At 38.3% G+C, this 72,089-nt stretch overlaps 2 protein-coding genes and 1 long non-coding RNA gene across 4 annotated transcripts; 1 reads left to right on the forward strand and 2 right to left on the reverse strand.

Moving 5' to 3' along the window:
* Positions 1-3,413: 3,413 nt before the first annotated feature.
* Positions 3,414-50,258, reverse strand: Cht7 (chitinase 7). Of its 2 annotated transcripts, XM_076390174.1 has the most exons (13): positions 50,134-50,258; positions 49,480-49,659; positions 45,786-45,909; positions 45,353-45,662; positions 37,045-37,474; positions 35,130-35,347; positions 28,816-28,970; positions 27,622-27,762; positions 13,069-13,216; positions 12,032-12,217; positions 11,835-11,957; positions 8,145-8,346; positions 3,414-3,914 (listed from the first exon to the last, which is right to left on the reverse strand). In XM_076390174.1, the coding sequence occupies exons 3-13, from the start codon at positions 45,866-45,868 to the stop codon at positions 3,706-3,708; spliced, it is 2,205 nt and encodes a 734-aa protein (XP_076246289.1). In that variant the 5' UTR covers positions 45,869-45,909; positions 49,480-49,659; positions 50,134-50,258; the 3' UTR covers positions 3,414-3,705. The 2 variants fall into 2 exon arrangements, with proteins under 2 accessions (XP_076246289.1, XP_076246290.1); XM_076390175.1 differs by lacking the exons at positions 45,353-45,662; positions 45,786-45,909; positions 49,480-49,659; positions 50,134-50,258 and adding an exon at positions 41,006-41,060.
* Positions 21,561-22,349, forward strand: LOC143186497 (uncharacterized). Its single transcript, XR_013003054.1, has 4 exons — positions 21,561-21,699; positions 21,772-21,911; positions 22,007-22,092; positions 22,214-22,349. It is a non-coding gene; the product is annotated as an uncharacterized LOC143186497 (long non-coding RNA).
* Positions 50,259-65,830: 15,572 nt separating the features above from the next.
* LOC143186474 (uncharacterized) lies at positions 65,831-67,226 on the reverse strand. Its single transcript, XM_076390151.1, has 4 exons — positions 67,094-67,226; positions 66,915-67,021; positions 66,394-66,857; positions 65,831-66,347 (listed from the first exon to the last, which is right to left on the reverse strand). The coding sequence occupies exons 1-4, from the start codon at positions 67,224-67,226 to the stop codon at positions 65,831-65,833; spliced, it is 1,221 nt and encodes a 406-aa protein (XP_076246266.1).
* Between the last annotated feature and the right edge of the window lie 4,863 nt (positions 67,227-72,089).

The raw sequence follows: 72,089 nt of genomic DNA on the forward strand, positions 1-72,089 counted from the left end.
AAGGTGGAGGAGACGTCTCCTTCAGGTCGAAGGCCGCGAAAATTGGGGAGGAAGAACGAACCCCGGAATAGCGTGGCTCGAGCGGGCCCACGCGCGTATTTTCCAAATGTTTTTATGGCCGTATTGTCCCGCGAGTCAGCGACAACCCTCTGAGTCAGACGAGGATGAGCTGGCGAAGGCACCGATTGCGGGGCAATACGGCCCTCGATGGTTATTAGGGAGGAACACTCCGCTCGAAAAAAGCACGAAATTACGTTATTCTACCAGATGTGGAATTTTTGAAAGTAATATGCAAGGTATTTAAAAGAAACTCGGATTCCCACATCTGGCAGCAATAAACGCGATTGCTTCCTCGAACGGAACAATGTTGGAAATTAATTGTGTAAATTTCGTGTGGGTTCACATACTCTACCTCTCCGACGATATCTTCTGAGCTCCCGCTAATACGGGTGCGACCTTTCTCTCAAGGTAGTGATAATATTGTTGCGAGCACCCAGTATGCAGCCACGGTCAACTGGTGCTCGCGAAAAGACAGAGAAGATTTAAAAAACCGACTGCGCTAACAACTTGACAGCTACCAGTCATAATCGTAACCGTGATCGTAATACATGTACACAAAACGTACGAACAAATCATTGTACATAGCTGTAGATAAAGTACTGTATAAAGCGAATAATGCCCTTTAGTAAAGCCGTTTAGTGTGCGAGATTTGAAGCCGTCGATATCCGCTCTGCCGCCGGCACAATGTAATCTTACAGCCATATCTAATTTTGGGAGTAATTTAGATGATTGGGTCTGGATTGTTGTACCGTCGCCTCCTGAAAGTAATAGATACTGTAGGATAGGTCGGAACGGAATCCTCGAGATATAGTATTGTTTGTCGTATGTCCAAATAAATGAACCCGATCTTCTCGGACTACAAATACCAAAAAAGGGCAGAAAAAATCAGTGAAAGTCCCACCAAGCGTCGAGTAACATACGGAGGGTCCTTGGAGCTAGGGGATCTCTAGGGGACCTTCGTATTTGCAAGTATTATGAATAATACGAATGGGCATTCATAGTCCAATCATGATCTTTAGTCTTATACTCGCTTATGGGAACACAAATGCGCAAGAGCGGGCTCAGGCAGGCTTGCAAGTGACTCTTCTCGTGAGCAGGCAAATAAAATAGACACACCATAAGACCACATTAGGTATGCATCGCCTACGTGATTTTTTTAGCTCTTGTTGAGAGCTAGAACGTACTGGGTGCATAGATAAGCGCTATTGCTTCCCGCTTGTTTTATATGTTTTGCGAAATACCTAGCTCCGATGTTAGGTTACGTCTACGTCTTCATCACTTTTAATACACAAAATTGAGATATAATAAGGATTGATGAGCAATTCTTCCATACTCAGTCCTTAATTACTGAGAGTCGTTACTTTGTCACCCTGAACAAAGCAAAATCGGGTTAGGCTCCCTTTCAGATCAAGCTATCTAACCATAGAGTAAGAATGACTGTTAGGAATTTAGTCGTATTTTTGGGACCCATATTGTCATACGTTACCTGCGGAAGGTGTAATTTCCGTAGGTGATTTGGTTGTGCTAAGAATGGACACGAAAAAAACGACTGTTTGCGTTTTTGTGTTATTTCGGTTAAAATTCGATCGTGTAAATACGACCTGTATCAGGAGTTTGAAAGGAACACTTGAGGTCGCGTTGTGACGTTAGAGTACAAGAGAGATATATATAATGCTATAACAATAGAGAAAGAGACATAGGAAGACAGCGAGCCCCGCGTAGCGGCTAATCAGTTATCCGCACTTTCGCGGAGATACACCTGTCCGTCTTTCGGTAGTTAGCGAAAAGAAAACCTTAGTAACACCTCGTCGAAATAGATTGGTTGCCGACTCTCACTTAGCGCTGTTCTGTCGCTGTCTTTTACTGTTTTTCTAACGCGACTTGGTGCATTCGACTTGCTCGAAATCCAAGTAACTTACGTGTTCTACAGTCGAAGCCGCTTGCCCTAAGTTACGTGAAAGTTGTTCGTATTGATGCATCTTGGAATCGGTGGTCTCTCTCTGATTCTTTATTATGGATCAACCAGAGACTACTCCTTCGTTGACCACTCGTTAGTGGTGCAATCAACAGATACGTTTAATGTGAGCTAGTGTTCCACTCCTCGATTAGGAAGGCTCTGTAACCTCGTCTAATAAGTTACCAGTGTGACAAATAAACGCACACTTGCGTGGTAGACGCTGAATCGCAAGACGTCCGTGATATGAGCCGGCGTTACCAGCCACCGAGGCAAGCTTTACGAGTAACCGTGCTTCTCGACGCTTATGAACCACAGTTCACTTCGTGCTTCATTCGAGGCATTCCTCACTCAAGTGCATTCAATACAGAGACGAGCCTAACTTAAATCCTTACGAATCGCCCGTCAACTGCTTCTCTACCTTGCGTATCGCAGTGAGGCAGTAGGTCTCCCTCCAAACGGGCACGTTGACATAGCCAGGAGTCGGTATTACAAACACGATAGTACATATGATGTTTGTTCGTATAATAATCGGTGTGTTTCCACCAACATTTTATTGCAGACTTCCCAAACACTGGGAGGACCACGCCGCCAGCCAAAAGATACAGAAGGATGCTCTTTCCCCACTTCTTCTCGGATTTTCAGTAATAAACGTCCATCCTTTTAAAGACAGAGAAAAGAGTATCAATTATGCAATTCTTTGGTTTACCACACCTTTCTCTTATAAACCGAGCCGACGTTAGAGTACCTTCATCGCTTCTAACAATTGCCACATGATTTAGTTTGTGTGTATATTCAAATCACGATTTACTTATTAACTTAACTTATTAATCAAGAGTCAAAATTCAAAAACCAAGCTAAATGGAACCGACAAGCAACACACTCTTACCGGTCGGGATGTATTGTTTAAAATGATAAGTCATAAATCGACTGATATTCCTACAGCTCGCCGTATTAGCTGTACAGAAGTCTTTCTGTGCATGTATTCGGTCCTCTAACTCCTTGTATTAGCTAGACATAGGCTTGTTCACACCACCCATCCTGCAGCTCCCTGTGTTATCCATACACGGGTCTGTGTGTTACTAACAAAATTCTCGAAAATACCAATCGTCAACATCGCGGCCAAACTACGCTCGCCCTCGGCTCATAACAAGGGATAAACTTACATCCAATAAAAAGAAATGTGAACAATAAATTGTGGTTTTTAATGTAAAATATAAAATAAACAATATTAATTGACGTTATACATATTTTACTTTGCTCTACTATCACATTGTAGATATTACAAACGAAATACATAGATGGTTTAGAATTCTTAAAACATAAGATTAAAATTTTACAATTTTTTTCTTCAAAGAATTATTTATTTACAAAGACTTTGTCATGGTAATTAGTGTATGTATGGTTTGCAAAAATGGTATAATTACGAACAGAATGCTTTTGTACTTAAACACAGAATCAAGAAAAAAGAACGGTAATAAGCAAGAGGCCAAATATAGAGAAAGGGAAGTAAAGTAGAGAGAAAGAATTAAAATAAAAAATTTGTCTGTAACATATCAATAATTCGTTGTTATTTTAGTTGACAAACCAGGAATGCTTATATTACTATGTCGCAACAGAAGTGCATTTTAATACGGTCGCAAACATAGTAGAAAATACTTATGAATTTTTATTTTTCATTCCGTTTCTCTTTACACTGGCGGCGCTTGCGTATGTTGTAAACAGCCTTCAACATTTTCCGGCCAATCACAAACATTTTCGTTAGGATTAAAGACTAAATTCACTGGACAAGGCATGTGATGTTTCCTTTCGCCTTCACACATGTAATACATTGTACAGTCATTTTTGTCTGGGTGATATGATATGTGATTGTCTTCTTCGTCACAAGTAACTTCGTTTGCTGTAACAATCAATTATTGATGCAATTAATTTTCTTTGCCTGCTAGAAGTACTATAATTATCAAAACAGTCAAACTAATTGTAAGTATAATGTATGTGCTAGCAATAGTTTATTCTTAAAGAGTCTCGAAGATAGATAACCATGGGTGTTCCACGTATTTGAAGGATTTATGACAGGGACTTAGGTTATGTGAACAAGGAAGAGAGTGAATAAAACTAAATAATTCTATCGGCAGGTGATAACTGGTGACTATGTTAGGCCTTCCAGCTATAGAGTGTATACTCTGTACTGCAAGAACGTGGTCGCAATATCTGTAAAATTTGATATTCAATGAGCATTAAACATCTAATAAAAGTTCATGTTTAGGAGTGTTTCAACGTTCGGCGTTTCGGGATATTATGCGTCTTTATGGATAATTTAAATGCCTAGAAGATGATTAGATGGCATGAAAGGGGTCTCGTAGTATTGGTGAAACACTGGTCTGATGGAACCAGAAACCAGTGGACACTTCAAGAGAACAACGATTCCAAACACTGAAGCCGTCCTTATACGGAATGGAAAACGGAACGGTGTTAATGTGTTAGATTGGCCATCTCAGGCCCCCGATGCCAATTCAATCGAAAATGTTTGGTCTATTATGAAGTACAAATTCTGAGGGAAGCGTATTTTTAAATTGAAAACACTAGTTCATCGTATTCGAGAAATATGGAAATTTCTTCCTGTCTCATATACCGAAAAGATGATTGAAAGTATGCTCAGATGTTGTCAACCAGTAATCGTTAATGGTAGTGATTAGACATTATTAAGTGAGTACATATTAGTTTTATAGATGTACCTTCGATCTATGTAAAATTTTTTACAAAAAAGATTTATTTGCACCGAGATATCGGGTCCACACTCTAGTGATATAGCCTGCTATAGGATTGTTTGAAGGAAAAGAGTGTTTGGGAATGAGAAGCGACCTGATGTTGTATTTGTAACAAATAAATAAATGGTTTTACAAAAAGTTTTTATACAGAATGTCGCAGAACGGAATACAGGAGAGTGTTCCAGCATAAGCGGAAAGCAGGTTATTCTGCATGAGAGAATAAGTCGAAAATGTAGAATAAAACTTTTTACGACATGCTTTGTTTTCAAGAAAATTGACTTTGAATTTGATCGGAGTACAAGTGTATCGAAGTACAATTTTGAGCGTCTGAACGGTAAATGGGGAAAAGGGAATGCTTTTAACTTACTGTACAGACAGTCAGTGGTTAGGCTGCACTGCTCTCTCTAATTGAACACGATGCGAGGTTTAGCTAAGTGAGAACTATACAGGGTGTCCCAAAAATGTTGGAGTTCCTTAAAAGGAGTGATTCGGGGGTTGATTTGAAACAACTTTTTCCTTAGCGAAAATGTTCTTCGAGGCTTCGTTAACGAGATATTAATAGAAAACCCTGACCAATCAGAGCGCGAGTATGCCGGTGGAGCGCCCGCGGTAGAGTAGGCTACGCGCTATGCGGCCGCGCTCGTACGCGAAGAAGCGAGTCAGCACCAGTGGTGGGAAATCGCGAACTTCGGACTCGATTGTCTCGAAAACGGTGCGAAATATCGAAAAATGTTACTCTTGCTTTTTTACTTGTTATGGGTAAAGGAGTCGAAAAGGAAGAGTAGCACTTTTCGATATCTCGCTCCGTTGGAGAGATATCGTCGACAAGAAGTCATAGCCGGCGTTAAATTTAAAAAATACTGATTACCGACAAATTGAATAAAACTCACCCTTTCAGGGTGAGTATAAGTGTAAATTACTTTCCTTCCTTTTTAGAAACCTGCGCTGCTAAGTCACTGTGCTGAGCCGGAACATCTGCGGACGAAATGGTTGTATGGTAGTTCAGCGCCCTGTGCACAGCTGATCGCAGGTATACGCCACCACCCGAAATAAAGGGTCGCGACGTCAAGTGTATCCGAGTTATTGCTGTATCGAAGATGTATTCACTGCACTGCACGACCACCAACACTGATCAAGCGATACAATCACTGAATTTATTTTTAATGGAACTTGTTGTTCCTACGTTGTAAAAAGAATTGGTGGCCCCGAAAGGGGCCGATTGTTGTTAATTCATTAAATGCGGACCCGGTCGTTGATATGCTTCAACGGAAGCATTAGCGTCTCCGTTGTTCTCCACATACACCCAGAACATCCCGTAGTACTCTTGAGGAGTAAACATGTCTTCACAGAGGCTTTCCGACTGACTAACAAGATTTTTTCGAAGGAGTTTCCTCTTCCTCCAAGTAGTGTCTCGTAATTTCATTGTGAGGTATCCCCAGCAGGACAACAGGATTCACGTAGGAAGAAATCAGCATTTTTTGGAAACATGTGCGTTGCAGAAGGGCCAAGAACGGACCATCCTGACGTTTCACGAAAGCGTGCGCTCCGTCTTTTCACTGCGAACGTACCCATTCATTGCTTCGAGATGGAAAACAGAGACTGCACGTGTATCGGGACGAAAGGGCCCGTAGAGAAGAGGAACAGAAAAATAATTTTCACCCCATTCACGATGGTTGACCTTGTCCGAGCATAGTGGCTAAAACCCTGTGCAAGCGCCGGCAGAAACGGTCGGAACGTATCGTAACGGTCAAGCATCGTGAATGGGGTGAAAATTATTTTTCCGTCAGGATGGTCCGTCCTTGGCCCTTCTGCAACGCACGTTTCCAAAAAATGCTGATTTCTTCCTACGTGAATCCTGTTGTCTTGGTGGGGATACCTCACAATGAAATCGCGAGACACTACTTGGAGGAAGAGGAAACTCCTTCGAAAAAATCTTGTCAGTCAGTCGGAAAGCCTCTGTGAAGACATGTTTACTCTTCAAGAGTACTACGGGATGTTACAACGTAGGAACAAGAAGTTCCATTAAAAATAAATTCAGTGATTGTATCGCTTGATCAGTGTTGGTGGTCGTGCAGTGCAGTGAATACATCTTCGATACATCAATAACTCGCATACACTTGACGTCGCGACCCTTTATTTCGGGTGGTGGCGTATACCTGCGATCAGTTGTGCACAGGGCGCTGACCTACCATCCAACCATTTCGTCCGCAGATGTTCCGGCTCGGCACAGTGACCTAGGGGCACAGGTTTCTAAAAAGAAAGGAAAGGAATTACCGAAAGGGTGAGTTTTATTCAATTTGTCGGTAATCAGTATTTTTTAAATTTAACGCCGGTTATGACTTCTTGTCGACGATATCTCTCCAACGGAGCGAGATATCGAAAAGTGCTACTCTTCCTTTTCGACTCCTTTACCCATAGCAAGTAAAAAAGCAAGAGTAACATTTTTCGATATTTCGCACCGTTTTCGAGACAATCGACTCCGAAGTTCGCGATTTCCCACTACTGGTGCTGACTCGCTTGTTCGCGTACGAGCGCGGCCGCATAGCGCGTAGCCTACTCTACCGCGGGCGCTCCAGCGGCATACTCGCGCTCTGATTGGTCAGGGTTTTCTATTAATATCTCGTTAACGAAGCCTCGAAGAACATTTTCGCTAAGGAAAAAGTTGTTTCAAATCTACCTCCGAATCACCCCTTTTAAGGATCTCCAACATTTTTGGGACACCCTGTATGTATGCGCCATGTTGTAAGAATACAACATGGGGCGCTTATGAATAGTCATGGTACTAAGTTTTGCCGACACATATGAATATCCACTCCTGATATAATTTACAGTATGTAGTCAAAAATATGGGGGAGGAATTATAAATCAGTGAGAAAAGTCATCTGTAAGCCACGTGCACCATTATCTCGCAGAAAATGAGATAGCAATAGTGTTACAAGTATACATGCGAATAGGAAATCTTAATCCTTTAACCGTTTACAAGCACAGCGGTTGCTCTATTCTTACAACATGGCGCACACCTATAGCTCCCGCCAGGGGTCAATGTTCAGAAACCTTATAGCTCAGACAATTCTGGCTGCCTTCACAGTCTCTATCTCTCACACGGAAGCTATTAAATAAATGAGAGTGTGAGAAGGGTAGGGAGAGGGAGAGAGGGAGCAAGTGAGAGGGGGGTTAGAGGGGGAGAGAATGTCAGTGCGATCACGATCGTTTGAATTGTCCGTGTCTGATTATAATTCCAACTCAATCTTCGAGGTTCGACGTTAGACAAGTTTATTCCACATTTTCTACTTACCTTTTCATGTAAATTGTGTATGTTTTCATGTAGCATGTGTGAATCAGTAAATACAATTTTTACTTACGATCTTTGGTGGTATATTTTCCACTTCTCGAGGTGCTTTCATATGGACCATCGTATTCTAATTTGACCTTGTATCCTTGCAATTCTTTTTTCATAACTTTGATGAGTGGATACTTCCCGGCTCCACAAGTTCCTTTGAAGTCATCCATGTCCACCGACCATATCATTACACCTCCAAAACCTTCTTCCTTTAGCCATTGCATCTAATCAATCGGAGTTGAAAGATGTACATAATTACAATTAAGAATAGCGAGAAAAGATGTATAATTTTGGAAAATATATTATAAGTTTAGATATGTACATGAAATGCATGCCATGAGTTATAAGATGTATACATATATCAGACGCGCAGATTTTTATTATCGTTAGCGGCAGCAGTTCATGTGTATATTTATGTTAGTGTAACGTCTCAAGTTTTGAAGCGATTTGAGTTAAGTTGCGCGTGGAAGAGCAGCTTTTCGACGGACGAGTAGGTAAAGTTCGTGTGGCAAACTATTAAATATTAAAATCTACAAGTTTTACATACTTGTAATGATTTACGTAATAAAAACTTGACCTACGTTGAACAAATAGCAAGGATGATTTCTAGCAATACGTAAAAGTAAAAAAGTTATGCCAAGTACATGAAAAAGTCGAGGACAAAAAGGGATACCATAAAAAAATAGAAGATCCCCCCCAAAAAAAGAAAATTACAATATAAAAAAAAATATGTGGAATCAACATCAGCTACAAGTACATATCCCCATAGAAGATTACGGAAAAAAAATATGTGAAATCAAAATGAGCTGCAAGTACATATGATGTGAGTCATAAAAAAATAGAAGATAATAATTAAAATACAAAAAAGGATGTGAAATCAAAATGTGTTGCAAGTACATAAATGTGCTTTCCAGCAGCGTGCGAGGGCGATAATGTGTACCACAATGTAAAGGTCACTTCCCATTGCTGTAACGGGCTCGTTCGGTCATAAATTGTGCGTGCTCGGCGAATTTTGTTCGAAAAGACGTTCTCACTGGGCGAGCATAGGTCGCTTAACGATGCATGATCGCTTTGGGTCTGCCGGGCTCATTTGGTGATTAAGCAGATCACAGTGCAGTCTCGCTGGGTACTTCAGACCCTCCTGCTCGTAGAGTTGATAGTTTCAAGTGAACGGTGAACGCGCTCGCGGTTCGAATTTATAGCAATGGGAAGCGACCTTAAGATTCGGTACTTTCCAACTGCGTTTATTAAGATAACACCGCTACATATAGACAGGTAAAATGCTGTATTCAACAGTGCTACGTTCAAACTCTAATGACGCTCATGTAAAATGACTGCTCTGCATTCTAGGGATTAAATAAAGAAACTAAATAGTGTTTCAGCTGCAAACTGAGATTGTGTAACATTGTCCCACACAATGTAGGATCGCGTTCGATGGCTGGAAAGCACTCAATTCTTAAAGAATGAGTAGCATTTTCATCGCAATATACCAAAAATGCATTCAATACATTCCATTACTCATATCGCGGACATTTTAATAATACGAAGAAAAAATGTAACATCTAGACATTTGCCTTCGCGGCTTGGAAGTCAAATACTTGGCGTGGACAGGCAAGGTATTCTCAAATCATCAATACTCACAGTTTCCTTCTCGCAAGCTTTCAGATAATTTGTCAATTTTAAACTGTGACAATATGAGTATATTTTCATTATTCTGCATTTTTAAATAATTGTAGGATCATTCGTCGACATCAATACCTTGCCTTTTACAGGCATACAGCTAAAATTCATCAGTATAAATAAAGCTTTGACACATTGCGTACACTTTCATTAGTTTGTAGTTTTTAAATAATAATTCTTATTCATCGACACCTTGACCTTGCCTGTCCAAGTATTTGACTTCCAAGCCGCGGACATCTAGGCAAATGTCTAAATGTTACATTTTTTCTTCGTATTATTAAAATGTCCGCGATATGAGTAATTATGAGTTAATTAATCTGTTTCTGCGGCGATATGAACAATAATCTTTATAGAAATATTATCTGCTTTCTGATAACTGAAGAAAAGCCACCGTCTCCTACTAGAGGAGTAGTCTTATTTCCACTGGGTGAGTTTGTCAACCACCTTGAAAGTCCTCGTGCTTTCGTAACGTAATGCCAAGGCAGAATAAGTCGTTTGCTGTTCGACAATAAACCCCTACCAATACGACACACAATAACGTATTAGTAGGGTTGTTCTGAATTCAGTTTGTGTTAAGACTCTGAAGAGAGCAAATAAAAGTACATAGTACCGTAAACTGTGTTAGTGAATTCAATTCCCAAACGCAACAACCGGAGATCGGGGTACACGCATGCGCAGTTCCCTACTTTAATGGTGATGCCGTTATAAATACAATATCTTAGACGTGATTTCTCGTAGAATGCACAATATTTCACAGTTAGTCTTTATGCTCAGAGAATTCAACTGAATTTAGAATAAGGTAACTTTCAGAAGGGAGGTTCTGCATATATGTACACCAGCGTTTTCGAATGTAAAAGCAATTTCATGAAGCAAACAATGAATTCTTTTATGGCATTACGTTATCCTAGCACGGTGTTAGGGGTAGCTAATTTACCTATCCAGAAAGAATGAAATTACTCTACTAGACAGACAGAGTTCCTCGGATATTGAAAAAGTAGTTAATGCTTCTTTACGCCGCGCGTTATAGCAAAAAGAATAATCACTAATTTTCAATTGTAATAAACAACGAATGACACACGAACGCGGCAACCAGACGGCACGTTTGCGGCAAGTTGTAGCGGCAAATTCACGCAAAGTGGCGAAACAGGACCTGCGTTCTTTTGAAAATACGCAAACGTGTCGCCAAGTTGGCGCGTTCGTATATCTTTCCTTGTTCTTCACAATTGAAAATTAGTAACTGTCCTTGTTGCTACAACGCGTTGTGACCAAAAAACACTCATTTGCAGCGGGCCTTAGAGGTTCGTACGTGCTATAGAAGCAAATGAATCTTCAGTTTTCACTATTGAAGATTTCCCGAGTAACCAGTGCCTTTGCAGTAGACTGTTCCTAACGATTCGCTAGCATTGCAGTTAGCTTCATCAGTGAATTAAATGACATACTGATAGAGTGTATCACATTTCTATAAAGACAATACTGACTCTCGAAAGGCTCAATAGTGAAAATTCTGTGTCATTGTGAAAGTCTGAAATCTTCAAATCAATTATCACCTTTCAGACAAGCATTAAAAAGCGATTCAACGTCACACAACATTGTAGTAATATTTCATCGAAGTAATATTCATGTGCAGTGAAATCATGCGTACTGTTAACCTATTTTAGATAAAGACAAGCCTTGTTTAATAAATAATTATTCCAAAAATATAATTCTATAAATTTCAATATTTAAGGGCGTGCCACACCGACCCTGCATTCGTTAAACAATTGCTATTCCTTCCGACGCTATAGCTCCAATTGCCACAGTGCTTGGAACCTTACATTTCTAAACTGATTCGTTGTAGTTCAAATTAAAACTGCTTTTTATGAGAGTTTCTAAAAATAATCTATTACGTAACAGATATTTATTTAAAAAAAAAAAAAAAAATTAAAATTCATGAGGAACACTAATGATAGTCCTTTAAGTTATTTACGTATTTCTCTCTTATAGTTTCTTTCAAATTTTATACAGTTTTATACAGTCAATTTATAGTATTTACCTTATTCACAAGACTTCTTTCGTCGTCAAATCCTACCCACTGATCATCTCTGTATGCAAAAGGTACTTGCTGTTCGCTATCCCAAACTAGAGTGGTATTGTCTTCACTTAAGAAGCCACAAACCTAAACTTTCAATATCGTTATTTGCGCAATGATGCCTATATTGTATTAAAAGAATCTTGAGTGATAGGCAGTACCTCGTAATAGGACAAAAATCCTGACTCGCTAGTAAAGTTTCCAGGCGTTCCACCTCCTGAAGCTGGTGCTCCGATATCAAATTTTTCTTTATCCACTAAAGTAAAAGATCTACCGTAGGTAGGCATACCGATCATTAATTTTTCTTTTGGTGCACCTTGTTTTACCCATTCTCTTGCACTGTAGTCCTGTAATGTTAATTTGTAAAGTTATCGTATTTGTAATGTAATTTGTAAAGTTATCCTGTAAAGATAGCGTAAAATATACAAGACGTAAATAACAAGCTTTAATATTTTAAGGAGTGGTTTGGAAGCTTACGATACAAAATACCGCTAACAAAGTAATATCTGATCTGTTTCTAGGTTTGGGATAAAAATAGCTCCAGTATATTAGTGTTTAGTGCGAAACTAATCTTTATCTTGAAATTTAAAATTAAATTTCTATTTAGTGTATTGTATTTTACTGATTACAGGAATAAAACGTGTCAAACAAACCATGCCACAACCAGGGTACCCATATTGCGAGATAAAATGACTACCGATGACGTCATAGAGTAGAAGAGTGGAGGTACCGCCTAGTATCTGGCTACATTGCCTAAGGTACCTCTATTCTTCTACTCTATAACGTCACTTCATGTAGCTGGTTAAACTGGTTACAACTCAACTGTTCTCTTGAGAAATAATATAGAAATTCAATCATTATGAGGTTGATTTCATTTAAAAATTATTTATATATCGAAAATCGGCATAATATTATTGGTGTATATTGGCACACTTAATCGAATGTTTCATTTTATTAACGAAGCAGTAAAATAAGGTTTCGTCATACAGGAATCACTTTTTGTATTACGTGTACGTATCAAGGGATTTTTACGAAGTTGTCTCTACAAATGGTCACATTTGTATTTAAAATAATTGGTCATTGCTACCTCCATTACTTTCTTCTTTCCTAATGCAACAGGGAACAGAAAGAACAAAGTAGAACATCCAAGTATAGTTAATTTCTGTTAAGCATAGTCATAATACAACATTCTACTTACCACTGTCAATTTTTTTTGATAGCTAGTCGCACTTTCCAGGGGAAATAAGGGACTGTTGTGTCCAACTTGTCTTTCCCATTGACCGTGAAAGTCGTACGTCATGATGTTAATAAAGTCCAGGTACTTTGATATTTCAGGAACATCATAACTGAAATATATTGGTATGTACTATGAGTTCTTATCATCCAACTACAGTTAACATGTGCTTATTTATGTTCTTTTCTATTATTAATTGCGTATTGTCTATGATTAATAAGTATTATCCCTTGTAAATCGTGTTTGTTTACAGTGGAGCATGTAAAATACTAGCTGCTAATATTTTGGTGTAATAGACATATACCTATTTCAAGTCGAAACTCAGCTATTTTTTATTATTCCATAATATAAAGCAGCATGACAAAGCAGGTTTCCAAATCAATGACGTTAAGGGGGTACGATCAGATATGTCAGAGCAGCGACATTACCGACAAAATTAGGCAAAAACAGGGGTTTACGGCCTGACACTTTTCGTCCTTATATGAGATGATTTTAAGCTGGGAATGGGTTCATTCGAAAGAAAAAAGTTCAATGCAGCGCAGTCAACTCGCGATTTAACGAAATTCTACTGATATTTAGTAATACGAGTGTTATAAAGTAGAGCAAAAATCTACCATTGACAGCTATGGAAATTTAAGCGTTTTTATGTAATTTAGAGAGTGTTTTGAACGAAATGGCGAGTTGACTGCGCTGCGTTGTACTTTTTTCTATCGAATGAACCCTTTCCCAGTTCAAAATGTTCTCATATAAGGACGAAAAGTGTCAGGCCGTAAAACCATACCACAGTATTGCTTTTGGCTGGGTTATCGATAAAACAGAGCAAAAAATGTGACGAATTTAGTTGAGCATTTGCAAACCAGGCGACGCCTAATTTGTAAGGCTGCCGATGTGGAATCGGAATCTGTGATACCCAAATTAACGATGCGAGTTACTGAAAATTTCCCCCTCCACTACACACACCACCTTAGGAGTCGCGTGTACGTGAGCTCGGCGCTTCGGGCCACTTCGGACAGCTTCGGAAAGTCAAAAGAGAACGCGAATGTAAAGTGAACCTTACTCTCTTGAAATACTGTGAAGTTGCCGACAAACGGCGCGCGATATTTTCATTTGCCCATATTTATTGTGTCAGCATCGCCGACTTCTACAATTTCTAGAAATGCAGTCACTGTGACTACACCGGTTGTAAAAAGAATTAATACAAGAATTAATTTATGATTTTTTTTGTTTTTTTATTATAATAATTTATTTATAATTTATTTAATAATAATAATATTTTTGGGGCCGTGCCCCTGTCCTCCCCCTCTTCTCCCGCCTCTCCCGCCTCTCCCACCTCTTCCGCCTCTCCCGCCTCTTCCGTACTTATAAAATTTTAATTGATGTTTAAGTTTTTTCATCTGTAATAGAAAAAGTAAATAATTATAATGTTATGTAGTCTGAAATTGCGTATGTATCTAATTATAAGTACGTACCTTTTTAATTAAAGCCAGCATTTCTGCTGGCGGTGGCGACGGAGACCGCGGCTGCCTCGGTTCCCGCCGCGGCTCTCTTGGTGCCCGCCGCGGCGACGGAGACCGCGGCCGCGGCGTTGACGAACCTTCTCCACCCTCCTTCGATGGAGAACACTCCATACTAGTTTCTTTGTTTGCCATCTAAAAATAAATTAAAGAAATTATTGTATCCTTTTCTTGAATTATTATTTATGATTCATAGACAAATTACACAATCATGCTATAATTCACTGAAAATATGTCTTTACTTATCTCGAGTATCGAATAACTTCTTTATCTTTAATTCGACGATTTATTTTCTCAAATAATTTTCGAGCACGTGTCTAGTCGCCGAATGCTGACTTGGGGACAGCCTCGAACATTACAACGTAACATCGTCCAATGACAAAAATTTAATCTTTTATTACCATTCTTAAACAAATAGGATAAAAATATAAATCATAAAAAATTAGATTTGTGTTATTGGACGATGTTACGTTGTAATGTTCGAGGCTGTCCCCAAGTCAGCATTCGGCGACTAGACGCGTGCTCGAAAATTATTTGAGAAAATAAATCGTCGAAGGAATTATTCGACACTCGAGATAAGTAAAGACATATTTTCAATGAATTATAGCATGATCTTGTAACAATAGAAGAAACAGAGATAGTAAATGCGAAAATACTTACGATGCTTACTCCGCAAATGTCGCTTTGCAAATGACGGTATGTCTGATAATCAAGCGCTCACATTCGTGCATTGTCCGTACGACGATCTTCATTTCGATTTTATTAATCGAAATTCCAGCAGTGGTTTTCATAACGAATATATGACACTCAATGCTTTTCAAGATATTAGTAAAATTTTATTATCTTCTATAAGTATAAATAAGTTGAACATAATATTGAGTAATGCGTTGGCGTAAAAAAACTTCTTCTTTTCAAAATTTTCTGATCTATTTATGTAAAATAATTACAAAATGTACGAAATGTAATTATGTTACATAAATAGATGAAACAGTTTCAAAGAAAAAAAGGGATCAATTTCTTGCCATTCCAAGGGTATAAAACTTGATACCCCTTGGGTGATAGTTTCGCGTAATTTCTTCTTGTCAATACATTATTTGATATTTTCTTTAAGTAATTTGTACTTGTAGGAGGTACTAAAACTTTATGTGTAAATATTCTAAAAATCTTCCATCTCCTATCTGTGTTGTAGAAAGAGAGAGAGGGAGAGAGAGAGAGAGAGAGAGAGAGAGAGAGAGAGAGAGAGAGAGAGAGAGAGAGAGAGAGAGAGAGCGTGTTGGAAGGACAAGGATTGTTCGTTGAGTTGTTATAAATTTTGTAATACATTAGTATTTACGTTAGAAAATAATGTAATTCGTACATCCATATTCTTTCTACTGTCTTTTGTTTTTCCTCTCATTAGTTTTTTGCTTTGTGTGCGACGGTGAAAGAATACGAAGCAATCGAGCTTTTACTTAGTGCACAAATATATTCGTATTGCAATTTAATTTCGTCTAAAGTGCTACATTTCTGTACGGTTCATTTCGTACTGCAACTTTTATACGGCAGTTCCGTGATAATTCGTGTGTGTTCATAATTGTGTGATTATTCTATTGGCATGGAAGCAAGAAAGCGAGGCGAGAAAGAACGATCACGCTATGTAAAGGGGAACAGAAAATGTTTTCGTCCTACAACGTGTTCAAAGCGCATGTCCAACAATACAAAGTGGCGGAAAAGGTAAGTCACATTTTATTGTACTTTGCACGAGGATAATAATGTCCTAATTTTCCTATACCTTGATTGGATATTGTATGTACATATAGCAAATCCAATCGATTGACCAACAACACAGTACACAAAGAAATAGTATATATATATGTCATTATAAACAGTACTACATTCATATGATTTATTATTGACTGGCATCGATTGATTTTGCTGTTGAACGATATTCAAGTATGAAAAAATTAGTCGAAATCATATAATTGTTCGGAATGAAGTGGGCATCTAACGCTGGCGACTGACTACAACCGATAGCTACGAGCTTCACGCCTGTTTCAGCCGTTTGGTGGACTCACGCGTGAATACGAACTGTTGAATCTATAGAATGTCTAAATATTTCGTGTCTCTAAAAAGAACATAGCATAGGCGGTAACGTGCAAGAATACGGAGCCCGTCTTTTGCTGTCATGCGGGTTCAAATCTGTGACTTTTTTATTTCATACATAATTTCTTTTTAGTTTTTTAACTTTAGAATTCCTCGTTTCATATATTACTTCATTTATAAAATACCGTAGAAAATATAATTCATATTTTAGCCGCACAGATAGTCATAAAACACAGTTGCACTGTTCTCATTCTTTTACAACCAGTCTTTTATGGAATACAATAATAATTTGAGCCAAAGTAATATAAAATCAAATTTATATAAAGATTCAAATTGTATATTAGAATTATTTCTAGAATAAAAAAAAGTTGCAGGTTTGAACGGGATCCGAACTCGAGCAAAGGTAAAGACATAGATGACAAGTATAGGATCTGTGCATTTTGACGTTCATCATTTCATTACGGTTACGAGGTGAGATCCTATACATGTCTGATGTTGCAGTTAGATTATGCATAATGAAGAAACAAATGCAGCAGATCACATGTATATTCAAAACATTCGTGTGCGTTTGGATACATACATCACCAGCCACGCATAGCGAATTGAAATATTTCAGGACCGTCGATTAGCTGTCGCGATTTCGAGTAACAATCGGTCATGTTCGGCTCGCGTCGCGCCAAGCATCGCTCGCTCGTAGCCTAGCGCGTTACCACCTATCTATATGAGGTGAATGACGTGGAGATTAATAATTAAACACTATGTACCTATCACTAATATTTATTTATACTATTTACAAGATGATTCAAATATAATCTATGAAAAGTAATGTTTTACTTTCATGAACCGACCCTTGCGTTAAGGGCAGCGCAGTCGAATCGTTTGGTGTTTGACTCTCGAAAGGCAACCACGGAATGCCCACTCTGGTCCGCAATCCTTGTCTCCGTAAGGAAAAACCATGTCGTAAACCAGAGTGAGACTTTCCAGACCCGAGAAACAATTTTTACCCAAACATCTTGACTGATCCTTGCACATGGCTGCAAGCACTTCAAGGCCCAAGGCCTTTCCTTTAGCAATTCGTAGGCCCTAAATGGCTAACAGCCGTGCGCGTTCGCTCGACCAACTACCTGGTCGAGTACGCTACATATACATACAGGGTGTCCTGCGTAACACTGTACAGTCCATTATTTCCTAAATTAAGATATAAAAAAACTGTTTACATGAAATTTGCATGGTACAAGGGGGAAAATTTATTGGCTATCACGAGAAAGGCTCTTTTTTTGTTTAACACTTTCGTACTTTAGTTGATTCATAGTATGACATAGGTAATTTGAGGACATATATAATACGATTTTTAGATTCTAAAACTGTGATAATCGAAACAAAGGCTTATCTCGAGAAAGGTCTTTCTTCCAAATAGCTAGTCAATTGTACATGATTTTTACTATGCCTGTCTTTTTTCTACTGCATATTTCGTATATTTTGCGTACAGACGACAACTAAAGGATGCAGCTTACCTCCTAATAAGGCAATATCAACAAGACGATACCAGCAACATACAACTCCGTCAGGATACTCGTAACATAATCCAAACAAGTACTGGTACAGGTGCGTCCGGTGAAATATTCCCAAGTACGTCCACTATAGCTGATTTTCATGCAAGACATGAAGAAAACATTGGAAATCCCGAAGACGTCGAAATTATAGAAGAAATCATAGAAGAAGACGACTTGGAAGATATAGATATAGAAGATATGGAACAAGAAGATCAACTGAATAGTGAAAGAATTTCGCCAGTGCCGGAAGAGTCTTGGCAGTCTTCCGCAAGAGAAAGCAATGAAGAAGTAAGTGAAGATGTTCGAAGTGACATTGATTCCAAGAGGAACGGGTTGGTAGATAGAGAAAAACCACAACAGTTAGATCGACCAATGTCACAAGGGATAGACTTTGTCGACTTTCCATATGTTTTCAACCAAATAATACAGCTCGGAAAACATTCAAATATCGGCTGTGGCATCGAACATTTTAAAATAGTTGGACATCAACAAAACGGATTAGAGAAAGTCTATAATGTACAGTGTCAAATGTGCAATCATCAAGAGCGCATATCATGTTTGCAAAAGACTGATGCCACTATGGATATAAATCGCAGTGCCGTTTCCGTGACAATGCTGACAGGCGGCGAATATAATCAACTGGAAGAAATAATGTCTGTCATAAACGTATCGTGTATGTCCAGAAGACTGTACGACAAATGTCAAGATGAGTTGATCGATGCCTTCGAACTGGCTGCACAACGAGAAATGGAAGATGCAGGAAAAGAGGAGAGAGAACTGGCCATAGCAAGAGGCGATGTATACCCGGGTTCTAATGTACCGTGGATCGCAGTTGTCGCAGATGGCAGTTGGATGAAAAGATCATACCGTGGTGGTGATTACAATTCTCTTTCTGGTGTAGGGGCCATCGTTGGGTACCACACAAAAAAAGTATTGTATATCAACGTGAAGAATAAATTCTGTATGATCTGTCAACGAGCAGCTAAGAAGAAGGAAGAAGCGCGCGAGCATCGCTGCTTCAAAAACTGGGGTCGTAATCAGAGTTCAACTGGAATGGAAAGTGCTGCTATTGTGGAAGGCTTCAACTGTAGCGTAGAAATGCACGGCCTAATATACGCAATATTAGTTGCCGATGGTGACAGTAGTGTATACAAAAAGATATTGGATAATGATCCTTACAAAGAGTACATGGTGCATGTACGGAAAATTGAATGCACCAATCATCTCTTACGCAATTTCGGTAGAAAGATAAACGAAATCGTTGCAAAAGGTCGATGCAAGGAACTAAGAGGCATCGTCAAACAGAATGCCCTCCGCCTGCGCATGGGTATACTCAAAGCTGCAGAATACCGATTCAAGGAGAAGATAAATCTCGTCGACCAAATAAAAAATTTGAAGGTAGATTTGAGAAATGTGCCGAGCCACGTTTTCGGTGAACATAAGGATTGTCAGAGATTAGCATATTTTTGCGTCAAACACTCTGACTCCAACGGAATCAACTACGTTCCACAGCTGAGGGAAGCGGGCATTTATCAGAGCATTGAGGAGGCGATGCAGCCACTGTTCGTTCAGGCTGAAAGTTTGCTGCACACTCTGAACAATAATTCCGTCGAAAGATTTAATAATATTATTGCTAAATTCATCGGAGGAAAACACATAAACTTTGGACGAAAAGGCTCGTATCAAGGTAGAGTTTCTGCTGCTGTTGTTCAATGTAACTCAAAAGAAGCGTTAAGCCGATTGAGTATCGCAATGGACAAAGAACCGACAGCCATTGTAAAAAGGATGGAAGAACAACGTAAACGTGTATTATTGAGAAAAATGAAATATCTACAACAAGCGAAAGCGTCCTCCTCTCGGTATGAAAAACAATCATGCGATAGCGATTACGGCCCCAATGCAGAGAAACCAGACATGGAAGAGGCTGTGTACTCTTCTGAGTGTGAAAGGCATATAGCAACACTAGGCGAATGGCAGAGGATACGACACAGGATCGAAGAGGAAACTCGTGATCAGGCGAATTGTGAAAAATGGATGGCATATAGGAAAAAATTATTAATTGCGTCTAATTTCGGTAAGATATGCCGATTACGAAAGGATACGCCACGAGCAAATACTTTGAAGAGTATAATGTATCCGCAAATACAAAATCTACGTTCTCTGGAATACGGAAGAGAGAACGAGGTGAAAGCTTTGAAACAATTAGAAAAAGAATTTGGAATTACTCTTGCATCGTGTGGCCTCTTCATCGATGCCGTCGTACCTTATTTGGGTGCGACGCCCGATAGCCTCATTGAAGACGATACTATCGTTGAAGTCAAATGTCCGGAATCGGCAAAGGATTTATCGCCTACTGAAGCGATACAACAGCTTCCTGCAATACGACGGATTTATTGCGGTGATGAATTAAATAAAAATCACCATTACTACTATCAAGTGCAAGGGCAGTTGCATATCACCAACAGAGAAAATGCTTTGTTTTGTTTATGGACCCCGAAAGGGATGAAAATTACGAAAGTAAAAAGAGACAACGAATTCTGGCAGACAGAAATGGAAGAAAAACTAAAAAAGTTTTATGAGGACTGCATGCTACCAGAAATTGTAGACAGCAGGTTCAATAGAGGTCAGCCAATTAGAGAGCCCTCATATATAAAAAAAAGAGCTACATGCTCAATTCAATACAAAAATACATCTAACGATGTGTAATGCTGGGAAGACAACTCCCACTTTATTGAGGCAATAATATTGTCTAATAGCCGAATGTAATCTAATGTCCCAATTGCACCAACGAGTGCAAAGCAGCGCACATGAAGAGCTGTTCGATTGCAATCTAATGTCACAATTGCACCAACGAGTGCAAAGCAGCGCACATGAAGAGCTGTCCGATTGCAATCTAATGTCACAATTGCACCAACGAGTGCAAAGCAGCGCACATGAAGAGCTGTCCGATTGCAATCTAATGTCGCAATTGCACCAACGAGTGCAAAGCAGCGCACATGAAGAACTTTTCTATGGCCTATTGCGACTACTGTAAAATTACAAAATGTTATCTATAGGTGAATTAATTCGAAATCATCATGAAAATAATTTTGTATACATTTCTTTTACAGGTTCATATCACAGGAATAATTCTTTTGTATGAAGTGGAAATGATGCACAAAAAACGGTAAGTACGATAATGATGATATCTTTATCGTATAAATAATTGGACAACACCATACATTTCTTCTGTTTTTCACAGATCAGTATCAAGAGTGCAAATCCTGCCACTTGAAACAAAGACAGAGCCAACACTTTACAACATATGTAAAGAGATAAGTATAGTCACATACATATAATAATAATGTACATTTTTCATCGAAGATAAATTCATTATAAATCGGTTTCGTTGTGCTTAAATTTTTATCACAGATTTTATAGCATCCAACTGTAATTTTCTGACTTCTGTAAGTACAGGGCATCAAAAAACTCAAACTGAGTTCAAAATTTATTGGAACTTCACTATCATTTTTCAATAGGACAGCTGAGTTCCTTCGACACTTGCGAGCTGACAATGGTAGTCATCTGCGTGAAACGACTGCATTCTCTCAGTGAACGCAGTATAAATACAGATGAGCCGTATCGCCATGACAAGAGTTATTGAACGTGTATAAAAAAGGTATATAGATGTATAACAGATTTCATGCTAACTAATCATATTTCTCCTGTACATCGAACATAATGTAATAATTATATTTATTTTCAACATTACAGATAAAAGAGTTCACACAGGAGAAGTTTCAGCTTGCCCCAGATGAACGATGTCGCCATGACAGGAGTTACTGAAGTATGTAAAAGAGGTACGTAGATGTATAGGTGATTTCACACTAACTAATCATATTTGTCTTATAAATCACAAAAAATGTAATAATTATGTTTATTTTCAATATTATAGATAAATAATTGTGTTTACTTTGATAGAGAAAGAGTTCACACTACGCAAGTGGAAGAACGGCAGTAGCAACTTTGACCGGGGTCGTGACAGCAGCTACAGAGGCGGAAGAGACGGGCACCAAGATATCAAGTTTTATTTTTAAATAAAAAATTTTAACACATGTATTGTTTAGTTATTTCAAACTAAATGTATTGTGTAATTATCGTTGTGATGGATCGTATCGATGTGGGCGAACAATGAATAATATGAATGTAGTGGTATTTAGGATGTGACACGTGTAAAAGTTATACACATACAAATAACATGTGTCGTTTGCTAAATACCACTACATTCACACGATTCAGTGCTGTATTGAATCACTGAAAATATCTCAGTAATCGGAAACATCGCGCGTGGCTCGTGCCGCTTGTAGGGATGTGAACAGTTGAATATGGCGTTTCAAGAGTGAGAGAGAAAGACTCATATTCGCACTCTCTCTACTTTCCGCAAATGTCCGAAGTCGGTCGCGAAGCGTCGAGTTCACGTACACATAACTCGTATAGTAGCGTGTGCAGTAGAGGGGGAAATTTTCTAAGCTACCTCCCGAAATCGAAATCATAGAAAGGCTCCATCTTGCGTTCATCAGGCAGCCACGTGTCTGTGGGTAATACTATTTCTGTAACGAAAACTGTAATAGCAGATACCGACCTGGCAATCTCGAAAAGTCACGTGACTACCGTACCCCCGTAACCCTCACCGTACCGTTATTGATTTAAAAACTGCTTTGTCACGTTGGCGATTTTACCAACAGTCGGTAATATTCCCGTCTCAATCATCTGTTGGTAACTTTTGACATTTAATCTTTTTGTCCCTTCTATCGATCATTTTGGAACCATATTTTTTAACTTTTATTATGCAGTCTTCTCTCCTGCTCAGTTCAATATAATGAAGACACTTACGGAGTACCGACATCAACTTAATTGACAAAGCATAATATTAGATCATCGAAAAACTATGCAAAGTATTGCTAAATTCATTGATAAAGCGTGAAGTGGGATTGTCGAAGATGCATATGTATAGAGTACCAATATTAAACCAATAGACAAAGGGTGGTGTAGGCGGAAGGGGTATGTGAAGGGGGAAGAGTTGTGGTGAGTAACTAGTGACAATATTATCTATGATAATTTATTTTAGATGGAACTTGGTAATTTGTCGAGGATGATGATGATCGGCTAGGGAAAATAATAGACTTGACTAAATTTGGTGCACGAGACTCATTGTCAGTTTATTCAAGCGGTATCAAAACTGGCGATGTCCGCGTGTCCGCTCGTTACTTCACTCAAATCAAACTGACTTTTTCAATTCACTCACGCATTCTCCACAGTCATTCTCTTCCCTTTCTCACCGATTCGCTTGCACTCTAAACTCTGCGCGACACTCGATACACACTTCCAAACATCCTCTCGAACCTTATACACTCCGCTAACATTCAGACGTTCATTCCAAATCTTTATCTAAACATTCGAAGGCGACGTGGCGTCGGTCTGTTGCCACCACGGTAATATTCAGTTCATAAACCAATATTTTATATTAGGTGAAAGAATATAAATCAATAATACTACTGTATGCATGTAATGTACAAAATGGGGTCTGTAACAAAGTGCCAGCGTGAGTTTGAAGACAAACATGGGTAGTGCCTTCTAAAACGTGTATTGTAATACTTAAAAAAAGGTCTAAAATCACAAGAAGTATTTTGTCCCAGTATAGTGGTTGTCGAAGAATGAGTAAAGACATACAGAATGTCAAAAGACAATTGTAGGTAAAATTACATGCCTATCGCGTATCTGTGGTACAGTAATTTCTAGTATGATTTTGCAATTTAATTCAAGTAAACCCGAACGTTATGGTCATAACATGATTAACAAATGCAGTGTGGTTCCACCTCAATGGCTACATAAACTCGCAAAACATGCGTATATGGGCATACGCGTATAGAGGACAACGAAAAATCTAATGCAAAGAGCGGATCTCTGTATCATAGAGGATGGATCGCAGTTCGAACATCTGATTTAACCTTATTTATTTTGTAAAAAATAATTTTTCATTATAATTACGTTTGCACAAAATTTGTGGGTTCAAGGTCATTTCAAGGTCATAGTTTAATATGTTGTTGAATTCGTTTCAACGTCACTAACAATTCTATGATGTTAAAAACATATAGTGATATTAAAAAAGTCAAGGTGACCTTGATTTTTTTACGTAAAAAAGCAATTTTTGAGATTTCAGAATATGCGAACATGTAGTCAACAGAGTACTGATAAATTTTTGTCTGAAATATTTTTTGATTGCACTATCGGAAATGCCTAAGAAATAGTGGCATAACTTAAAGAAAACATCCTGTATATTGGTTTTAATTATTAATAAGAAATACGCACTGGCAAGGGGTATTCCACAAAATGCCATCGCGTTTAATTTCTAGTTTCATTCCTTAAAATTGTATAAGCCCTCTGAGAATCACACCGAATAGTCCCCTTCTAATTGTAAGTTGGAAAGGAAAAATATTTGACTTGTGCCGTTTGCCTATGACTTGGACACCGTTTCAGTTTTAAGAACGAGAGAGTAAAGTTCGCTTTACATTTGCCTCCTCTTTTGACTTTCCGAAACTGTCTGAAGTGGCCCGAAGCGCTGAGCTCCAGTACATGCGACTCCTATGGTGATGTGTGTAATGGAGGACGAAATTTTCAGTAATTCACATCACCTATTTGGGCATCATAGATTCCGATTTCACATCAACAGTCCTCCCAATTATGCGCCACCTCATACGGACGAACCCAACACAATTTGTAACGTAGTTTACTCCGATTCATCGATAACCCAGCAAAAAACAATGCTGTGGAACGGGTTAACGGGAACTGACTTTCCGTCCTTATATGAGAAGATTCTAAGTTAGGAAAAAGCTAATTCAACAGAAAAAAGTTCAATCCAGCACAGTCTAATCATTATTTCGTTCAAAAAACTCTTTAAATTACATAAAAATTCTTAAATTCCGCAACTGTAAATGATCGACTTTTGCTCTACTTTGTATTGCTCATATTATTAAATATCAGCAGAATCTCATTAAATCACGACAAGATCCTACTGCGTTGAACTTTTTTCGTTCGAGTTAACTCTTTTCCAGCTCAATATCTTCGCATATAAGGACAAAAAGTCGATTCTTGTAAATCCATGTTTTTGCCTAATCTTATTAGTAATATCGTTGCCCTGACATATCCAATCGTACCTTTTTAACATTACAGAATATTATACATAATTTTTTCAAGTCATTAGCCACATATCACCACTCTTTTCTCCACCTTCCATTGTGATTAGGGCTCGAGATTTCAAGTGAACCGAGTGAGATACCCGAGTACCCGGGTACCCGTGAGATACCCGGGTATTTCACGAGTACCCAAAGCACGAGATAGACAAGAATCTCGTGCCGAATTAAGCTGAGTTGAGCCGAATTGAGCCGACTGCTTTGCGGTAGTTTTAAACTCATTCACATTGTCAATACTCTTTACATTTATGTTTAATTCCTCGTACAGTACTTAAAATTAAAGTGAATATAACTGTTGAGTTGGCCATAAAAATATTGTTTAGTTGTTTTCTGTTATTTTCAAAGCAGATGACATTCATTAATTCTCACCTTACAGCTTTCGTTTTGTTTCTATATTTATCAGGACTTATCATTAAGACACTATCTAACTCAACGTGTGTGCAAAAATAGATAAATTGTTATTCGATCATAAATCAAACGTGATAAAAAATATTCAACAAAACTAATTCTTGCATTGTATGTGACATGTTTCAATTTATATATCTATTTACATATATGTACACAATCTGTATTTTAAACATTTCTGCTTTGATATAAAAATACTAACAAATTTACATTTTCAAGTGATAAGCAAGAACGCTTGTCATTTACAATATTCTCAGCTGTAGAAAAACAACGCTCTGAACTAGCAGATGTAGCTGCAATACTTAAATAAGCTTTTGCTAGATTTGATAATTTTTTATATTTAAATGTATTACATTTCCACCAGAAAGGAGGGTTTAAATTATGATATATTTGTTTTTACTTCAAAACGAAGATTCAATTCTAGTTTATTCGAGTTCAGTACAATTCGGCTCAGTTGTGTTCACTTCGGTTCATTCCGATTCGATTCGGTTCAACTCGGCTTAATTCGGCACAACAGTCTTGTCTGCCTCGTGTGGCGGGTACCCGTGAGATACCCGGGTAGCACGGGTAATTTTGATATATTCGGGTATCACGGGTAATTTTGATATACCCGGGTATCTCACAATCAATAGCTCTAATTGTGATACCTGATGCTTTTATATCTTATATTTTTTATATGATTCTTACACTTTTATATTTTACTTTCAAATCTCTCATTGAATGTATTTTCGATTATCTAATATTACGCCTTGTCAATCGATTTTGATGGCGGTCCTCCGTAAGTTGCTTCGATGTATTGAACCGAGCAAGAGAGGGAACTACATGAAAGTTGAAAAATATGATTCAAAAAAATATTAACAATTGTAACTGACAAAATGGATCTGAAAAATTGAGTCTGAACTGTTATCGACAGTTACTTAAAACCGGAAAATTATCGACTGTCGGTAAAGTTACCCCTGTTACAAAATGGTTTCCAAATCAATGACATTACAGCGACGGCTGAACCCCTTCCCCTCTTTCCGTGATGTGATAGTGGCTGACGTCATCCACGTTTCTCCTCCGCTGTGACGTCGCTGATTTGGAAACTCAGTTTATTATGCTATTAAATAAGAACAAGAAATTGGCCTCGTTCCTTTGTAAGAATTTTTTCAATTTTGTGTACGGCGATTGTTAATTTGTAAAAAATCTTTTCCTTGAAATAAAAAGAAGAAGTCATAAAAAATTGTAGAAGCGAAAGAAAAGAGTGCGAGCGCGAATGTGAGCGTGAGTGTACGGGTAAGTTGGAATGCGAGTGCGAACGGTTCAAGGCGAGGGTTCAGAGCACGCGAATAATAACAAGGCGTAAGAAATAACCAAATATGTAAACAGTACGCGGTTAGAAACAAAAAGCCGGTGCGTTAAACCCATTGTTGACGAGTCGCGAAGTCGTGGCACGGCGAAGGTGAGGCGAAAAAAGCGTAGGAGAGAAGTCGGATCGCAACCGTCGTGTCGAAATGCGAAACAGGGAGTGAAACGGGCGAAGCGTGGCCTAATTATAAGATTTCGTTTATTAAATATAGCGTTGTGAATAAGATCACTAACACATCACTTCACACCGCGAAACCCCAATTCTTGATCCTACACAATTCTAATGCAAAGATGCTACATATAGTAAGAAATAATAGTAATATATATGTACATTTAAGTATTAAAATTTGTTTTGTAACATACGATAAGTAGTTTGTAAAATCTTACCCTGCAGCAATAGCTTCGAAACTCGCGGGAACTGCCGCTGACAAAATTAGTTTAGGTTGTCCAGAACTTTTTGCTTCACCTTCGAAGGCAACTCGAAGCTCTTTCAGAAGATTGACGTAAGCTGCCCGATCGTCTCCACCCCTAATATGTTGGAGTTTAATAGAAGTCTTGTCAATAATATAATATATAATATTAGACAAATCTGAATACATTAAATAGTGAACATAGTAGTACCCGGTTTAAGACTTTCTAGAGGTCTGTGGATAAGAACATTCGAAATATATGTTTCACTCAATTTATTAGGGAATTCCTTCAATTTTTGTATCGGAAATTCTAAAATAGAAAGTAACAAAGACTGTATTTAAAATTAGCTATTTAAGCTCCGCTGCAGACTAGCGTTTTTGTGCTGTCGCTGCGATAGCGCGTTGCAGCAATAAGGACAATTTCGAATTTTCAATTGTAGAAAACAAGGAATGACGTACGAACGCGGCAACCAGGCGGCATGTTTACAAATGTAGCGGCAAATTCACGCAAAGCGGTGAAACAGAAACCGTGTTCTTTGAAAATACGCAAACATGCTGTCAATCTGCCGTATTCGTATACCTTTTCTTGTTTTCCAGAATTGAAAATTGGGAATTGTCCTTGTCGCTATAACGCACTGCGGCAAAAAGACACTCGTCTACAGCGGGCCTAATGCAAATAATAGTTCTTAATGTCTTATTGCATGGTAATGTAACCTTATAAAGTTATTTCAAATAAGTTCAATTCTGCGAAGATACTGATAATACTCAATAATGCAACATGAAAAGGTGTTTAGTAAAATCTACAAATTATTTGATTTTACATAATTAAAAACAGATGAACTCCGTTCATCAGGCAGTGAGGCTCGAACATATGTTTGTATGTAGGGACCGATGCCAGATACTGGAACAAAATGGCTTCTATCAATTAATTATTGAAATATTATTATTAGAAGAAGGTAAGCTTTTTAAAAATTTTCATATTCCTCCTTATAATTCCCCCGACACTTATAAAGTTCTAATGTTAAGACAGTTCTTCGGATAAAGTGACTATGAAATCTAATTATAAGTTAAAGATTTAAATTTAATTTTTGTCAACACAAGTAGGGCTTTTTAATCTGTAAGCCTTTAACTGAGTACTACCATGGTACCATAATGAGCAATATATTTTTACCGAGGATACTCCCAGTCAACATCCAAGCCATCAAATTTATATTCTCTTAGGAAGTCGATAGCCTCGTAGACAAATTGATTCATGCGAAAGGTGTTACTAGTTAATTCTTTAAATGGCGTCGATCCAAATGCCCAACCACCAATGGCCAATAATATCTGAATTGTAAAGTTGTCAATTAGTTTTTTATACTATAGTGTTCTTTTATGAATTGCTAGAAATAAACTTTTTGATACTCATTGTAGTATCAATTGTCATCACTATATAATAACATTGTATAAGAAAAAATAAACAGTTAATGGATCACTAAAATTGCGATCACTTATAAACGTAAACGAATGTAAACGTGGCAACAGTGTATTAACGAGAAGATAATGATAGTATATTGGTGCCAGAAAGAGGTCCCATGAAAAGAATGCGAGTCTAATTAGTTAAAGTGAAACAAACGATGCCTTGTCTCCCACGAATTTTTTATTTTAATTTATTGACTGGAGCAGTTACACATATTAACTCATACACATGCGAGACTTCTTTCCAGCTTTGCATAATACCTCTGTGTTATTCGAAACGAAGAATAATAAGTAAGATAATACATACGTTAAAAAATACATATACAGGGTGTTTAAGATAATGGTTTAAGACTTTAAAGGCTTATAGTACACACCGAGAGTAGTAAAAAATGTCGAATTAACATAGGTCCTAAAGTCAATTCTTTTGATAAAAAATCGACTTTCATTATCTACGAATATTCGATACCGTGAGGGAATTCCTCCGCGGCGCACAGTAAACTGCTATCTGACTACAAAAAGTTCTTTTTAAAAGGGTATATATCATACCTAACTCGTTAGTTTATTGATTGTTAAGACTTTCCTTAATTATCTTTCTTAACAATTTCAAATATTTAAAGCAAAAACTAAATTATTTAACTACAAAGTAATGATTTTGAAAATAAATTATAGTACTTATTAATATTGCATGTATTATAATATTTTACATAACTGTGCGTAGTTAGATGTATATAATGTAAATAAAACATAAAATGCTGTACAAAATAATACAAAACAAAAAATATATAGTACCTACAGCAGCAAATACACAGTAAATAGATGGGAAGTACTGTGTGCCCCACTGTAAATGCCGTTTGATATAAGTCTTGAACGGTAGGTATAGAATGTCAGTGTGATAAAAAAATTTATATCTTTATTTTTTCAAGGTAATACCAGGATCACTTCGTATTTTTTAAATGGAATGCCATAGTTTTATTTTGATATTATGAAAGTACAGAAAAAGGTAACTTGAACATGTCTTTAAAATGACCTTGAGGTAATCCAAGGTTGCAAAAATGAACACCTCTTAAAACAGACAAGAATAAATGCTTCAATTACTTTTAAGCATTACTCGTTGCACAGCAATTTTTAGTTTGTAATCACTGGGAGTCATCTTACATAAGAAATATAAATACAATAATACAGTAATGCAATAATGCAATAAAATGGTACGAAATATAAAATACACTTATGATGAATTAATCAGATTCCTCTGAAGACTCACTGTTCTTATCAAGACACAGTTCTACACTTTTTATTAAACCTAATACTTTATTTGGTAACTTTTTGGATTTTTTTCTTCCTTTAATCCTAATAACACTTGCATACATAGTGAATCTTCCACTCAATCTTTCTGCGAACATTTTTTCGTATTAAAAGTTCGTGATCAATTCTTCACTTACACCTGTGATTTCAGAACTTTGTGTAAACTTCTTGAAGAATTTATGTACCGTTTCCGTCGTTTGCATGTATTTTCTAGTCCAAATTTAGAGATGTCTACTAGTAAGCCCATCTTTCTCCTGTATCGTTCTTGAATATATTTCTTTCTTTTGTCAACATACTCATTATCTTCGTTTTTTACTTATTATGACAATGTTTGGCATATACGATATATGCAAAATGCACTAGAAGCATTTAATCCATGCATAGAGGAATAATATCCAGTATTGTAGTATCCCAACTCTGCTGTCTCTCGAACACGTAAATCATTCATGTCCCTCGGTATTGCTCCGCAAATGTAACAATTCTGTAGGGATTCTTCCACAACATTTCTACAAATTTTCCTGTTGATCATTGTTAATATCAAATTTAGGTAAAACTTAATGTGTTCGCTTTCCACTTAAACATTTATGCGTTCCAATTTTGATATTTGTTCTTGAATCCTTATGTTGGAATCGCTTAAAATAAGAGATCCAATGGAGGTCCGGATAAGGTGAGATTGAGGGTATACGAAAGAAACGAATACACAAATTTAATCTTTGTCGGCCCTGAAAAGGGCTTTTAAACGACGTTTATTGCTTAAACTTTAAAATCTCGTGTAGGGGGCTTGGTGCGGCTCCGGTCCTCGGCGGCTCAGGTGGTCGGCGGTCGATCGGAGGGCCCTTGCTAGTGGTGGCGACGCCTTTACCCCCTTTAGCGACGTTGGCGTCTGAAAAAGAGAAATAGCGGCGGAACCGCGGCGGTAAGCGAGAGTGTAAATCCAGCTATACCGAAGATTCCCGACTCCAGGCTTCGCTCGCGAGCCTATGTGAAGGGGATAGCAATACCTTGCCTGTAACGCGAAGGTAATGCAGTGGACTGTATTATCGACTCTTCTTCTGGTGCGAAGAAGAAGTCGATGAGCGAGTGGCTTGAGAGGAGGAGGGACCTCTTCTCTTCGCCTTGCACCTTTTAGAAAGGTTCGTTTCGTACGAATCCCGATAACTTAGGGATTCGTGAGCGGAGGGACCCGCTATAACCAGCGAATTGCTAGTCCTGGAGGCTGAGGACGGCCAGAGGCTCCGCGACTCCGTTCACTTCACCGTGTGCTTCTATTCGTCACACGGGGGTTGCTTCTAAACGGGGTGGCAGAGCACGAATAACGCAGAGGTGATAGGCACGTACGTTATCTCTCTCTGTTGTAACCCGTCTCTCAGGGATCCAACAGGCAGCGGCCTTTGTTGCTCCGAGACGAAGACGAGACTCAGAGAATCAGGGCAGGCCCCGATTCCAAGAGTGCAAATCTCGTTCAATTGTCCCCTAAGACAAACCAGGTGCTCGGTCGTACGTAGTATACGTACGAATCGAGCAGAGCAGAATCCTAGTTTGTAGGCGACAGTGTTTCAGCTTTTGAGAGCTAGTGAGATTTCAATTGTCTGGCAACCAAACTACTTGAAATCTGAAGATTGGCTAGCTGAGATACGCTTGACGAACGGTCGCACTGACTGTTGCAAGCTTGGTTGTCGTAAGACGACTAGGGCGAGAGCCGCGCGTGTCTCCGCGAAGCGGAAGACGTGCTAAATTTTACCACTACGCGGCGCTCACTAATTATCTTTTATTTCGTGCTAATGTAGTACGATGTACTCTCTCTCTCCTTCAGGCTCCGATGTCCCCACTCGACATCGAGCCTGGAGTTCAAAACCGTTGCTCGACAACGCTTACTTTGTTTGAACTTCAATTTTAACGATAAAAACAAGTCATACGACAGCTGACCGGGTTTTGCTGCTAGGATAACGGATTCTCCAACCGAAGGCAACCTTCAGTCGGTCACGTATGCCAACAAATCACGAATCTCGCGGACGAGCCAAATGCCCGTTATATAACCGCTTTTTAAACACCTTATAATTTTACTTCTCACAAGTTAGGAGTCTTTTTTTGGAACATAATTTTTATTGGTCGACAAAATGCTGTTGAAGATGGAACTGGGATAGAATTATTCTCCTATATTCACATAGAATTATATTTTTTTGTAGGCATTGCGCACAAGACTCATTTGTAATGGAACCATAGAAATTACAAAGTTTGCTGTATCAATAGTTTTACTATCTGTGAACACTTGTTTAGACATATTTTGGTTCGATGCACCGTCGCGTCGCAACCCCATGTAAACAGCACTGTTGTGTTAAGCAATCTGAAAATTGTGTTGTTTATCAGCACTTGAAATTCTATTTCAGTAACACTTTTACCAACTGTTACGTGTGCTAGATAGCACTCATTTTATCTTTTTTAAAACGCCTTATATATTGGGTGTATGTCTGCATTTTGTTGCTTGGATGTGAGAGGGTTGTGTATAATCACTGAATAACACACTACCCTTCAATTATTACCAACACTTTATTCGTAACATCGTGATACTCAATACTGCTCTTAACTACACGACAAGAGACAGTCAGTGACTGTCAGTGACAGTGACATATCTAGCCAGAGCTTCTTCAACTATTAATTTTTGTAGTAGCTTTCCTTTCGGAGAAAAAATATGTATCTTTAAGTTTATCACACATGTAGGGAAAAAAGATATCATTTTATTAACAATTGCTGATACATCCCATCGGCTCTGGGAACGTAAACTCATTTCTGTTGAAACTTGGAGTTCTTCCTGCCTATTATTGGTCACCATTTTGTGCACCTTCTTCCGTTTGGAGAACCTAATGGACTCCTTAAACAATTTTCTGGGCCGACTTCTGTTGTTGCTGCTTGTTGACGGCTGTACTTCTTCATTTATGTGAAAACTTGATAGTCCATTCTCAGGAATTCGTTGATTTGACAAGAATTTGTGTCTATTTTGTTGCAGATAACAAAATATAGAAATTTTATCTTGTATACTGTTGACGAACCGAACGATGTTCGTAGCAACTCGTTATTTCGCGAAATTAATGTTGAAATAACTGGTTCAACGCTATCACGAACGCTTGATAGAGGGACGAAAAACTAAGTCGCGAAACCCCTCGGTTGTACTTCCTCGAAGTCTCGAATCGTTTCTCCTCGTCTCAGCTCTTCTTCCCCCGATTCGCGCGTTCGGGGGTGTCAAAGTTTTTGGGCGTTGACGAAAGCTCGCAATCGATTTGTCTATCGACCTGAGGAAGGAGGATCCCTAGTCGCTCCGATAGGGGTGGAACGGCTCCTCCTGGTCACTCCGCGGCAGTGGTGGTGGAGGAACCTCTCCCTCAGGTCGAAGGTTCGCGAAGATTGGGAAGGAAGAACGAGCCCCCGAATAACGCGGCTCGAACGGGCCCACGCGAGTGCTTTCCAGATGTTTTTATGGCGGTATTGTCCCGCGAGTCGGCGTCAACCCTCCGATAATTCGAACGGACGATGAGTTGGCGTAACGGTACCGACTGCGGGGCAATACAGCCTTCGATGGTTATAACTCGGAAGGAACACGCCGCTCGACGAAAGCACGAAATTGTTTTATGAATTGCCAGATGTGGAACTTTCGAACGGACGACTCAATAGACAAATTGTCTAAATGAATCTCGGATTCTCACATCTGGCAACAATAAACAACGATTGCCTCGCCGAACGGAACATTACTTCATTCTTTATTACACTATAGTAAATGTTGGATGTGTTTTTCTTCGATGGCAATTGGAAAACTCACATCTATGGATCATAGATCAACATTTGAAAGCATATCTGAATCAGATCCTTTATTTCCAACGTGTCTTGGAGAAACTCACTTATGATATCGAATATTCGTAGACGATAAAAGTTGATTTTTCGTTAAAAGAATTGACTGTAGGGTCTTTGTTGAGTAGACAAACCTTTAGAATCTTGAACCTGTTTTCTTCAACACCTTGTATATGTATGTTTCTCATTCAGTGATATTGTTAGGAAGTGCCAACACAGAAATTTCTATTCTTATTGTTAGAACCCATATTAATGTACTATTGGACTAAGGTTGGGATAATTCGAGAAAGGTCATTTCCTTTTCTTATATTTCTCTTCCGTCGTCAATGCTCCGTGACAACGTAGAGGAGGAAGAAGGTGATCGCCGATCTGCGTTGTTTATCCCGACTTAAGTTCTAACTATAGCGTTCCCCGGATGATGAAGCAATCATTTTTACGCAGGTTGAACTAATACAAAATCATTACTCAAAATTGCAAGTTCGAAACTTACAATAAAACTGGTTTGGACTTTGAGAATTAATTTTCTACATATTTTCGTTCATTGTAGTTGAATTTATGTCATCTTCCGCATAATTCTGGTCAAGAAAACATAAAGAATTATATGGTAAATTTTGTAAAAATTCAATGAGAAATGCTAAATTTCATTTTTGTTTTCAATGACTTTTTCTATCCTTGCTTCTATTTTTCGTACTCAAATGTTGAAACTGGTAAGTCTCCTGAAAGATAGTATCAATGTGGTAAAAGTTCTCACTCCTTCCAAATAAGAGATCTCTTTCAAAACTTTAAATTAGTAGATAATCCGGAGAACACTCTAGATCAAAGTACCACGAACGCTTTACAAAGAAAAATGAAAATGTATTTTACAAATATTAAGAAATGTTATACCTTAATGTCTGGATTCTTATCGCGAAGAGTAATTAGTCGATTGTACATTTCTGCATCTTTGTCACTTTCTTCCATGAGTAAATGGTTTTTCAAAGTAGCAAACGCATAAATTATATGCGTACAAAGCGTTGGATCAATATCTTCTGGCATAAACTTTCCAGCTCCTGGTCTTCTATGTGACCAATTCGTCAAGTAACAAATATATTGGGCCTCTCTTTCTGTAAATAAAAAACAAGTAAGACCACATGCATAAGGTATTAATACTTCTATCAGAGCATTAAGCTGTAGCTTCTTACGCAAATGTTTCCAACAAAGGTTTGTTTCTTTTACATTTTTTATTATAACAGAAAATATATTAACTCTCCTTTCCTTTTCTTTTCACCTATGCTAACTCCTTCATTATTTCATCACTCCTTCTCATTAACCATCACATAAGTAATGCAATAGATAGCTTTTAAGGAAATGTCGCAAAACTGACTGTGAATGAATTGAATCCACGAGACGAATGTCTATTTTCTTATTTAAAAGGCTGATGTCTCATTCAGATACGTTCATTGGCTGACGTTTACGTACTCATATACATAAAAGGCATACAACGATATAATATTATAACACACTGGATTACTCCCGTCAATATGAAATCTTCTTATACCGAACAAACAGCGACATTGGGCACTCACGTGAGTATGATATCAACTTAAAATACTGAGAAAACTGTTTCTTTCAGGCATAGTTGTAGGCCGCATTAATATCTACACTGTTTTGCTGTAATGTATCAATATCGCCGAATTGAACGTGAACGCCCGAAAATACCCACGATCGCTTGTGAGGGTATTCAAGGTCAACTGACTTCTACGCCAGAATAGGGAATAGTTAAAATAGTGGGAGTGACGCGTTTGCGTGTGTAGTAATCCACCACAGCTGAGAAGATATGATTCTTTCTGTTACAATAACTGACAATATCATGTTTCGTTTCGTTTGCACAGACTTAGAATGATTGTAAACTTGCTAGTTACATAAAATACTTTTACGAGCAGCTAACTCAAAAGAAAATACAGTATTACCTCTCATGTATCTTTTTATTTCCTTTTTTTTATTAAAAAATTACGGTTATTTAAATTACGATTTTGAATAGTATAACACAATCGTAGGTGATATACTCCTGCTTTGGAATTTTTGGGGTATACGCATATAAACGGGATTTACATTCATGAACTTATTTCACTAATAATGGGAGACTAGATGAAGATAATCTCAGCAATTATTTCAACTTTATGAAAGTCAAATGCGTCAGTTGAGAGCTTTTAAAGTTTATGTACTTCATTTCTGTTTTTTTTTTTTTTTTTTGTATTTTGGACTAAATTAAAATTGTTGTACAGAAATAGGACACGAAAACAACGTAAAAAAAGAAACGCGTTAACAAATAAATCTATGAAAGGCAGCAAGAAATCCTAGAAACAAGAGAGAAGCAATAGATGATGTAACTTCGCTGTCCTTTAATATTTTTTTCATTTCATTGAAGAATATGCTGACGTGAAAGGAATTGAATTGATGAATTGGGATGGGCCCAGAGATATAATTTTGCACTTGAAAATGATAGCCATCACATTTTGCAGTCTTTATGCTACAGCTCAGGACAAAGAGTAAATGGTATTATGCAAAACAGATGTAACTTTGAAATACTTCACGGCTAACCACAAGCAATTTTTCTTCACTACCACTAGATATTGTTGATCATATTTTCATGCATTTAATTACAAAAAAATAGTTTATAATTAGTTCATAGTTAATGAAATATCTTGTATTATGAAGACAATAGATTATTTAAGTAATCTAATGATTTTCACTTATTACAGTTGATTGGTTCAACTAAATAGAATATGAAAATTTAAGATATACAATTCAAAATAGTTACCATTCGGTGGGCTCTTAATGATGAGTTGTGTTGCTGTTTTCTGTACTTTCTTCGATTTATTAAGTATGTCCGTCACAGATATTTTGTACGGTTCTGGTTTTTTTATTATAGTTTCCGTAATTGTAGTAGCCACAGAACTCCAATCGACATCCTTCGCATTTGGACCTCTCGAAATTCCTAATAGTTCCTCCCTCATTGCACCAATCAAAGGATATCTCACATTTCCAGCACAAACAGTGCCATTAAAGTCATCCATATCAACTGTCCATACCATTGCACCACCGTAACCTTTGTTCTTTAACCAATCCATCTTAATGCGTATTGATTTTTCATCGTCGAAACCGACCCATTGCTCATTTTGCACCAAATACGGTACTTTCATTTCATCATCCCAGATGTATGCTGCGCCATTTTGAAGCATCTCGCAAATCTTTCTCAAAAGAGAAACAAAAGAATTTATACTTCGATTGGAACATTAAGATAATATTAATGATTTTAAACAAGCTTAACATTTTTGTATAAGTTATACGAACAAAAATAATGTGCAGCGCATTAAGGTAAGAGCTATTATGTCATTCTAGAATGTATACATATTCGCATATTCTGTACTCATTCTTTACTAATTATCAAGGGTAATATGGGTAGTATTGCGATATGCCGGGACAAAAGTAGGAGAGTAGGGGTATCGCCTACCATTTGACTGCATTGCTTACGGTACCAACACTCTTCTACTTTAGCCAGGCAAATCGCAATACTGGGTACGCAACTTGTTGTCTTGTATGTAGTGAAGATTTAAATGTATCAATTGAACTAGTCAAATAAAAGTACTGAAATAGGAAAAGACGAGAATCGGAGTTGCCGAAGAAACTCCCCTGTTCCCATTTTGAAGGAGCAGAAGGAAAGGAAGAAGGTAGTACGGTGGGTCGACATGGCTTCTTCCGTTCCTTTTACTCCACTGTCTTACCGTACTACTCTAAAACTTCTCTCAAATGGGAAAAAGGGAATTTCTCCGGTAACCCTGGTGAAAATGGAGGAAAAAGTGCAAAGTAGATGTCAGTGTAAAAGTGATATGATTAGAAGACTGAATAAAGACGCGATAAATAGAATAAGTGATATTGAAGTTGCGAAACAAGTAAATTAACATCATAATTTTATCTCTACATATTTTGAAATACAGCTTTGCCTAAACGTCAAGATCTATCGACTCGAAAATAAATACGATGTGCATCGTTATCTTCATCACTTTTTCTGTAGTTGCTGAGGCGAGATAGAAGAGTATGAAACGAATAAGAAGATATCGCTCATTTGCGATAAAAGTGACACAACTCAAAAAAGTACAAAAATATACCTCATGTTAAATCCCTCTATAGTCATAATTTATAAACCATCTTTTCTGAATTATGTCTGGTTTATCGCATAAAGCTGCTGTTAAAATGGATGCGTCCTCTGACGAATATGCCGGACTATTTATCGCACCAGGGAGACAATTTTAGACATATTCGACAGAATATTAGCTCGTTAGAAAACGTATACATCATAATAGTAGCCTAAGAGATATGTATTCAGTATTACTAATTTACTGTACGTGTTTGGAAAGAAGTCTTGCGGAAGGAATCTGCGATGAGTTTAATTTATCAGAGGAAAGGGAATCATAATAGAAAGGATCACAATATTAACTGTCCCTTGAAGATTTCTTTCCAGCCACAATAAGCAACAGCCACAACCCACGAAACCAGTATTGCGATATGTCAGGACAAGGTTTTTAGTGACGTCATACAGTAAAAAAGTATGGCATCGTAGGCAATGCATTCAAATATCGTGCAGTTCCCTCATTCTTCTACTCTATGACGTCACTAGAAGAGACTTATTTATGGCATATCTTAATATGTAAAACACAGCCGCCACTGATGCGATAACTGTGTCAGAAAAACACAGAATTAGTGAAGAACTACATACATAAAACTTATTCAAATTTAAATCGATTTCACTCATCTCATACCTATTTACCACATTTATTTAGTTATTGCGATTATAAATAATAATTATTTCAATGTTTATAAGTAATATATATACTGCTCGAAATTGTGCTCAAACTATTGATACATATAATGAGAAAATGATTCTTATTCTTAAGCTGTTAAAATTTATTCGTGATCCCGAATAAATTTTAAGCATTTTTACGTAATTTAAAGAGTATTTTGAACGAAATCACAAGTTGACTATGCTACATTGAACTTTTTTCTTTCGAATGAACCTTTTTCCAGTTAAAAATTTTCTCATATGTTACGTACGGAGAGTATTTTTCGTTACTCTCCCAAATATTCAAGTCTTTCCTTGTTAAAAGAAAACGCTCTAGCACTTTGGTTTTTCGTTATCTTAATAGGCGCGCGACTGCGAGCAGCTGAGTAGCAACCACAACGCCATACCCACCGTGTGAAATTTCATTATATGGAAATTTGTAACGAATTTCCACTTATTTTTTGGCCTATATAAACCTCAGGATTTTAGCACTAACGGGTTCAGAACAGTATCGTCACATTGACAGTCAAGTTCGTCAAAGTTGTTTACTCTTCAGTTAGATCGGGCTTCCCTTTCGTGTCTACAGTCTAATCTCATAGATTCCGCGAGTCGGCATAAATTCTATCTGGCAATTTCTACGACTACTCTATAAATCCCCGCATCACCAGTGCGTTAACACCGAGCATTAAAATTATATACTTTACATGTGAACACTACACTATACACCTGTACGTAAAGAATGATTTTAGAATATACGAAAGTATTCCTTCCACTTTGACCAGATTGCTTTGAAACCTACAATTACCATAAGCGATCACATTCGAAGTGGACAGATCCCCCACGATAGAGCTTAGCCACTCAAGATGTATCAGTTAATAATTAACAAGTTACGAGACTTACTAACATTTCCGGCGGCTCTCTGATTCCACATCAGATTCGTCCGCATACCTTTATTCCAAGGAAAACTGTATCCAACCTAGTGGCTCCTCGATTTATTCGAGTTCGTCCACGAAAGTTAACCTATCCAACGGCTATCTGATTTTACATCAAATTCGTTTGCATCCTACAGCTACCTATAACATCAGGTTCGTCCGTACATTATCGAATCATTTTACAGCACCCTGATTTTGCATCAAGTTCATCTATTTGAATTTGCCAATCTCCTTAACAGTACCTCAATTTATTCTGAATTCGTCTGTGAAGCTGATCCTAGTGACTCCCTGATTACGCATCAGGTGCGTTCACGAAACTTAGCAAGCACATCTATTCTTAGAGGCTCCCTGGTTTTACATCAGGTGCGTCCTCATCTACAATAATCCCAACGGCTCACTGATCTCACATGTGTTTTGTCCGTTGTACCAACTAACATTTCAACCGCTATATTCTTTGGAAATATATCTATCCTCGCAGGCCTCTCGCGCTGTTCGCGTCCCGTCTCGTAACACATATAAGGACGAAAAGTTGGAGGGCATCAATCCATGCCTCACTATTGCTTTTTGCTATGTTATCGATAAAACAGAGTAAAACACGTGACAAATTTAGTCAGACTTCTACGAACGAGATGGTACCTAATTGGGAGGGCTGCTGATGTAAAATCTGAATCTGTTATACCCAAATTGGCGACGTGTGTCATTGAAAATTTCCCCCTCCATTATACACACTATGGAACTAGCTGCGTGCACGTAAGCTCAGCGTGTTGGACCATTTCGGACAGCTTCAAAAATGAAAGGGAAGGCGAATCTAAAGTGAACCTTACTCTCTCGCTCCTGATAACAAAATGTTGCCCAAGGCAAGCGGCACGAACCATGCGTGACTTTTTTCAATTCTTTTAAATTGCATATAACAGTCTTTGACAAATATTGTAATTTCTTTGTACAAGTTTTCACTCATAAAAACATATTTAACACACACACACACATATATAATTTGAACTTTTTTCTACTTTTTTCTTTGTGTTTTATCGAGGAATTTCCACTGCGTAGATGTAGAGTCGGAATCGCTAACGCAACGTTTCCGTGTGTATGCGACGTATTGCATTTGTTTTTTTACGTATTGTGTGTAGTTGCATGTGTTGGAAGCATCGGCTGGCTGCTTTCAGGGTGCAACAAAAATGTTGTAGTTCCTTCAAAGGAGTAATTCAGGGGGTGATTTGAAACAACTTTTTCCTTATCAAAAATGTTAGATAAGGCTTCGTTAACGAATTATTAACGAAAAACACCGGCCAATGAGAGCGCGAGTTTGCCACCCGAACGGCTGCGGTAGCGTTGAGTACGCGCTAGGCGCTACGGTTGTACTTCGAACAAGAAAGTCGGCATGCATCGAAGGAAATAGTGTTAGTATGAAAATTGAAAGCGACATAACAAATAATACCAAGTCCTTTTTTTCTTTATCACTTGAAGTCAGTAATTAATTAAAATCGAGGAAAACTACGTGCAACATAAAAATACAAATACGCAGTTTTTTTGTTTAAGGAGAATCAAGAATAATAATTAATTACTGGATGTGAGAGGACAAGGAATACGTAAATTTGCTATTCGCATAACGTATAAACGAAAAAGCAATGCAACAAAAAAAAAGAATGAACCGAGAATTGGAGAATAATTAGAGAATTAACATTGAAGATAAAAATGTCGAAAAATGCAATTCACGTGTAGTTTGTAAACCTGTGTCACTGGGTCACTATACCGATCCTGGTCATCGACCGTCTAAATGGTTTGTGGTAGGGTAGAATTTTTCCAAAGAGAAAAATTCAATTCCTCATTTAACATTCTTGCTAAGGAAAAAATTTCAACTTTTGTTTTTTTCGTTTTTTCAACAAAAACTTCCAAGGAACTACAACATTTCTGTTACAATCTGTATACACAATATGTACATATTTTAAAGGAAAATTCAAATATATTCTTTAGACACGTATTTATGAATAAAAAGTTGTATAAAATAACTGCAGCATTTGTCAAAGAATTCTACATGCAATTTGTATCGTATGCAATATCTGTCACTTAGAAAAAAATCATCACCCACAGCTACCTAACAGTCTTCATTGAGAATGTTATTCATAATTTCCAAAGATATGTATATAAACTTGTTTTAATCGTTCATAAAAATACGCATAGAGATATTCTGTAGGTAATACAGTAATGTTGCGGACGAGAGCCGCTCTCGGGTCTGGTCGCGACTCTCGTCCGCGACTGGTAGTCGATTCGGCTTCCTTTGCTCTCGGTCGCCGAGATAATTGGTACACGACCGGAGAAGCAAAAAAAAGGGTCTCGCTCGAGCTCGATGCCCGAAATCAATGACGTCAGAAAAGACAAGGATACCATTAGGGATTTAATAGGAAAAATTGAAGTTCCTTATTTGCAAACAGATTTTCACGCAAGTAACACCAATCGATTCCTTGTGCTCTCCCGATAAAAATGATATCAAATACGACATGATTCCTATTATTTATAATAAAGATATTTAAATAATAAAGGTTGGAACTGTGCGACGGTTACGGAGAATCGTCAAAGTTACTTTTCTATCAGTTCTTTAGGAGCTAAAAATGACATAAACAGAATTTATGTATATTATATTTAATCGATGTCGGAAAGAAGATATTAAAAATAAAAAATTAAAAATTTCTAAACATTTAAAACGGAACTTATATACATACTTTTTGTATTACGCTTTCATTTTCTTAATAATTTCAGTCATTAAATAATTAAACACAAAAATATGACGGAATACATAATAGGGAGTTAGCCATACGACGAGAGCCGCGTTCGTCGAATCGAATACCACTCGCGAGCGAGAGTCGCGCTCGGGTCTAGTCGTGCCTTAGAATCGACTACCATTCACAGACGAGAGCAGCGCTCGGGACTGGTCGTGCTTAAAATCGACTACCACTCACGGACGAGAGTCGCGCCCGGGTCTGTTTACGAGCATGACCTTTCGTTCTACAAACCAAGTTTTATGTATCTTTGTTAAAAATAATCGGAATCATGTCGTGTTTGACATCATTTTAATCGGGAGAGCATAAGGAATCGATTGGTGTTACTTGCGTGAAAATCCGTTTGCGAATAAGAAACTTCAATTTTTCCTATTTAAATCCCTAATGCTATCGTTGTTTTTTATCACGTCCTTGTTCTCGGGCGTCGAGCTCGAACGCGATGGTTCCAAGAATTGGTTTCTCGGCGGCACGTATCAAACGAGGTAGTGGGGATAAACCATGGCTCTCGTCCGTGTAGACGAAACGGCTCTCGTCCGCAACATTACTGTACTATTCCTGTAACAAAAACTGTAACAGCCGATACAGACCTGTCAATCTCGAAAAGTCACGTGATTATCCTACCTCCTCAAACGAAATATAGGCAAAGTCGTGTAAGGAAAATAAAAAAAACACTATTTAGTTAAAAACAGTTATTATAAACAAAAACGGTAAAAAAAAATAAAATTTTTCCCCTAGCACTTTTGAAAAAATATAGCTTTCTCCACACTGTACTTGTATAACAAGAATGACTGAGAACAATAATAGTATATGTTTATAACATATAATAAATGCTGCAAAATCATGCTTCAAGATTTGTTCTACCGTGATACAGCGTATAATATAATCCTTCGTTTTTATTATTTGCATCATTGTAGGTTTTAATTGCTTATACCTGGCAGTGTACAGAAACCAAGAATCTATCCCATCCAACATTGATTCTATACACATTTCTCAGTTGTTATATATTAGCGTAGGGTAAATGTCCCACATTACTGTCAGTGTCACTTGAATTATTTTACTTAATAGCGAAGTAATATATAGAGAATTACGAGTAAAAGAAATGCTAATACAAAATTTGGACTTCGTTTTAGGTAACAGCATAAAAACATTGTATATTTATTTATGTTTATATTTAAAAATAAATATTAGAAAGGAAATATGCTGTTATTCGTCTTACATCTGATCCACAAAATGAATTTTTAATATACCTAAGAATAATTTCAATAATACAATGATCAAAAGAGTGATTTTTATCTGTTAACTTATAATAATTAACGACAATAGCAATGGGGACGATATTTTTTTGTTTGTTCATATCACTGCCGTCAGTAGTCGGTACAACATGTATGCTGTGCATGGTCGTGTACGCATAAATTTTTATCTGCCTTCATCTAACGTTTAATTTAGCAATTTTTTTATATTGTAAGCAGCATTTTATAACTATCTAGTACTTGTACTCGTAAGTTGTTTAAATTCATTAATTGTTTCTGTTATTTAATATTTATTGACCTATAACAGGGATTATCTATAATTGGGTCTTTGTGTCAATAGTAGGGACTGCCAGTCATTGTGCCATAATCAGTGAAACTGATACTTATTGGGTGACAGGTATACAGACATGATGATTTTTCAACTGACAATAATAGAAACATTGCACTTCTTTGTATATTTTCAATTAATTAATTATTAATATATTACATTCGATGTACAGTATGTCCCACGAAATCCTGGACAGTCGATTATTTGCTAACCTATTAAAGATACGAAAAAAGTTTTTATATGAAATTGAATGGCAAGAGGGGGCTGATTTATTGGCCGTAACAATTTTTTTTTATCATTATTGTTTACAGAGATATGAAAGTTAAGTTTGATTTTTTAAATGGGATTATGTATATTTTTTTTGATCAATAGATAGTACGTTTCAAGACGAATTCAGCAAATATTAATGTATATACCTTTTTTCAAATAGTTTTTAAGATATTACGCGTAAAAGTTTACTGATTTTCGATTTACTGAGTTTACTGAAATTGTTACGGCCAATAAATCAGCCCCCTCTTGCCATTCAATTTCATATAAAAACTTTTTTCGTATCTTTAATAGGTTAGCAAATAATCGACTGTCCAGGATTTCGTGGGACATACTGTATATACAAATTTTCATTCGTAAAAGAGATATTAAGCAATATTATGCTTCAAATTGCAACGATGTATAGATTAAAGAACTCATAATATAATTAAATAGAGTTACGCGATAAGCTTAACGTGGCAGTAATTGAGACGTCTACCCTAGTCATTTTAAAAAAACAACGCTAAATGAGAACGTTGAAACACAGAAATAGGATAACTATCGCGAACTGTTTGCAGGTCACGAAATCTGTAATGTTGCAAATTAAAAGCCGCACATTCCAGAGAACTCCTTTAAAATGTCAGAGAATAGATGCAAATGTTATTCAGGCATTTTAGATATGTATCTCGCTCCACAAAGTATGAAAGGTAAGTGTATTGCAGAGTAAAATTATTTAAAGTAAGAGTTTGGAAATACCTCATAATAAGCAAGGAAACCAGATTCCTTGGTATATTCACCAGCCTTTCCACCGCCACTAGCAGGTGAATGAATTCGGAAATTTGAAGGATTCGACAGAGTAAAGGATCGACCATAAGTTGGCATGCCGATTATTAATTTTTCTTTAGGCGCACCTAAGCGTGTCCACATTGAGGCAGCGTTATCTACACTAAGTTGCTTTTGCCACTCAGAATCCAATGATGAGGCATACAGGGGTGCATTATGTCCTGTTTCTCTTTCCCATTTTCCGTGAAAGTCGTATGCCATTAAGTTGATGAAATCTAAATAACTAATATAATCAAGTAAACAAATATCATGTTCAGATATGGCTGTGATGCTTACTTTTTCTTGTAAAAAATTGGAAGTTAACTGTTAATTATCGCATTATGTTCTGTAAACTTGAAAATGTTACCTAGCAACAGCAGGAACATCGTATCCACTCTTAACATTATCAGGACCAACCGGCACAGCGGCAGTTAAAAGAAGTCTTGGCATTTTCTTTTCTTGAGCCTCTGCTTCAAACGCTTCACGAAGCTCTGCAAAAAAGTATTATTACGATTTCATATATGAACTTTATTATTGAACATCTTATTGACTGAAGATTTTGTGTAAAAGCTTCAATTATCTTTAATCGCATAGAAAAGAAATATGTATAAAATATAAAAGTACGATGAAAATATTAGTACATTAATGATGTACATGATCACACAAAGAATCAGTATGTCTTCGTCTTTATATACGAACTTATAAATGCTTGACATCAAAGTAGACTGAAAAAGTTCAGACGAGTTTGGACAGTATCCCGATACTTGCATGATCTGAAATCGTTCCAAGATTCCAAATACCGCAATGTTCCGTTTATTAAAATATATAGGGTATTCAACAATAGGTAAAAGAAAATTTAGTCACTAATTCTTAATGTCGAAATACACAGAAAAAGATTGAGTTTGGGTCTTTGTTTGTTAATTAAAAGTATCTGTCATAACCACTGACATAAGGCAGCGATCGTTTCACACGGACGCGGTGAAATTCTATGGTGCGCTTCTCTCGCTAGTGAACAAGGGTTGTTCTGAAATTATAGACCATGATGATAATGCAAACCACCCCCACATTCCAGACACCTGAAATCGCCAATGAACTTCTTACTGCTTCCTACTACTACTCGAGAGTACATACTATTAAGGGAACCATTGGAACTAGTGGGGGCGCATCGCAGTCCCAATACCCAACGCCCAATTCAACACCCAACGACAATTCCAGTTTCCTCTGTACTACTACTTTGATGCTACATCCAGATTGTTTATCTACTATCGAGCAGAAACACTCGCAGGTTTACCTGAGCCCGCTCTTGAGCACTTGATTTCCATAAGTGTGTACAGGATCGAACACCATGAACACCACGAATAGCACGAATACGTATCCGAAACTCGTTCGTACTGTTCGTGGTACGTACAAATATGAAAGGTTCCCAGACGATCGTCTAGCTCCAGGTGGTACCGGCTTTGTTATTCGACACGTGGTGGGCCATTTACAAATACTTCACTTTACTTTCGCAGTATTAATAGTAAGAAAGAATCGTATTTATTTATTTGGAGACACGACAAACGATATTATGTCTTGAGGATGTTGTTCTGGATTTGTCCTATATGATTGCTTTCAGGAATTTAAGTAGCAAGCGGCCGTGCTCGAGAGCAGATGAATAATCTGGACGTAGCATAACATGAACATTTCCTCACTGGGCATGATTTCAAAACAACCTACAGTAGACTCAAAGGCAGTACCGCAGTGTAACGTCCCTAAAGCGATGCTACGTTGTCCATGGAAGAGCGGCTTTCCGATGGACGAAAAGTGGGGTTCGTGTGGCGTGCGGTTAAGGAGTTAAAATCCAAAGCTTAGATCTTTCTTGACATTAATTTATTCAGTAAAACCCTATTCTAATTCTAACGTAAATACAATACTAATGCCTATTCTAATTCGTTAAATATTTATAAGAACAAATAAGGTTAATTATTATCTACAGACGAGGTTATGTTGATCGTAATCGTTATGCGATATACTTCGCGAGAGTTAGGTTATGTGTCTATGATTAAAATTCGTGAATAGAAATTAGGTTACGTGTCTAAGCTTTTACATTCGTGTACAAGAGTAATTATGCTGTTATTAATTAATCCGTATTAATTGCGGTAGAGGATCCTCTGTATTAGACGATACGCAGTGTAAGTGTGTGTGTGTGTGTGCAATAGATCTTGTCTCGTATGCCCTGGTCGCTGCCGAAGTTATAGATGGCTATAACCTAAGAGCGGTCTCAAGGTTTCATGAAACATATAATCTTTGCTTGATTGCCTAAGCATCCGTAAGCCCTTCGTTATCTTTTCTACATCAGTCGCTACCTTAGAGAAAAGACTCTTCAGGAGCGGTCTTACAAATGCGTCCGACTTAGAACGGCTTCTAGCGCTTGTTGGCAAGCGATTCGTCTGCTTACGGCAAGCACGAACTCTATATTAAAGGAGCATCAATTACTATTTGGTAGAACGGTCGCTACCCCTAAAGGAGCGGTCTCGATCTTTAGTATCTCAGCTACCTCCAAGATGTCGCCCGTACTGCACTTGCTTAGAATCGTCGTAGTGCACCTGTCATAAAGCTACTCAAGATTGAACCTGTAAAGGAGCATCGAATACTCTTGATCTCTGGAAAACGGTCGCTACCCCTAAAGGAGCGGTCTCGATCTCACTGGACGAGTATCTCAGCTGCCTCCCAGATCTTCGTCTATTCGCAACTTGATGCCAGAGAGAAGTGTCCTCCTGCTGCTTTCGCAGCTCCTTTTATACTCGCCAGTCGGAGTTCGCACATGCGCAGTTGTTCTAATTCTAATGGCGCTCTTATTCTAATAGTGGCTGTTTTAATATGAAAACGTACGAAATATGCTATACTTATATGAGAATGTAATTAAAATCTATAATATATAATGTGTGTCGTAATACAAAAATGTTTATTAGTAATTGGATAACAGAATACGCGCTATTATACAGTTATAAGATAGAAATAGAAAGAGATAGATATGTTTACAATAAGATGGAGAGAGACAGCGATAGTAGAGAGAGATAGAGTGAAATAGGAAGAGACAGAGACAGAGTCGTGGGGCGTTACAGCAGCCTAAACACCTTGGCAATAACACCATACTTAAACAATGTGTTTTTGCAACAAACTTCCATTTTTATTTCATGTATACACGCACACAGCCATTTTTATAGGAACGAAATCAGTCAGTACTCGTGAAAGGCTTCTCCGTGGCTCACATGTACAAACCTGGAGCTATCACTGTAGTATTTAGGTGGCAGTATTACCCTTGGGTTCACTAGCGAAAGAATTACCCTGTATAACACTCAAGTCGAGAGTCGGGACCAGCCATCAGGGCCGGGAAGATCACCTGCTTCCATGTTGCGTGGTGCATTACGATAACATATTCACGATATATGTATTGTGTAAATGTGAGAAAGCTAGAGGGACCAGGAGAGGTCCATCTAACTTCACCTCCGGCCACCATCCATCTCCCTCTTTACACGATCCACTGCCGATCTTCGTCACTTCTTGCAGCTAACACGGATAATACATGTGACGGCAGGTAGATGTGTAGGACTTTTGAACTGGAATGGGAACCTACACCCCAATCAGACCCACATTCCTTGACTTATGCTTCTCGCGTGGACACTACCTCTTAGACAGAAGGATAAGCGCGAGAGGAGAAAGTATCTTTCATCGACCTATGTCGCTGATCTCGACTTCAGAGGAGGACAGCGGCTATAACAATCACTGTTCCTCATACTTTGATTATTACCACGAGTTGAATGCTAGCAGCAGTATGGGATATGCTGGGACATGTCTTCCCGTGACGTCATACAATAGAATAGTGGGTGGTAGTGCACAGTATTTGACTGGATTGCCTGGGGTATTCCTCAATTTTTAAATACTTATAATCAATAGTTAAGATAATATAATAATTATCTTGACATATAAAATCATCCCTCAAATTTTTTCCTATGTCGTCGAACACCCTACATACTCGCGGGAATTGTTGCGGAATTGTAATTTCTTATTTTCTAACTTACCTTTTAATAGAAGAACGTAGTTCTTTTTATCGTCTCCTCCTTTTGGATATTCCCAGTCGATATCAAGTCCATCGAAATTTCGATCTCGTAAATATGGTATGGCGCTATAGATAAATGTTTGTCGAGCGAATCTTGTTGCGGAAACATCTTTGAACTTTTGAGTGCCAAATGACCAACCACCTAATTCAAAATTATTTCAAATTATTATAAATGACAATATCATAGTTTTTAATACAACTTAATTGAAGCGAAATCTAAAAAGAAGGTGAGAATTAATACATTTACATATATGTAGGTATGTATTGACATATTCAATGCAGCTCATACGGCTACCACAAAACAGAAAACAAGGGACTACACTTCTAGACAAAAGGATAGCACGCCACATTAGTATCTGAGTTCCAATTCATTTTGTGATTCACTGTGCACTTAGACTATTTTTATTGGTAAATTCTTATGAATAAAACATTGATGTTGACATTTGATATAACTGTATTTATAAGAGTATAAATATTAAAGCAAATGTGTCAGTGAAACAAAGTGATAGCACCTTCATTTATGAAATCGTATACACAAAAAAATGTACTAGTTTTACTTAAATTTTAGTATTTGGTGAAACTCTATATTTTAAAATGCAATTATCCGTTTCCTTACTAGTTTATTTTATTTTTGTACTTTTTTTTCAAAATTGTTACTGTCTTTTAAGACGAATTTACACTTTTTCCACATTGAATATTTCTTAGCGGATAATCCATCCACAGCAAATGCATTATCCGCAACTTTTTTTTTTTTTTTTTCTTTTGAGAATTCGATTTCTACAACTAGGGCTTCGTTTGCTTTGACGCAACCCACTACTTTTGTAATATGTTTAACCGTATTTTGAACTTATCTTTTCACTTTACTGAGATTCGGAACATCTTTGCTATCAGTCTGTATACAGTGATGGCCTCGATGTGATGGAGAGCAATTTGTTCCAGTCAGATCGAAAGCGTATAGCGATGGAAAACCACAAGGTCAGCATAAAGATGCCATTGTTCTAATTTGAAAAATTCGAAGCATGGTTCTACTAAATCGAAGCCCAACTCAAGATTAGTTGGGTCACGGTAGAGAATACGAAATTTAATTACTTAGCGTCTTAATTAGAACCCAGGTATGTGGGAAACATTTGTGACCTCATTAGTGATAAATCCGTTATCAACAAATATACGTTGGCCAAGGAGAAGCTTCTAACGTTGTTTAGAAACAGTGAAAACAAAAGAATCAAATAACTGATCACTGGAACAGAACTGAATGATAGGAAACTCAGTCAGTTATTACAAAAAATGAAAATTTTTGCAACAACTCTATTTGGTCTGAAGGCAACCTTGTAACGTGCGAGGAAGCCGCGAACTTTTCACTCGCGAACTCCCCACTCGCGAACTCTCCACGCATGGGACGCAGCTAGTCACCGTCGCGGTCGGAAGGTGGCACCGTGAAACTCGCAAGACAATTCGCGACACCGCGACGATATAAGACGCTGTGAGAGCGCTAAACGAAGAGATATTTCAAGAAAACGGGTTTTTGACAGTTTTCCCTGGTAATATACATAACCAATTAATCAAATATTATTCTTCCAGAAATTCCATATAACGTCAAAAAAACGGGTTATAAGGCGGAAATCTCTTCTAGGTACCGTGAAAATTCAATCACCGTAATAAAATAAAAAAAGAAAAGAAGAATTAAACTAAACGAAGAGAACGTGTTACAGCTACCGTAACGAATACACAGCGGACCTATAGCAAGCGCTAACTAAAGTACGCACTGTATGTGGATCTCTCTCTGCTGATTCCCTTCCATTGCGCTATTGTACCGCGGAGCCAGCCGCTCCGACATCTGTCGACCGGGAGTCTGGACTCCACCGCTAACTGGGAACACCCGCCTGACCACCGTAAGCGAGGAACAGGGGTTCCCCTCAGACCGACATTCTAGTAGTAGCAACGGCTTCTGTTTCACATTCCAAGTAGAAGCATCTGGCCTCTACCTCGAGTTCCGTCGCCCAGTAAGTATAATAGACTTTACAGTATAATATAACTGCCTGACTTCTTTGATTCGCCTATTGAACCCGATATCCGACAGAATTGCCCCCCCCCCCCCCCCCCCCCCCCCCCTCTGGCGACCACGTCTGATGTGGCCTCACAACACAATAGCACAAATGGTGTATGGGAAAACCAGTAAACTTTCGGGAGAATTTTTTTGACAATTCCAACATGTCAATAACACCAGAAACATTTTTTTGTAAATAACAAAAGTGTTGGTGCGTTTACGAGAACGTGGCGAGACCCTCGCGAGACTGCCTAAATATAGCCCCCCACCTATGATCGAGTGACAAATCAGAAATCAATTAAGATTGATTGGTCACATTGATAACGGCGGGGATTTTGGCTCGCGACTGGTATAAATACGCGAGATCCGCGATCCATATAAATATAAGGCAATTCGCGATCATCGCAGAGTAGAGTCGAGAGTCGAGTCGAATCCTAGTCCGTAGTCCGAGCAGAATCGGAATCCGAATCGAGTCGGAGTAAGGGAGTGTGAGAGAGAGAGAGAGTATGGCAGAGATTGTCAATACGCGGAGTATTAAGAGAAACCGTGTGGAAACAAATAGTGTTTAGTTGCCTTCATCGGGACTCTGAATCTCTCTACCCCTTTATCCTCTCTCCCTTACAAAAGCAAATGAAATCATTGAAGCCAAATTGCATGAAAGACAGATTGGGCTGAAATGTATTTGTGCATAAAGATTTAAGTACATGTGTTCACATCATTCGTAAGGATAGATAAAATAAGAAAACCATTGGGGCCAATATACGATGGACACTTCAAAGTAATAAAGAAAAAAGAAAAATTCTTTATAATAGGAGGACAGGGTAAAATCGCATGCATCCCAATCAATAGAAACCTGAAACATAATGGCACGAGAAGCAACTAACAAAATGAGTGGGATACAAAAAGAAACCGAAAATCCAAAGACATTGCGAGTAGAAAGACCAATACAATCACCGATACGGTTGAATAGTAATATAAAGTCATTTTTTTAAATGTAACTAAAAATATTTTTATTTAATTTCAATTTTAAGTACTCATTATTCATCTTGTACTATATACAACCAAAGACTATATTGTTACGAACAGTCGGTACACCGCCACTATCTACTGGTGTTCGCGAGAAAAGAACACTCTAGTATCGAAAAAGATCGATACAAGTGACAGCTTGACAACTGTCAGTCTTCGATTTAACTACGTCTACGAATGTTCATGTACGCAACTATGACCCAAACTATGCTCTACATAAATGTGAACAAACCCCTATATGTAAAGTTATATTGTTTTTTGAATCTCTCCACGAAACTGACGCGTAATGTCGTATTATGAAATGCGGAAGACTCGACTCGCAACAATATGTATCGTACCTTAGTTACAGGTGGGGAAGTAATGTAGTGGTGTGACAATGACGAGAACGAGGTTGTGAAAGACTGCGAATAGAAGGGTGAGAGTCGCTGAGAGTGTGTGTATGAGGATACTCAACCGATGGCGGGTATGCGGTTTTGTTTGGTTACGTGGTTACGTGCGGACGTAACCCCTACCCTGGGCAGACAGATATTTGGAAATATAGCAGTGCAATGCATATATGTATATTCCTAAATGTACGTCTTGAGTTGATTCCTGTGAAGATAATTAACCCATAAGATACAACAGAACCATCAACCGACATTCATCTTATGGAAATCTAATCGAGAAAACAGCATATAGGTATGCGGAAAGAACAGGTATAGAAAGAAAATGGTACAATACGAAAAAAATAGCAGAATAACAGCGTAGAGCATGAGGGTCACCTAGGACACTAACACAACACCGGAGGCGTTAATTAGCGTAAATGTTCAATGATGCGTTTGGGAAGTCTAGAGTATAGAGAAGTGCGTCTATAGTTCGGGAAATATATGTACGTAAGCCGGTGAAGACCGCCTTCTGCTTTCGTGTTTGGCCTTTCTCCACATTGCTGTGCATGAGTACTTCTTTGCGTGCACTACGGTACATACATGCAATACGTGCCATGAGCAACGCATGTAGCGTGTGTATGTGTTGCAGCACGCGTGTTCAGACAACTAACGTGGAGAGAGATCAAGTGCGAGAGGAGAAGGTGGCCTTTAGCGACCTACGTCACTTACCCAAATTTTAGTACATGCATCGCCCTCTTGATTAAAATAATATGCAATACTGTGCAAATCGGATTTTTTGTTAACGAAGTTGACCTGAAGTTGTGATAAATTGCATTGAATCCTTTGACCGGACACATTGAAGTAGAATTAAATTGTTCGCCGGCATGAAAGGTATAGTAAGTATGGAATACTTGAAATAAAGGTGTGTTGCTACATTGTATCAAATAATATTCACGAAACCTGTCTGTGCTTGTTAAATATTGACTGTATGCTACATTTTAAAATCCATATATGCTTCTTCAAGATTTTATTACGGTCAATATCAGGAAGAAAAGAACGTATTATCGACTATTATAAAAACAAATAAAACAATACTTATAATATAGCCTTGATGTACGTCTTTCAATGAATCTTTCCTAATCTGAAAACTACAGAATATTCATGACAGACGTGTGTGGTGATTTTATACTGACAGTAATCCATGTATATGTTTAAATGTATAATTTATTCATTGTATTGTTGAAAACTCGAATCCAAATTACTATTTTTCAAAACTATACACACATTCTGTGTCAGAATCTCTATCGCAAGAATTTTCAATCTCAATTATACTTTTATAAGAAAACATCACAACTGCATTATTAATTACTATTGCACGAAAAAGTACTAACCAATTGGATGTAGTTAAAGCATTGAAAAGAAAGAAAGTTTATGAATAGCATACTTCGCCAACTGTAGTAAGTATATCGAACTTAAACGAATCTAGTCGCACCGACACTCTCTATCTTTTTCTTACACGACAGCCATTGAATAAGAGAAACAGAAATAAAGAGTATCGATGCGGTTAGAATTCTTCTTGTTTACATCTATTAATAAAATTAAATCTATGAGTAAATGTTTTTGGAAGACATCTTTTTTTAATCTCTTTATTTTAAGCGTAGTGATATACTTTTGTGCCACACATGACCGATGCCGTAGTTTTCATAACAAAGGAGGCAGTACAAACTTAATCTAAATTATACAGGGTGGAAATTATAAGGCGTTACAGACGAATATCTCCAAAAATACTGATTACACGAAAAAATGTTTGAGATGAAAGTTGGTATATCATATGGTGAGATTTTTATTTTTTCCGGTAGACGTGCAAAGGTGAAGTAAAGGTCACGAGCATTTTTTCAAACGAAACCATACTTTTATTTTTTGCTAGTATTGTAGCTTATTTTCAAACGAATTTGAAAACTATCTACAGAAGGTCATTCCAGGTAAAACTTGTAGGGAAATGCCGAAAAGGTGATTAGAATAAATGTATTGATAATTTAAGGTGATTGCATTTTATTTGTACTTTAGTAAGTGTTCAAAATGATTACCTTGTACTTCAATGCATTTAAAAATGCTTTGTTCAATTTATTTCCGAAAAATAACTTGATTTTCGCTTTACAAGTTTATTGTGTATTCACTTCATTCACACGTTTCGTGCCTTTAAACTTTCGCACTAAAACAATAACATGTGTTCAATATCAGCAATACTAACAATAAGAACAACATTAAAGTTATTATCAATACAACGAAAACAAACATATTTATGTATTATTATGTTCTTCTACAAGGTAGTAAGTTTACTTTCATCACTATTCGTGCTAAGTTATCCTCCACTGAACGGTAGTATTTTGTAAATTGGTTGTAAAAATGGAAAGATTTCAAAATTCTTTTGATTAGTTTATTTTAATTTGTATGCACTACGCTACTCATATCAACCGTTTAAATCGCATATGGCATTTAAAAGACTAGAACAGCGTTTTCTCCGTTTCGGTACTGTGCAAGTGAAAAGAAATCAATCTCAAAATGTAGATACGGATAATGTTGTTACTGATGTATTAGCACTGGTTAACGTGGATTTTCATGCAAGCAGTAGACAAATTGCTTCTGTAGATAGTTTTCAACTTTGTCTTAAAATAAGCTATAATATTAGCAAAAAATAAAAGTATGGTTTCATTTGAAAAAATAGTCGTGACCTTCACCTCACCTTTGCGCGTCCATCGTGAACAATAAAAATCCCACCATATGATATTTCCTTCGGTGCTGAACAACTTTCATCTGAAACATTTTTGCGTATTATCAATATTTTTGGAGATATTCATCTGTAACGCTTTATAATTTCCACCCTGTGTAATGTTCGAAACAGCGATGCTCAAGTATCTCTGAAGCGAATGCGAGCGGTTGAAAATACCCGGGATCGCTCGCGAGCCGTTTCAAGGCTGACTTGATAGCAGAGTAGGGAGCCGACACTAGTAAAAACTACTCTAGGACCATTCTCCGATGACTGGGGAACCAGCATAGGTGAGGTTACGCGTGAGCGATTTCAGGTATTATCATGTGCTCGCAGGTAGTTCTACTGAGCACCGTTGATCTAGAGTAATCAATGAAGAAAAAATAAAAATCAGAATAGATAATTGTTAATTTACATTTAAGACTTACCAATTGCGAGAAGAATCTTTAAAGAAGGATTGGCTTTCTTTAAGTTGATGATTCTCTCATATAATCCAACTTTTCCATCTTTTGTTTCATCATTCGATTCAAAGCTTGTCAATTTGTTCTTTTTTAACCAACCAAATGCAAAGACAATGTGCGTACACAAGTCAGGTTGAATATCTTCAGGTAAGAATTTCCCAATTTTTGTGCGGTATTGGGACCAATTTGTATAGTAACATACAAGCTGCAAACAATGAATACATATTATAACTTTATACTATTTCCTAATTTCATCGTTGAAGAATGAACGTTTCAAATAATATTACTATTAAACGTATACTACAATCCTTTGTTAAGTCTGATCTTTTGTTTTAGAATAACTGTAACAGGCTCATTTCATCGACATTTTCATTTAACTAAAAAGTAGGTCAAAAGAATAAGAATAAATCAACAAAAGAATAAGAATGAAGAAGTAATAACGAATAATTTTGGATTCCCAATTGAATTTCTACAAAAGTGATACTAATGAGCTCCTTAAATTTTCATAATAAGAATACTGCACTTGCGCATGCATACTAAATGCAAAGTAATTCGTCCTATTTTGTTAGGTATATCTTTCGACGGATACGATAATTGAGATGGAGCAACATGTACAACTTATTGATACCGAGTATTGTCTCGCTCATTCTTAGAACTTCTCATTTGTTGTAGCAAATACAAGAGATACTGGAAATAGCAACGACCCTCTCGATAACAGCACCATAAACTTGACAGATCAATGAGTTTTATGTATGTACTATGTATATACTATATGTTCTATCTATGTACGATTACAGTAATGTTGCGGACGAGAGCCGTTTCGTCTACACGGACGAGAGCCGTGGTTTATCCCCACTACCTCGTTTGATACGTGCCGCCGAGAAACCAATTCTTGGAACCATCGCGTTCGAGCTCGACGCCCGAGAACAAGGACGTCATAAAAAACAACGATAGCATTAGGCATTTAAATAGGAAAAATTGAAGTTTCTTATTCGCAAACGGATTTTCACGCAAGTAACACCAATCGATTCCTTGTGCTCTCCCGATTAAAATGATGTCAAACACGACATGATTCCGATTATTTTTAACAAAGATACATAAAACTTGGTTTGTAGAACGAAAGGTCATGCTCGTAGACAGACCCGGGCGCGACTCTCGTCCGTGAGTGGTAGTCGATTTTAAGCACGACCAGTCCCGAGTGCTGCTCTCGTCCGTGAATGGTAGTCGATTCTAAGGCACGACTAGACCCGAGCGCGACTCTCGCTCGCGAGTGGTAGTCGATTCGACGAACGCGGCTCTCGTCGTAGGGCTAACTCCCTATTATGTATTCCCTCATATTTTTGTGTTTAATTATTTAATGACTGAAATTATTAAGAAAATGAAAGCGTAATACAAAAAGTATGTATATAAGTTCCGTTTTAAATGTTTAGAAATTTTTATTTTTTTATTTTTAATATCTTCTTTCCGACATCGATTAAATATAATATACATAAATTCTGTTTATGTCATTTTTAGCTCGTAAAGAACTGATAGAAAAGTAACTTTGACGATTCTCCGTAACCGTCGCAGGGTTCCAACGTTTATTATTTAAACATCTTTATTATAAATAATAGGAATCATGTCGTATTTGATATCATTTTTATCGGGAGAGCACAAGGAATCGATTGGTGTTACTTGCGTGAAAATCTGTTTGCAAATAAGGAACTTCAATTTTTCCTATTAAATTGTCTTTTCTGACGTCATTGATTTCGGGCATCGAGCTCGAGCGAGACCCTTTTTTTTGCTTCTCCGGTCGTGTACCAATTATCTCGGCGACCGAGAGCAAAGGAAGCCGAATCGACTAGCAGTCGCGGACGAGAGTCGCGACCAGACCCGAGAGCGGCTCTCGTCCGCAACATTACTGTACTTCTAAATTAGAGTAAATAATTTGAGCGTCGTTGTCTTATAATAAGCTTTCCTCAGACAACCCTTAGATGCTGTTTATGGTAATATTCTTTATTATCAGAGTACAACACTGCCTTGCATCCTGGCCGGAATTTTAGTTGCAAGTTGGCCGTTACTATTCCCACCATATTTTAAAATTACCTTTATAAGTGGAACTCGGGAAATACTTATATAATATAGACAAATAACACTATCTCATTCCTGATCTCTATTCATTTCACGCCGAGATCAAATTTATGATATGGACCCACCTTTACAAGTTGGTTAAATTCGGTCGCAATTTGTAGTCAAGATGCAACACCCTACTATACTTCACTTTAGACCAATTATTTATTACTCTGAGATGTGATCAAAAAGTAGTTGTGGCACACACAATGCATTTTCTTGCTGATAAGAAATGTTTCTTTCTTAAATTAAAAGATATTGGCAAATAAAGGTGCTACGTACCTTGTAATCATCTGTTTTATCAGTTTGAATTTCATTCTTCTTAGTTTTATTGTTGATACGATTTCGTGTAACCTTTAATCTACTAACACTAGCTGAAACTTCTTGATCATTTGAGGATGATGAACTATAGGATGTCGGTCTACGGGTTCTCTTCCTAGCACCTGTACAATCAAGTTTGTTTTAGTAATATCGTATCGAATATTCATTAATTATACTTATTAAGGATATACGTTTATGCATTTATATAACTTTAATAGCTACGCTAATATACACATGTGATACACAAATAAAGGAAAATTAAGTTAGACTCATTAATATGTGATAGAAACATATAAGTTATGACGTGGGACCAGTGCACAAAGCCGAACCTTCTGGGGTTGGAGCAGCCTTTCGTGCGCACTCATGTGTAAGAACAGTGTCGACAACGATGCAATAATTGATAAAATAGAGTTGGCAGCCCAGCAACGGAGTGAGTAGAGGATACCTTACAGTAAGCCTTTGGATTGACGACCGGCCCAGGTACTCGCCGTTTCAGTGAAGTTATTCAGTGAAGTGAATACATGCGTATTACATCGCGTAAATAAAAAAAATACACGCGTGGTATCGAAGAAAACGTTCAGAACGAACTGCCCTTAGACATGATTCCCTTCTTTTCGAAAATCATTAGCCACTTAAGCTACATCATAAAAACGGTACTGATGAGAGTGGTGGCACACTGGAAGACACTGTACTTTTATAGCAACTTGTTATAAAATGGTTCTAGACCATTTAAGATTTACTCTAACAACATCATATGGATACTGCTTTTTAATAAATTAATGTCTCAGAGCTGTTTACGTTTTACCGTTCGTGAATAATGAGGTTTGTAGAAGGATGAAAGGAAACTATCACTCATAAGTTAGTAACAAGAAAATAAAGATGACATATTAAAGTGGATGTAGTGTATAATAGTTAACGTGATTATTCACGTTAGGGAAGCTGATGGTATATTGTCAATGGTGATATCTTTCTTATTTGTAGGAAAACATTGTGGAATGGCGGATTGAGCTGTGGCCAAGTTTACGGATTGGTTGGTGAAAATTTGAGATTAGATAGATCTCTCTATATTTTAAAATTAGAGTAAAACGTGGATAACTGCCTAAATCTATCTACGGCGTAACTGCCTAGTAGTCATCCCGACCACTGAGGGCGGACCTCTCTCGAGATGCCCCAAAATTCGACAGCGAAGTAAGCACCGAGGACGGTAAACATATCCGAGGTCGTGTATCGATGAGAAAATACTAATGGAAGGACAAAATTTTTAGATTTTTTCTTTTTTTAACGAAACGTTTATTAACGCATTTGTGAGGTTTTTCTGATTAGAACGAAACTAAACATGAGACCAAATCTGTTATATTACAAAAGTGATAACACCTCTTGGCGCAAATGGTTGCACTCAGAACACATGGAAAAGATACCACCAGAACAAGCACAGAAACGAGCAATGCAAACTAATATTGGATATCGTGATAAACACCAGCAAGGACGATGCTATAGGACGATGAGGGACACGGAACCAGTGCCAGACTGTGTCACACCCTCTATGTAAAGAACTGTATTTTATCAGTATCTTTTATTTAATTCCATAGCAATATAAGCAAGTTTTCGGACCCAAAAAGAATTTCAGTTTCATGAAATTCTTTTCATGAAATGTTTCAGAATTTCAGGTCCACATAACATTTATTTCGAGGACATTTATAAAACTGAAATTTATTTTGGTCATCTTTTATAAAACCAATTAAAAATCGAAAAGCATTTGGGTTTTTAAACTGAGACCGCTTTGTAAAACCAGTAAATAAGGTTTTTAAAACGGCATCATACGGGAAGACCAAATTAAATACGGTCTATTTGTAAAGGTATACCAAAATCAAAATGAATTTCGGTTTTGAGATCAAATACAATTCCTGGTAAGGAGTCATCGGTTTACGACGGGATTTTCGATTTGGGGCCGGGCAATAATATCCGAGTTACTCCAAATAACTTCCCCTGAGGAAAGAATCCTAAACAGGAATTGCGCCACAAAGTCTAGGAAACAACGGAAGAACAATAGACCGGATGTTTATTCCGAAAGTTCATGGAATTGGTTATATAGCAATTTAAATTCAATTTGCAAAACACAATAATAACATATTTTATTTTTGAACAAAGTTCACATTCAAAAACAATATGTGTACAAAAATAATCCGACAGATCCGAAAGTCCGACAAATCCGTTAGAGTTAACTATTCGAACGTCTTCAAGATTCTCCTCGTCGTTGATCAAACATCATCGACGTCGCCTCCTATTCATCCTCCAAGTCGCATATAGGAGGAAAACGAGAAAAGTGGGATTTAGAGTTGTCCAATTACAGCACGAGACACTTTCCTGATGAACCACGCCTACAAGTCTCACGGTTTCGTCCTATCGACAGGACCTCCAAACCTTGCGTGCAGTTCTCAAGTCCCGGAAATCGGCCATAAATTCTAAGTCCCTCTTTTCTCGGCGTGTGGGCCTGCGATGCATCAATTGCCGTTGAGGGGATCTGGCTGGACAACGTCAAAAAAAGAAAGTTCGTACCATTCTGTCGCCAGATCCAAGTGCTAAAGAGAATATACAATGCGTAGCAAATCGACTTCCTCAAAAACGACACTGTTCTATGTCGACCACATCGCAACCCACTTGAGTCTTTAACACCGGACATCATGTAAGAAAGGTCACCACGCGCCGCGTTCGAGCAGAGAGTCCTCGAATAATGGGATATGCGGAAGTACACTTGCTCCCGGGTAAATTGTAACGAAATGAACCTGAGCGATAAATCAACGAATGCAGGAGTTTTGATCTTTTGTTGCCGTTATCTCTCAACTGGTCAACAATATAATAAAGGCTTCCTTTTGAGTTTCTCGGGCTAGGTCCCCTAGCTCATGGCATTTACGCAATGTTTTTCCGTAACCCTTTTAAGCACAAGATAACAATCTATTATTACCTGGAGTTATATGTTCAATCTGAAAGGGTTAAAATCCAGCTCACAGTAAAATTGTTTACAATCACTGAGTAAGTAATATCATCCGGCCTAACTCGATGGTCCCCTTAATGGATGAGGGCTACTTTCTACTCGTCCGTATCTTAGCTGCTAGGATATAAATACGTATTCATTTGCAGTATCCCTAATAGGCATTGTCTCAGAAGAAAATGAGGTCTTTGAACCACCATTTCATGCACCGTTCCAAATATTCTCACTTGCTCGATTTCGATTACTAACGTCACAAATTATGCGTTCCAATAACGAACTGATGATGGATTCAAGATCAGGGTGTAAGAAGCCCATGGGTTATATTGAATGATTATGCAAGTAGTGGCCATAAGATCTGTATCGGGTGCCTGTCAAGTACGAAAGAAAGAGTTGGGACCACGTATGTGAGGATAACTCAGAAGGCTACCTTGTGCCTCTTTGCCCTGAATAAAGCGGCCAAAACTGTACAATAACTAAATTACATTATATACTGCGGATCAAACCGCGAGAAATCAGTTTCGGCATGTAATAACAGCGACACCACAGTTCTACAACATCTTACGATATATTTCTAGAAAATCCTTTCTGTTATCCTTCTTTTTTGTCCAATTACTAGGGGCGTGGAAGCAACTCGAAATATTAGATGCCTAAGCAGTCGGGCTGAGTTGAAGAATTCGGGCAGGCTTCTATGGAATTCTAGAACATAAAAGTACTCAGACAATTCGATATTGTTGAGTACAGCCCAATATTATCGGATAGTCGGATATTGTAGAACCGAAGACCAAGTCCAAACTAGTCAACAGGAGTTTGTTCGCAATGTTAAACAGATCACAGTAGCGTATACTATGTATTATATTATCAACTAACAACTGATTAAGCATATACACGGTGTTCGGCTACAGATGGGAGAAATTTTAAGATACGATATATCGTTTAGGACTTTGTTAATTATTTATACGCAATTAAAAATTTGGTAAAATTCGTCTGTAATCTGGCAAAGTGTCTCGTATTATCGATCGCATTGGTCGCGCGGCAAATGACAGCAATTATTATCATTGAAAGAATAAATGACTTACCTGATAGAGATGTAGTAAAATTCGGCGATACTTATCTCGGCTAGATGATTCTACGACGCGATTTATAGAAAATTAAAGGTTATTGTTGAATAATAATATACCTTCCTACTCCCAACAATCCATAAGGCAAATCAAATCATTTCCTACGAGATTTTGGAATGGAAACGGTTAATGTGTTACACCCTTCCTTAATTTTCTTAATGTGTTACACTCATATTCTTAATACGTATGTACAAAAACATAATTTCACTTACCACAAGTACCCACAGACTGCTTGTCGAATATACGAATATTAATAATTACAATAAATAAGTAGAGAATTCGATTTGGCGATTCACGTATTCCACATTCGACGCAAACTGCTTGCCTCGGCATTCGTCTTCACGTGTCTCGGGCGCTATAGGTACATTTTAGAACAGCTAAACGTACATTTTGATAAGACAACGTTAAATTTTCAACAAATATGATGTTACAATGTGCATCCAGCTGTTACAAACGATACGTGTTCCGATTCTTTTATGGACACAAGATGATGCGTCGGGCAACCCGATTCCGATTTTCGAGAAAACAAGAACGTCGTAACAACGACACGACGCGTGAAGGCGAATGCCAAGACGAGTAGTTCGCGTCCGAATTCTCTAATTATTTATTGTAACAATTAATATCTATATATTCGACAAATAGTTTGAGTACTAGCGACTGATGAAATTATGTTTTTGTATATAGTTATTAAGAATATGAATGTCACAAATACGGAATTAACGTGTTATCGTTGTGTGTTATTCTGCCGAAATATTCGTGTAAACTTCCCGTAGTTCTCTTTTACTGTTCTAGTGCATGTGGTTTGAACAGAGCATGAATGAGAAGATGAACACATTAATCCTTTCTATTTCAAAATCTTATAGGGAATATTTCGATTTGCCTAATGGATTGGTGGGAGTAGACCGGTTTATTCTTATTCAACAATACCCTTCGATTTTCTACAAATTACTTCGCAGAATCATCTAGCCGAGACAAATACTGTCGAAGTTTGCTGTATCTCTATCAAGTAAGTCATTCATTGTTTCAAGGGTAATGATCACCATTGCGATTCGATCAGCTGTTATTTGCCGCGCGACCGATGCGATCGATAATATAAGACAGTTTATCTGATTGCAGACGGATTTTGTTAGAGTCTCTTTAGTATCTCGCGATTCACAGTTTCATAATTTATAGTTTCACTGATCTCCGTTGGCGCTGTTTGCCATCGGCGTTTTGCTATTATTGTTATTCGCGCACTTCTCGCATAGTCCGTCATGTGTTGTATCGTATCTATGTACTAGCCGATATCAGTCCATTAATAAACCCGTATCATTTTCTTATGTGCCATTTATAAACTGTGTATAGTTGCTTTCTGACATACCGGAAGGTCACATTTTCTTGACAGGTTATAGGCTCAGGATACAAACAAGGAAATTGACGAAGCCCGTATAATCTAACCTATACGCCCACGCAATGCGCACGATTGCAAGTGTTTATATAGTGTCGAGCTAAACGTGGCAAAGATGCGAAAGCAACGCCAGGGAAGAACGATTAAAAAAAAAGAAATCCATTCTCGTCTACAATACCGTATTTTAACAAACATAAAGTTGTCGCGAATATTCACGCGCTAACGAACAGAAATGACGCAGTGATGCTAATGAACAATCGACGGAAAATGGTACTATTGTACATTGTACGGTTAGAAATGCTAACGCGGGATGACTACGATACGTGGAAAATTCAAGCACGAGCAGTTTTAATAAAAGACAACCTATGGGGATCAGTGTGTAGCGAAAAAAAGTCTCCTGTTATAAGTGGAGAATGCGTAGCTCTCCAGGCATCTCAACAAGCATACAAAGCATGGTTGAAGCAAGACGGAATAGCCATGTCGGATTTGATACTATCAATAAACCCATCCGAATTGAAACGGATTCGCAGCTGCAAAACATCAAGAGAAGTGTGAGAAAAATTAGAATCTGCTTACGTATCAAAAGGAGCAGCGCGTAAGGCTACATTGCGTAAAAAATTAACCCTGCATAAAATGCAAGAAGGCAGGGACATCCGAGAACATACATCGGTGTTCTTCGACACAGTAGACAAATTGAATGCAATGAATATAGATATTAATAGTGAGTTATTATCAATGGCGCTTTTATATAGTTGGCCGAACAGTTTCGAGAACTTCGGTGTGCGATTGAGTCACGCGACGATCTGACAGATGCCGAATCTCTACGGATAAGGATCATCAAAGAAAGCGATGCACGAAAGCAAAAGACGGCCGAAAATGAACCTGGTGCTATGTTTGCTCGACATTACCAAATCGGAGGAAAACCAACGAGAGATGGCATACACAGCGGAAAACAGAACGAAGATAAACAAGCGTCATCCTATCATGTTAAATATAAATCCAGATATTGCAGAAAGACATGGCGCAAGACTGCTGATTGTTAGAAGAAGTGATCCAGTCTTTTCTCGCAAGTCTCGCAAACGAAGAATATTTCGCAACGATATTTATCGAGGAATCGGTACGGCATTCCAGCATTGCATCAGACAAAGAGCAATACTGTCTGCTAACATGAGTAGGTTCTCCCTGCGTCAAGTTGCCGTGAGCTCGAGGCAGGGAAGTTTAATAAACTTCGCCGTATCCGCCTTGCAAGTCGCTCGACAAAGAGGATAGTCGTCCGGATGGGACCTAGGCACGTTCGTACCGAGTACAAGAAAACTCGAGAAATACGCGAACCTTGTACGCAGCACAGGTACGGCGCAAAACCTCGGCTAGCTCAAAGGGAGAGAGGAAAAGTTGAGGATCGGACGCGTGGAGAAATCTAGCTTTCACGACAAGGCAGTAATGACGGCGTGTATATTATTGGCCACTGTAGAAGGGCTGCACCGCGGAACCATCGCTTGGATCATACGGTTCTCACTGTTAAGTTTTCGGGTGTACGCCGTATCCATTTGGAATTATTTTCCCAACGTTTCGCCAGTATTGCAACTAGCTTCATCAGGGGGGGTCAAGAGACACACACTGATACTGATGTGTGCCTTGAAATGTTCTGTTATTATACCGGAGTATATTCATGTTCCGGATCACTGCCCACCAATTAGAAAGTGTTTTTAATTGGTCAGCTGAACAATTAAAAAACTGGGAGGAGGGAGCTCCAGATTGGGTTCAGGTGGTAGCCTGTATCCCTATTGATGTTGTTAGGGTGTTTCATTATCTCCAACGTTTCACGGTACTTTTTGGGAAAGTATCCTTTGGTTTTAGCTATAACTTTAGTTTCGTTGAAGAGTATTTTATGTCCTGTTGCCTTCTGGTGTTCGGCAACAGCTGATTGAATGTAACCCAATCTGGTGCACCGCTCGTATTCTTTGAGTCGTGTGCTCACACTCCTCCCAGTTTCGTCAATATAAACCTTTCCGCATGTGCAGGGTATTTTGTAAACCCCCGCTGATGATAGCTGTGGTTGCGGGTCCTTGGGAGAGATGAGCACCTGTTTGATCTTGGTGTGGGTGGTAAAAATGGTCCTGATTTTGTGTTTCCCGAGGATTTTGCTAATGGGGTCAGTAGTGCCTTGTATGTAAGGTAGGAAGGTGGTGTTTTGTTTTTCTTTATTGTCGGAGGTAGATGGTCTATCTGTTGGATGCAAGATTCTGTCTATTGTGCGATTTATTTTGTTTTTGGAGAAATCCGTTCTGCTGTAGAGTGTTCCTGATATGGTTTAGTTCCTCTGGAAGGTGTTCTTCTTCACAAATGTTGATGGCTCGATGTATTAGGGAACTGAGTACAAAGTTCTTTTGGACTGGATGGTGATGAGAGGAAGCGTGTAAGTATCTATTGGTGTGAGTGGGCTTTCGGTATACTTGGTGTCCTAGGGTTCCGTCAGGTTTTCGTGTGACAAGTACACCGAGGAAAGGTATTATCTGTTGTTCAGTCTCGGTTTCCATAGTGAACTGTATTTTTGGGTGTAGTGAGTTAATGTACTTGAGGAAGTCATTGAGGGTGTCCTTACCAAGACTCCATACTACGAAAGTATCATCCACATACCTGAACCATTGCGATGGTTTCAGTGGAGCTTCCTTGAGGATTCGATCCTCCAGATGCTCCATGAAAATGTTAGCAATGATTGGGGAAATGGGTGATCCCATGGCTGCTCCTGATACCTGTTCGTAATAGATGCCCTAGAAGAGGAAGTATGTGGATATGAGGCAGTGATGAACTAAGGGTATGAGGTTAACAGGTATTTTGTCCTTGATGATGTCGATGCTGTCGTCAATGGGTATGTTTGTGAATAAGGATTGCATGTCAAAGCTGACGAGGATGTCACCTGGTTGAGTTCGGATGTTGCGTATTAGTTGGACAAATTGGGTTGAGTTTTGGATATGGCTATTAGTATTACCTGTAAGGGGTTTGAGGATTGTTGTGAGGTATTTTGCCAGGTTGTAAGTAGGTAATCCAAGTGTGCTTACTATGGATCTGAGTGGAATGTCAGGCTTGTGTATTTCTGATTGGTGGGCAGTGATCCGGAACATGAACACACTCTGGTATAATAACAGAACACTTCAAGGCACATATCAGTATCAGTGTGTGTCTCTTGACCCCCCCCTTATGAAGCTAGTTGCAATATAGGCGAAACGTTGGGAAAATAATTCCAAATGGACACGGCGTACACCCGAAAACTTAACAGTGAGAACTGTATGAAGCCGGGCCGTGAAAGTCTCAAATCTCTGATCTTTTGGATCGTATTCGGCAGATTTCTTTCGGTCTCTTTGATCCTCCACGGAGGCGGCAAGTCCCTCAACTCCGGGGGTGGAGGGTCCCTGTACCATGCGGGGTTGATACTGCGCCTGAATCCGGAAACTGCACGGCCGGCAGACGGGGACGGCCTCAGGGTCCCTCAGGTTCCTTCTACGATCCTGAAACGTCGTGCGCGCTCGGCACGGAGTCACCCGAAATTAGCGGCGATTCGAATTTATGGTATTTTCCTCTAAGAGGCGTCTCTCGGCACGTGTTCCGGGAGGGAGCTCTACAGTCCTTCTTATTACTAATTTCACAAAATTCATTAAACCCGGAGACCGTGCTATGCACAATCTCACACTGGATAGCGGGTGCATCTCTCACTTATGTAACAATAAAAATTTATTCGCGAACTCAGAGGAGATACGCAGCGGATTGAAATTGGCCAGTGACGCAACGGCTCAAAATAATTGCAAGAGCTGTCGTGAAGGTCATAACTTCGGATGGTAATGAAGAAAGATCAATCAAACTTGAGAACACCTTGTACGTTCCAAACTTGAGAACAAATCTATAGTCTGTTGCCAAAATCGTACACAAAGTCAATGAAATGACCTTCGGAAAAAGTCAAGCTATTGTTGCAGACTCTCGAGGAATAATGAAACTAATCGCAGACAGAAAAGGTGATTTATATTATCCGTGAGGGAGTCCCCAGCAGGCTTTCGTTGTTACCAAGGATAAATCAATTGCACAAGTCTGGCACAAAAGACTGGGATATTTCAGTTGCAGAGACACATCATCAGTGTTAAAGAATTTACTTAAGTTGAAGATCGACGATATGAAGAACTTACATTCATGCAAGATATGCCTAACAGAAAAACTTACGTCTCCCATTCACATCCAGATCTGAGCGATCGTCAAATCTCTTAGATGTCGTACATACGGATCTGTGTGGCCCGATGCGAACCGCATCAATCGGAGGCGCACGTTATTTCATGACCATACTAGACAACTCCAGTCGATGGTGTGAAGTATACTTCCTCAAGAACAAAAACGAAGTAGCAACCAAATTCATCGAGTACAAAAACTTCGTTGAGACGCAGACCGGGCATAAAATAGAGGCGGTCCAGTCGGACAACAGAACGAAATATTGCAATAAGACTATAGATGAAATTTTCGACAAAACAGGGATCCGTCGACGTCTAACAACTGCTCATACGCATGAGCAGAATGTCGAATCAGCACGATGTATGCTGATACAATCAGGATTTCCACCATCCTTCTGGGCAGAAGCAATCGCCACTGCTAATTTTATACGAAATAGGTGTGTCACCAAAAGCCTGGACGGTGAAATTCCTCACAAGATATTGCGCTTATAAATTTAGTGATTTTCGTCGAAAGAGAAACTTTCTGACCAGTAGATACTGCGGGCGGTCTATAGTTCCCTCCCGATGGCGCGTGTTAGGCATTACCCCATGAAACCGACACTAAGGTAGGGAACAAGAGACCGCCCGCAGTACCTGCTCGTCAGAAAGGTACTCTTCCAACGAAAATCACTAAATTTGTAGACACAGTATCTCTAAAATTAATTAAAAAACTACATAAATTAGACGTCGCTGGATTCATCTTGAAACACACTATCAAGTGGCCTGTAAAAAAATATATAGTTTCATTTAAAAAACTAAACTTGACCATCATATGTCATGTAATAATAATGTTACAAAAAATTCGCCTTCGCTAATGAATAGACTCCTTCGAATCATGCAATCCAATATGAGAAATCTTTTTTATCTCTAATACTTTAGGAATTAACGCACTGTACAGTGTTCGCTAGGACACTCTGTAGGACGGGAAACAACCCGACATCAGGTTTGCTAAAACATTTGGGTGCAGAGTATATGTGCTGCACAAGACTAAAAGTAAAGGAAAGTTTGATCAAAGATGGATCGCAGGAACCTTCGGGGGATACTCCAGTAAATCCAAAGCTTACCGCGTATGGATTCCGATCGAAAAAAGGATTCCAACAACAGTTCGAAGACATCATCACATAGAAAACCACAAACGGAAGATTCAGGATCACAAACAACGGAATCGCCGAGATCGAACGATATCAAATAGGGACAGCTGTTGTGCCCCGCTAGGCGATTCGCAGGACGAAGTACGGGATTTGATCTTTGGATTCGTGAGCGGTTAAAGAATTAGAATCCGCTGGGTAATTTCAGCAAATCTTCGTTTATTGAACAAAGTGTCTGAACAGTTAGCAAGCGTACAAGTGGTCGCTTCGACCTTTCATCGTTCGTGGTCGTCTTCGAACTCCTCGATTCCGCCTATATCGAATTCTGTTTTCGCGTCGCTGTTGGCTCACACATTACAATATACGGTCCGGTCCTGTTAGCAATTCAGAACGTTCTGGAATTGACGCAACTATGTTACGGATGGGTATTGTCCAGGACAACACAGCATTTGAAGAGGAAACCACGCCTGCAACAGTTATGTCGCTTGATTCGCCAAATGAGTACACCGAAGATCGTATACCGGATACAAAAGGTAACACAAATGAAGGACTTACGATACGGTATGGTGCAGCAAGGCCCGAAAATTGAAAACTGGAAAACCAGATCGACCAGCTAAAGAATATCATCTGGCAACTCATGGCCTGAGTCAGGATGAGCAGCTCGATGACAGGACGATGAACGAGTATGTGCAGGCCAACGATCTTCCAAAGGCTGGAGACCAAACCATGCAAAGCGATGATGACGAATCAGAATGGCATGAAGCTGAATTTGCCATGCTCGCGTCAGAAATTAATTTCCCTGGTGCCATCCCAGGTCCCGATAGCGAGGAATGGAAAGAGATGATTTATTCGAAAATAAAATGCCTGGTCGCCAATGACACTTAGACCACGGTCAAGAAACCGGACATAGCTAAGATCATAGGATACAGAACTGTTCTTTGAAACAAATATAAGTTAGATGGAAGCCTGCAATGTCGGAAAACACGAGTCGTAGCTAGACGATTCGTTCAGCGACCAGACATAGATTTTCACGGCACGTCTGCATCAGTAACAAGAATCGAGTCTCTTCGATTGTTGATGGCATTAGCAATTGGATGTAACAACGGTTTACCTGAATGAGATATCGACCTTATAAAAAGGGCACAAATCATGCTGGAGAAGATCTGCGTAGGATACAAAGTTTGTAAACTCATAAAAGCATTATATGGCCTACGTCAAGCGGGTCGTTTGTGGAATGAGGAACTCAGTAAAATCCTTCGACACATTGGATTTGTTCCATACGTCGACAAAAGCGGAAGAACATTGATCTTGGTCTATGTCGACGACATATTGATTATTATTAACAATCGAGGCAGGGAGAGACAAATTCTTTGAATCATTCAAAATCAAGGACCTTAGTGAAGTTAAATATTATTTATGATTCAAATTTCAATGCGACAGGGAGTCTTTCACAATCCGGCTACATTCGCGATATACTTCGTAAATTGAGGATGGAAAACTGCAAAACAGCAAATACTCCACTCGCCGTGCGCAGTAAACTAGATGTTACCAAAAAAAATGACGAAAACAACATTTATAATTTCCCCTTCAAGAACCTCATAGGTGCCCTAACATACTTGGCAATTGGCACGCGCCCGGACATCGTACATGCGATAAGCGCTTTAAGCCAATTTAATAACAAGCATAAAAAAGTTCATTGGACGGCTGCAAAACGCATCCTTCGATATTTTAGAGGAAGTATCGACCACGGGCTTACACACAAGAAAGAAAACAAAAAAACTAATTGGATTTGTAGACGCTAATTGGGGGAACTGCGCCATAGATCGATGATCATATACAGGTTCCGCATTCATTCTCAATGGAACCGCCATGCACTGGGAATTCCTAAAATAAGGAACCGTCGCATTATCATCGATGGAAGCCGAATATATTGGACTCACCGGCGCTGCGAAACAAACCGTCCACATAAGCGGCTTCCTAAAAGAACTCGGTTTCGGAAACATGACTAATATTGTAATTTACAACGACAATCAAGGGGCAAGAAAACTATCTTCGAATTCTGTGTTTCACGCAACGACGAAACACATTGATATCAGACACCATTTCGTCCGCCAAGCATTAGAGAATCATTCTTTGAAGATCGAATACATCCTAACGGAGGACATGATCGCCGATGTACTTACAAAAGCACTTCCAGGACCTGAACACCACAAGTGCAAGAGTGGACTCAGCGTCACATCCATTAACAACTAGATATGAGATTCCCTTCTGGCATCGTAACACTGAGAGATAGTGTTAGAGTATCTTTGGTATCTCGTGATTTCACAATTCCATAATTTATAGTTCCGTCGATCTCGGCGGTATGCTATCGGCGTTCCGCCATTATTCTTCTTATCACAGTCCGTCATATGCTGTATCGTATCGATCTACCAACCAATATCAGTTCATTAATAAACCCGTATCATTTTGTTGTGTGTCACTTATAAACTGTGTGTATTTGCTTTCTGATATCCCGGAACCTCACATGTCCATAATAATCATCATTCTTGATCTTCATTTTACTTTGACCTCTAAAATCGCATCTTCAAATTTATGCCACCTATAGCCTAACATCCTGTAGATAATGAAAATATGTAACATAGAAACT

The sequence above is a fragment of the Calliopsis andreniformis genome, unplaced genomic scaffold (genome assembly GCF_051401765.1).
Source record: "Calliopsis andreniformis isolate RMS-2024a unplaced genomic scaffold, iyCalAndr_principal scaffold0001, whole genome shotgun sequence".
In the NCBI taxonomy this organism is placed as follows: Eukaryota; Metazoa; Arthropoda; class Insecta; order Hymenoptera; family Andrenidae; genus Calliopsis; species Calliopsis andreniformis.

Excerpts from the sequence above, each read along its gene's own strand:
- LOC143186474 (XM_076390151.1), bottom strand. The coding sequence starts at position 67,226 with ATGTTCCGGATCACTGCCCACCAATCAGAAATACACAAGCCTGACATT. Across the intron at positions 67,022-67,093 it reads AATCCTCAAACCCCTTACAG|GTGACATCCTCGTCAGCTTT; the intron begins GTAATACTAATA and ends GAACTCAACCAG. Across the intron at positions 66,348-66,393 it reads CATATCAGGAACACTCTACA|AATCTTGCATCCAACAGATA; the intron begins GCAGAACGGATT and ends CACAATAGACAG.
- Cht7 (XM_076390174.1), bottom strand. The coding sequence starts at position 45,868 with ATGCCAAGACTTCTTTTAACTGCCGCTGTGCCGGTTGGTCCTGATAAT. Across the intron at positions 13,217-27,621 it reads TTCGAAGCTATTGCTGCAGG|TTATGATGTTCCTGAAATAT; the intron begins GTAAGATTTTAC and ends AATATATTTCAG. Across the intron at positions 3,915-8,144 it reads AAAATATACCACCAAAGATC|CAAACGAAGTTACTTGTGAC; the intron begins GTAAGTAAAAAT and ends TGATTGTTACAG.